This window comes from Lacerta agilis, chromosome 8 (assembly GCF_009819535.1).
Source record: "Lacerta agilis isolate rLacAgi1 chromosome 8, rLacAgi1.pri, whole genome shotgun sequence".
NCBI lineage: Eukaryota > Metazoa > Chordata > Lepidosauria > Squamata > Lacertidae > Lacerta > Lacerta agilis.
Window position 1 is genome coordinate 6,955,691 of NC_046319.1, and position 54,026 is coordinate 7,009,716.

At 48.0% G+C, this 54,026-nt stretch overlaps 2 protein-coding genes across 2 annotated transcripts; one reads left to right on the forward strand and one right to left on the reverse strand.

The window, feature by feature from the left end:
• Positions 1-9,288: 9,288 nt before the first annotated feature.
• CCDC63 (coiled-coil domain containing 63) lies at positions 9,289-28,752 on the forward strand. Its single transcript, XM_033156814.1, has 10 exons — positions 9,289-9,440; positions 10,331-10,520; positions 12,546-12,665; positions 14,590-14,771; positions 15,062-15,243; positions 17,149-17,366; positions 20,172-20,246; positions 22,816-23,008; positions 25,592-25,789; positions 28,613-28,752. The coding sequence occupies exons 1-10, from the start codon at positions 9,337-9,339 to the stop codon at positions 28,750-28,752; spliced, it is 1,602 nt and encodes a 533-aa protein (XP_033012705.1). The 5' UTR covers positions 9,289-9,336.
• Positions 28,753-32,134: 3,382 nt separating this feature from the next.
• On the reverse strand, positions 32,135-44,325 carry MYL2 (myosin light chain 2). Its single transcript, XM_033159253.1, has 7 exons — positions 44,200-44,325; positions 41,673-41,762; positions 38,634-38,709; positions 36,349-36,453; positions 36,032-36,107; positions 35,501-35,549; positions 32,135-32,432 (listed from the first exon to the last, which is right to left on the reverse strand). The coding sequence occupies exons 1-7, from the start codon at positions 44,200-44,202 to the stop codon at positions 32,334-32,336; spliced, it is 498 nt and encodes a 165-aa protein (XP_033015144.1). The 5' UTR covers positions 44,203-44,325; the 3' UTR covers positions 32,135-32,333.
• Between the last annotated feature and the right edge of the window lie 9,701 nt (positions 44,326-54,026).

A 54,026-nucleotide genomic window follows, 5' to 3' on the forward strand; every position in this document is an offset into this window, starting at 1 on the left:
TTGGAAGGGACCCAAGGGTCATCTAGTCCAACCCACTGCAATGTCATGTTTGGGTTTTTTAATGTATCCATGTAATTTGTCTAACCCAGTGTTTTTCAACCACTGTTCCGCGGCACACTAGTGTGCCGCGAGATGTTGCCTGGTGTGCCGTGGGAAAAATTGAAAAATTACTTTATATATAGTCAATATAGGCACAGAGTTAATTTTTTTTAAGATTTTCTAATGGTGGTGTGCCTCGTGATTTTTTTCATGAAACAAGTGTGCCTTTGCCCAAAAAAGGTTGAAAAACACTGGTCTAACCATTGTGATGTTAATATTTTTTCACTCCCTATCTTCACTTATCGGGCCCTGAAATTTCAGTGCTATGTTCCTGTGAAATATGGTGCCCCCCATGTTTCAGCTATGGAGGTCTAAGGACTTTCACCTGCTCCTCTTTTTTAACACCCGGTCCTCATGTGTGTGTGTGTGTTGAACTGACAGCTTTTAGGAAAATTACTTTCTCACAAAAAGTCTGTCTAGCACCTTCACCATGTAAGGTTTTGTCACATGCTAAAGATGCACTTATTTAGAATTTGTTTTCATTGACTTTTTAATTGGCCTTAGGTAAGGGTAAAGGGATCCCTGACAGTTAAGTCCTGTTGCAAATGATTCTGGGGTTGCAGTGCTCATCTCGCTTTACTGGCCGAGGGAGCTGGCGTTTGTCCGCAGCTTTCCAGTGTCATGTGGCCATCATGACTAAGCCGCTTCTGGCGAACCAGAGCAGCGCACGGAAACGCTGTTTACCTTCCCGCCAGAGTGGTACCTATTTATCTACTTGCACGTGCTTTCAAACTGCTAGGTTGGCAGGAGCTGGGTCCGAACAATGGGAGCTCACCCCGTCGCAGGGATTCGAACTGCCAACCTTCTGATCGGCAAGCCCAAGAGGCTCTGTGGTTTAGACCACAGCGCCACCCATGTATTGCATAAAACCCAGGTCCTCATGAAGAAGAAGGAGAAGAAGAAGGAGGAGAAGAAGAAGAAGAAGAAGAAGAAGAAGAAGAAGAAGAGTTTGGATTTGATATCCCGCTTTTCACTACCCGAAGGAGTCTCAAAGCGGCTAACATTCTCCTTTCCCTTCCTCCCCCACAACAAACACTCTGTGAGGTGAGTGGGGCTGAGAGACTTCAGAGAAGTGTGACTAGCCCAAGGTCACCTAGTAGCTGCATGTGGAGGAGTGGAGACACGAACCCGGTTCCCCAGATTACGCGAGTCTACCGCTCTTAACCACTACACCACACTGGCTCTCAAGAAGTGCAAGGGGTCATCTAGTCCAACCTCCTGCCATGCAGGAGTCCTGCCCACAGCTGTCTCTCTGGGTGGGCTCAAACCACCCACCTTAACAGGTAGACCCACTGACCAACTGTGCCACAGGACACTGAAGATAAGCTAACCTCCATATAAGATTTTGGCAAGCAAATCTGTCTCTGTGGCACAAATCTCATGATCGCTCCTCCTTGCTCCTGCAATTATTTTTCCTTTGCAGACGCAGCCACCCCATGCCACTGTGGCATGTTTTCTTCTCTCCCTACAGTTTCCCCACAGCTTTTGGGGAAAATGCAAAAGCTGTTCTATTTGCAGAAGAGAACCAGCAGACATTGGAAGGCTTAACACTCAGCTCCTATGCAGTGATTCTCCCTTGCAAATCTTCCTCCCTGCATTATGTCAAGCCGCAGCAGACGTGTATTTGAGGGAAGATGCCTTCAGAAAAAAGAATAAAACTTTTTGACAGTTCCATATTTAGCCCAAGTGACTCAAGGCTTAATCCTTCTGCATAAGAAGCCCCAAACTTAATCATTTTTTAAACACATCTTCTGTCTTTTGACAGGATGAAGGAGTATGAATCTGCCACGCTATTCCTGATCCTTTTTCTTCTTTACACCAGCGTAGCTCCTAAATCAGTGGCTGCTAAACCATAATCCAGGTCCCCAGAGATTTTTTAAAAATTATTTTATTTCTTAGTATGCTTACACTGTAAAAAAAAGGTCAAAATGTTTTGCAAAAAGAATAAGACAAGCACAATATCAGTAAAAACAGTTAAAAATGACCACTTTGAAACATTCAAAAAATGTAAAATCAGTGGTAAATTTAAAAAGACACACGATTAAAACACACATCAATGTTCTACAATAATGATTTCAGCAGGTGCTGAAAAGAGTACAGCCAGGGAACCTGCCTGATGTCAACAGGCAGTGAGTTCCAAAGTGTGGGTGCTACTAAACTGAAAAAATAAAAAAGATGAGGAGCAAATATTATGTGGCACATGTAACAGTGCCAGTTCCGCACATCAAACTGGTTGAGGCAGGCGGACCCCAAGATTGTGGTAAAAATAATAGGAGGAAATGCTGGTGACCTTCGGTTTTCTTTTGAGCTCCCAACACGTGCTGAAGAGGCAAGCCACCTCCCAGTTTCATTTCGTAAGCAACTTGCCTCTTCTGCAATATCAGTGGCTGCAGCGGAGTTGTATAAAAAGCAGAGAGTCCTTTCTCAGTTGTGTTACCCCGCCACCTCCAGCTGTGCTAGACTGGAGCCACAAAGGCACCGTGCAGCAATTCAGTTCTAGAAAGGAAGCCAAGCATCCTCCATTGTGGGGACTGGGAGCAATTGTGCCCATTAACAAGGGAACAAGCCAGCTGGAACAGTGAGAGAACTTTGGTACCAAGAGGAAAAAAGACAAGACAACATCTGAAATGGCTCTCTGCAAGCTGGAAGGAACAAAAGCAATTGCGGCTAGGAGCTGAAATGAAAACACTGGGCTATGGGCACTTTATTAGAACGAGGCATGAGCAGAACCTGCAGAGGGAAAGCTATCGGTGCAGAAATTAGGTAAAGGTAAAGGGACCCCTGACCATTGGGTCCAGTCGCGGACAACTCTGGGGTTGCGGCGCTCATCTCACTTTATTGGCCGAGGGAGCCGGCGTACAGCTTCCAGGTCATGTGGCCAGCATGACTAAGCCACTTCTGGCGAACCAGAGCAGCGCACAGAAATGCTGTTTACCTTCCTGCCATAGTGGTACCTATTTATCTACTTGCACTTTGACATGCTTTCAAACTGCTAGGTTGGCAGGAGCAGGGACCGAGCAACGGGAGCTCACCATCGTGGGGATTCGAACTGCCAACCTTCTGATCAGAAAGCCCTAGGCTCTGTGGTTTAGACCACAGCACCACCCGCGTCCCTATCAGTGCAGAAATTAACTGCGAGCAAAAGCCTGCAGTCTCAGACGGGATAAAGGGAGACAATTTCTCCTGCCTCCAACCCAGACCCATTGAACAGAACTGAATAGGAACTCTCCCTGGTGGGTGTGTATAGAACTGCAGCCCCAATGGTCTTGCGGGAACCTCAGTCTCTTTGTCTTTACTGCAGCATCTGCAATATGGGTGCAATAATACTGACCTGACTTACAGGGCTGTTGTAATAGGAACAGAAGGAATGTGAATGCAGAGCTGTGGAAAGTCCAGGCAAGATCTCTGCACAGCCTCTGATTCCCTAATCTCTCGGACCTCTGAGGCTTCATTGTCCTCCCATTTCCAAGCATATCTTCACAACAATAAGGCTCATCCACACTGAGGTTTGATGTGGGTTTGGAGCTGCTTCTCGTTTTCTCTTTCTTTGTGGCATCCACATACCGATTAGATGTGCTTTGGGCAGTCACTGCAGCAAATCAGCTAATCACAGAATATCATACCCTGTTTGAGGTGAGGCGACCAGAACAGAAGATTTGCTTCTTTTCGTCTGTCCTGAATCTCCCAGGATTCAGTGTCTTCTGCTTGCATTAAAAGGCAAGGCAACCCCCTCCCAGCCCTTTTGGATCCAGATGCTTCTTTGAGACACACAACACACACACACACACACACACACCCCAAACTGCTCATTCACAGTGGTGGTGGTTTCGCTGAGAAGCATCCCGAGGAGGAGTGCTGAAGCGATGAAGTCACATCACTTCCCAGCAAAGCCTGACAGTTCTGCACTGTTCGAGATGGAAAGCAAAGAGAAGCCCTTTTCTGTGGCCCAAGCAAATGTTTTCTGTAAGTGAGAAACATGAAGAGACACTAGACCGCATCATTTCCTTTCCCGACAAGTCCATTGACTGTTTTGTCCAGTGCCGGCAAACAATGGAGAATGGGGTCATAGAAGGGCGGCACAAAGGACTGTTGTTTGCGCACACACACACACACACACACACCGGGATGGACAGTGCACTGCAAGTATATGCAGAATAGCAGGGGGGTAAGGCTCTTCTTAGATGCTGTAATTGCAAAATAAAATGTAAATTGCTATAAATGGGAGAAGATATTTCATACGAACCTGACTCTCATCCTAATAAAAGTAAAGGTAAAGGGACCCTGTTGCAAACGACTCTGGGGTTGTGGTGCTCATCTCACTTTACAGGCCGAGGGAGCTGGTGTTTGTCTGCTTCCGCAGAGAGTTTTTCTGGGTCATGTGGCCAGCATGACTAAGCCGCTTCTGGCAAAGCCAGAGCAGTGCACAGAAATGCCGTTTACCTTCCCGCCTGAGTGGTACCTATTTATCTACTTGCACTGCATGCTTTCGAATTGCTAGGTTGGCAGGAGCAGGGACCGAACAACGGGAGCTCACCCTGTTGTGGGGCCTCGAACCGCCGACCTTCCAATTGGCAAGTCCAAGCAGCACAGTGGTTTAAACCACAGTGCCAAGGGACATGTACCCCTATAACAATTTAGCCTACATATTCACATTATCGTGTAGCCCCTAGCACGGCCCTGTATGACAGACCGGTATTATTATTAGCCCCATATTGTAGATGGGTCCTAGTGAGTTTGCAGCAAAGACGCCTGACAAACTGGGGACTTCCTAGTTTGTAGTTCAGTCTCTTGCCTCTTTTTATTTAGATGGCGCTTTCTGGATGTTTTGCACGGCAGTTCCCTCCATCCTCAGCTGGCCCATCTGCTTGGGAAGGTTGATTCAGGGCTTGCCCACATTTGAGCATTATTTGACTGTTCATCCATGCCTTGATATTAGATGGGAGTACGGCAGACCAAACCTGCACATGCTTGCATTTGTGTATGGGGACCAACTTCTGTCTTTTCCTGTTCATGTTGTTGTTGTTCAGTCGTTCAGTCGTGTCCGACTCTTCGTGACCCCATGGACCAGAGCACGCCAGGCACGCCTATCCTTCACTGCCTCTCGCAGTTTGGCCAAACTCATGTTAGTAGCTTCGAGAACACTGTCCAACCATCTCATCCTCTGTCGTCCCCTTCTCCTTGTGCCCTCCATCTTTCCCAATATCAGGGTCTTTTCTAGGGAGTCTTCTCTTCTCATGAGGTGGCCAAAGTACTGGAGCCTCAACTTCAGGATCTGTCCTTCTAGTGAGCACTCCGGGCTGGTTTCTTTAAGAATGGATAGGTTTGATCTTTTTGCAGTCCATGGGACTCTCAAGAGTCTCCTCCAGCACCATAATTCAAAAGCATCAATTCTTCGGCGATCAGCCTTCTTTATGGTCCAGCTCTCACTGTTCATACAAGGAGACAATCTTCTTTTTGGAGGACTCACTGCTTTCTAATCTGTCGATTCTCTTGCACCAATAAAATACCAGCAGGGCATGCACGCAGACAGCTACTAATGCACCTTGTTTTTCACAAAACCAAAAATGTGCAAAAACACCCAGCCAGGTAATTGTAAATGTCATTGTAAATTGCCAGGTCATAGCTCAGTGGTAGGGTGTCTGCCTACAGTGCCTCGGAGCTGCGCATTTTCTGGGATTGGGGGGTTAAATCCTAGTTTCTGGTGCTGAGCCATGGGTCAGATCAAGCTCGGTCCGGAATGAGAAATCGGGTAATCTGGTGAGGAGCGCCCACCCCGCGGAACGCCCGCGCTTCAGCCAATCAGAAGCTGCCCGCTCACAATCGGATTCCGCATTGTGCGCGGAACTCTCCGCGGGCCGCGTTCTAGTAAGCGAGGCTCCTCTGCTGCAAGCGGAGGGGGAGGCGGGCGAAAGCAGGGGACGCCGACGCTGGCCTCATTTCCTGCCCTTTGGAAGAGCAGCAATTTCCCCTTTCGTTGGCCGGCCTCTCTGAAAGGAAGGCAGAGGAGTCCGCCGTCGCGCAAGTTGCGCGGCGGTTTAGAAGAAGGCGCTTGCGAGATCCTGTCCCGCAGAAGAAGGGAGGCAGCGCTGCGGCTGGTGCCCGGAGGAAAGTGAGGCTTCCACTTAGCCCAGGCTCCGTTATTTCCCTTCCTTCTCTCCTTGTATCTTGTCCGAATAATTGTTGTCAATCAATCTGATCCCTCTTTTCCCATCAATCCTAATTATTCCCGTATTTATTTATGCGATCGATATTCATGGTTCTTTCAAAAGCAGCGTAACTAAGGTCCCTGCCCCCAGGAGTTTACAGTTTATATGCTGCCAAAAAAAGAAAAGAGCAGCAGGAGGGAGGGTGGATCCAAGGGGTCAGTGCAGTTGAAATGGGAGACACATTTTTTAAAAAATATTAATTTATTGCATTTATATCCCACTTTTTTCTTCCAGGAGCTCAAGGTGGCATACATGGTTCTCCTCCTCATTTTTTAAAAAAATTATTTATTTATTTATATGGTTTTTTCAGATTAAAGTTTTACAATCACATATCCAACATACAACATAAAGACAAGATTCCAAAGAATCTCCTGGACTTCCCTCCTCACCTTTGTGGGTCCTATTGTTAATCATTTCCTCCTGCATCTTTTATGATAATCCAAATCTTTTCCATATCCATTATGTCCAAAATTCACCATTAAACTACGAGTGTTATTCCAATCCTACTAATGATATTTACTTACTTATTTAATTACTTACTTATTTATTTCTATGCCGCTTTGTATTTTTTAATAAAAATCTCAAAGCGGTTTACAGCATATTAAATCAATAAATCAATAAAACGTTAGCCGGGCGATGTTCCTCCAGCTTCATGAGGAGCCTCTTCATTAGGGCTGGTGAGTCTGGGCCTCGCCCCCTAGGCCAGGTGGATTTTAGCTGTTCACAATGTTGTTGTTTTTTTAGGATAAATTAGAAATTTCCCCCCATTCCTAATTAAAATTTTGGTTTTCCTGATTTCTGGTTCTTCCGGTCATTTTAGCCCTTTTTGGGGGGGACAATCCATCAACTTCATCTGCCATTCTTCTCCCCCTCCTCATTTAATCCCCACATCAACTCTGTGAGGTAGGTTAAACTGAGAGGCAGGGACTGACTCCCCCCGCCCCCTGCTGATCATCAAGTGAGCTTCATGGCTCAGTGGGGGGATTCGAACCCTGGTTTCTCCCAGATCCTAGCCCAACACTCTAACCACTGCACTACACTGCCATGAGACTCCAATGGTGCTTGGAAGTGTGTGGGCAGTACCTGATGAGTTCAGGTGTAAGACGGACATCCCCCCCACCCTCACCCGCTCCCAAATTCTGGGCTTGGCAAACGTTAGTCAACCTTGCAACCCCTTCATGCTGAGACCTAACAAAATGTCTTAGACTGACCCACTTGGAATGGGTCGGTTTCCATAGAAATGGCGAGAAGAACGTTTGTGCCCCCATCAGTACGTGCTCTCTTGTCATTTCTATGGAAACCCAAGTCCTGAATGGGTTGGACAAAGCACAGCCATCTGTTTCACCCCCTCGTTATAGAAGGAGAAGGAGAACAAGCTCTGTGATGACATCAGGAAAATGTTCTCCCGTGAAGCAGGGAGAGCCATCTGGGGTGATTTCGCCTTACGGGAAGCAGAGGAAAAGGGGGCAAGGACCAAATCTGCCAGTACGATGGAGCAATTGCTGATGGGGTCTTCCTTGCGAATGTACATTTGCTGTTCTTTTCAGGGCACGGGTCGTGCTTCAAGAAACACATTACCTTCGTCTCGCTTGACGGAGGAGATTGACGTCAACGGGAGAGAGAATGAAGGCGTCGACTAAAATGGCTACTGGATCTACCTTGGTAACTCTTAGACTGCTGTAAATTGTTTCATGTGGGGTGACCCTTGAAGGCATCTTGTCTGGAATTTCACGGGCCCAGGTTGTCACCAACGTCTTACACTATATTGAAAAGATGACATTGGTACCAGTCCCGTCCGTCCCCCGAGGCCGTTTCCACATGTGTGTTTGGTTTTTTTTTTACTCATAATTGCTGGTCTGAGCTGTGGTTACGTGCCTGACATCCCTGCGCACAATTTCAAATCAGTCAACTTCAGGTTCCAACTCTTAAATGGATCATAGCTGTCAACTTTCCCCCCTTTTTAAAAGGGAAATTCCCTTATTCCGAATAGAATTCCTCGCAAGAAAAGGGAAAAGTTGACAGCCATGAAATGGATTGGTTGCTGTGAGATGCAGGGCCTTTTTTGTCGTAGCTCCAGAGCTCTGAAACTCTCTTCCAAAGGATGTCAGCTGGTCTCCCACTCTGACTTCAGAAAAAGGTGGTTTTGTTTCCTTCCACCCCACCCTGAGTTCTCCACTGGCGTCTCCACTGTTGTTGTCCACCCAAATAGGAAGATGCTCTCTTTATGTGTTGGGATTTTGGAAGCTGGGGGGGGGGGGAACACACTTGTGGGATTCCCAATAAGGTAGGGCACCTGCTATGCCTCAGCCTCATCAAATGACTTTTGCTGGTGGGAAATATATAGCAGGGGTGGCCAACTCCCAAGAGACTGTGATCTACTTACAGAGTTAAAAACTGGCAGTGATCTACCTCCTTTTGGGGGGTTCAGGTCAAAGTTGTTGAGTTTTTTCAGGGAGGAGGTGAAATGTTAAGCTTTTTTTAGGGGGGGCACAGTTATTCAGCTTCTCCGGGGGGGGGGGGAGCCAATGATCTACCAGTGATCTACTGCAGATGTCCAGTGATCTACCGGTAGATCACAATCTACCTGTTGGACATGCCTGATATATAGGAACCACAAGAAGGGAGGTTGAGCCTTTTGAGTTTAAAACAGGCACCACTCCAGTGTGGTGTAGTGGTTAATAGAGGTAGACTCGTAATCTGGTGAACCGGGTTCGCGTCTCCGCTCCTCCACAGGCAGCTGCTGGGTGACCTTGGGCTAGTCACACTTCTTTGAAGTCTCTCAGCCCCACTCACCTCACAGAGTGTTTGTTGTGGGGGAGGAAGGGAAAGGAGAATGTGAGCCGCTTTGAGACTCCTTCGGGTAGTGATAAAGCGGGATAACAAATCCAAACTCTTCTTCTTCTTCTTCTTCTTCTTCTTCTTCTTCTTCTTCTTTTTCTCTTCCCTCCTGATCTGCCCTGATCCGCAGCGCCGGAAACAATCCCGCTCTAGGAGCGAGAGCTCTGACTACACTGAGAAGGAGAAAGAGGTGATGGCAGAGATCGAGCTAAGGAAGCTGCAGCAACAGTTTCGGATCATGGTGGAGAATAGGAAGTCTTTTGGGATCAAGACTCAACGGCAGTTGTTCCAGCAGGAGTAAGTAGGGCAGAGTTTTCTGGGGGGGACGGGGACATGAAGGGACGGTCACAGGGACCAGAGGTGGGGGAGCTCAGGCACAGGGGCCAAATGCGACCCCGGGTCTCCCTGTTTGGCCTTTGGAACTATCCCCAGGAGTATAGCCTTTGCTTTTCAAAGGCAAAGGTGCCAAATCCGTTTTTTTTTTTTTGCCCCTGACCCCCACCTGTCCTGGCTCCCATCTGATGAAGGACGTGGACTTAAATCACGGTTTCCTCCAGAAGCTTTAACGATCACTGCAGATGCGCCATTGACAAAAAATAAAAATAAAAATCTCTCCTACAGAAAAACTACGGAAACGTTAAGAAGGCGTTTGAAACAAATCATAAAGAAAAAGCAATCTCAACACAGTGCTGGCTTGTTTCCCCCGACAACTCCTTGGGAACTGAAGCCTCCCTCTTTCACCATAGTGTGCATTCCTTAACCATCATTCTGCACCCATTCTGTTTGGGGCTGAAGGAAGGTCCGTGGTACATATTGCCACCTTGACTCAGATCAGTATGACCAGCCCCAGACCCCTTTTCCGGACCAGACTCCCTCTTTCGGATGCCCACTGGCATGAAGATGATAGGTTCCAGCGTCCAGTATTTGAGGCGCACTGTTCCTGTCCATGGAGGCTCTGCTTTTGTTCCTTGATGGCCGTTGGCTGCCACTTTTTATGGATCCACCAACCCCATCTCCTTTTAAAGCCATGTGGGTGAACCCCACCCCCCCTTGCACACGTGTCCCGTTGTGCGGAGAAGTATCACCAAACGCACAGCTCGGCTGCGAGCCTCCATCGGTGCGTCTTGCGCAGTGTTCGATGTAAGGATGGATGCACACTCTTAACCCCTTCCCCTCCTCTGCCGCAGGAGGCAAATCCACGCCTTGAAACAAGAGCACGACGAGATCAATTTACTTCTGAGTATCACCAAGTCGCCTCGGAACCTTTTCATCGACGACCGAAACTGCATGGAGCTTAAATTCCTTTTGCAGACCAAAGACGAGTATGACGCCCTCATCAGAGCCACCAAGGCCTTGATCTCTGAACTGGATGACAAGGTGCATTGTGGGAAATGTCGGGAGGGGTGTGAAGTCTGGTGCACACACCAGTGCTGTCAAGTATCCCGTTTTCCCCAGGATTCTCCCTTATTTCAAGCAGTTTCCCGCTGCTCTCCCTTATTTTTTATTTCCCTTAAATTTCCCGTTTTTAATGGAAGCAGCTCCTCCCCTGCTGGCCAGGGACTGGGTGGGAAGATCTCGCCTACTTGGAGAGAAAAGCCTCAGCCCTCAAAGCAAGTGGGAGCCGTTTCCCGCGCTTACAGGGGGGTGTATTCCTCCCCCTGCATCAGCCCCTATCCGTTGCCGCCGAGCCCCTCAGCCGGCCAATAGGCTTAGCTGGTGAGCGGAGCCTGGCTGCCTTTGAGCAGCTTCTGCTTCCTGTCCTGTTTTGATGGGATCAGACAAGAAGACGATGGGGCTCCATCGCGCGGAGCACACGGCTGCCCTCCTCTTTGCTCCGCTCCGAGCCCGAGCCCGCTTGGAGTTTACATTGCTGCTCCGCCCACCACTGACATGTGACTGTCCCCGGGATAGGTGAGACTGCTGATCGGCTTGTGTTTTTGGCTTTCTAGTTTGCTGCAAGCAGAAAGCCTAGAGTCGTAGAATCATAGGATTGTCGAGCTGTAAGGGACCACAAGGGCCATCTAGTCCTACCCCCTGCAATGCACAAATCTCTTGCGCAACGCGGGGCTTGAACCCTCAACCCTGACAGTCTCATGCTCTACCAACTTAGCTACCCCTCCCTGTTTAGTGTTTGCTTAATTCTGATATTTGTGCTGCTGTTACAGGCATAGAATATAGGGGCGCGGGTGGCGCTGTGGTCTAAACCACAGAGCCTAGGGCTTGCCGATCAGAAGGTCGGCGGTTCGAATCCCCGCGACTGGGTGAGCTCCCATGGTTTAGACCCTGCTCCTGCCAACCTAGCAGTTTGAAAGCATGTCAAATTGCAAGTAGATAAATAGGTACCACTCCGGCGGGAAGGTAAACGGCGTTTCCGTGTGCTGCTCTGGTTTGCCAGAAGTGGTTTAGTCTTGCTGGCCACATGACCTGGAAGCTGTATGCCGGCTCCCTTGGACAGTAAACCGAGATGAGCGCTGCAACCCCAGAGTCATCCGTGACTGGACCTAATGGTCAGGGGTCCCTTTACCTTTACAGGCATAGAATGGACCTTAGGCAGAAACAAAAAAATCTCTTTGTAGAGTTAAAAAGCAACGGGAGTCATAGGTCAGTGGAAGAGCATCTGCCTTGCATTTTAATGCTGCTGCCAGTCAGTGTACGCACTACTGAGGCCAATGTCCAACCATGAGGACTAGAATCTTACTTTATTTTTAAGGGGAAGATCATAGCTCAAAGGTGGAGCCTATGCTTTGCTTGGAAAAGGGCCCAGGTTCAAACTCCAGGTATGGCAGAGAAAGGCGCCTGTCAAGAACTCTGGACAGCTGTTGCCAGTCAGCGTTGGCAATACCCAGGTTTAACCCCTGGCCTCCCCAGTTAGACCTGATCCAAAACCCTAGATAGCTGCTCCCAGTCAGTGTACACAGTACTAAGACCAATGCTCTCACATGGGATAAGACAGTTTCCTGTCTACCTCTTTAATTCAGCCCTTTATTCAAAAGCATGAGGACTAGAACCTTACTAAATTTGTTGGGGGAAGGTTCGTACCTCAGGAGCATGCATTGCTTGCAAAAGGTGCCAGGTTCACTTTCCTGCATCTCCAGGTATGACTGGGAAAGGCTTTTGCCTGAAACTCCGAAGAGCTGCTGTCAGTCAGCATAGTCCAAAAAGGGGGGGCTGGAGCCCCCCCAAGACATTGCTGGACTCCAACTCCCATTTAAAAAAACAGATCGGAACAGCAGCAGCAACATTTCACATGTCTAAACAGAAATAGACTTGTCTAAACAGAAATGTTGGGGGGGAAGGCACCAAAAAGTGGATTTCTATGGGGTGAAGTGACCTCGCGGGTAAAGTGGTCCCAATCTGCTCATATAAAAGTCTTGATGGATCTCTTTATGTCTTTTGTTTCAGATAACGGAACTGGAGAACAAGATTAAGAAACAGAAAATGCTTGTGATCAAAATGAGGCAGGAGTATGACGGCAGGTGGCTGCAGAAGCAGGTCCAGCTCTTGGACAACCGACTCAACCACGTGAGCTGTGGGCCCCCCCCCTACCCCCACCTCCGCTGGTCCAGGACCCCCTCCTGAGTCCCACACCTTCTGCCTCTGCTGAGAACCAGAGTCTGCCTCCTCGGGGAGGTGGCAATGAAATAATCTCACTCCCTGCGAAAAACAAACATTATAAACCCAGTTAAAAGCAGCATGAACTATTTATATTCTGCTCCCAAGCTTCAGGGGAGCATCCTGCAACACACACACACACCCAACACACACACACACACACACACACCCCACACACACACAAGAGAGAGGGACCAGCAGACTTGGGGGATCCCAACTTTTGTAAAAGGACCCATTTATTTATTTTTAAGGGGGGGCATCCCAAGGAGGAGAAAATGTTGCACAATACCCCCAGAAGATCTCAATGGCACAGGATGCTGAGAGTGGGGAGAAAAACTGACAACTGGGTGGGAGGGATGGGGAACTTCAGACCCAGTGGTCAAATGTGGCCCTCCAGGGTCCTCTCTGGCCCTCATGTCTCTCCCCAAGCCACACCCCCTCTCTGCAGGCCACAACCCTCGCTACCTCTGGTTCACATCTTCCTGGAGTATTTTTTTTTAATGAGATAAATGATATAATAGATATTCCCCTGCAGTGTACATTGTAGATATAATAGATATTCCCCTGCAGTGTACTTTTAATTATTACAATACTTTTCATACATCAAAACCATACAGTAAATTACATCACATTGTAATTTCTTCCTTACCCAAATTTCTTTCTTTATCCCACCACCACAATCCCCTCCCCGCACCCCTCTGACTTCCCTCCGTCACCAATTTGACTTCCACAAAAAAAAAAACACGTTGTAAACTTACTCTTGCATTCCAGGTTTCCCTTTACATTAATTTATATATTGACTCACCTAATTCATTTCTAAATTTCCTGTCTTATTTACTTCATATCTCTTAATCAAGGCATGGTAGTATATTAGTTTTTGAGCAATATTTTACCATGTAATCCTCATAGGATTTCCATTCATCTTTTAACTTTTGTTTGGCTTGATTTCTTATTGCGGCCGTTCCTGGAGTACTTTTGACTGCCTGGGATGTGCCCTCGAATTCCAGCCAAAGTAAACATATTAAAAAACAAAAAACAAAAAATCCTTCCAGTAGCACCTTAGAGACCAACTAAGTTTGTTTTTGATATGAGCTTTCTTGTGCATACACACTTCTTCAGATACACTGAAACAGAAGTCACCAGACCCTTATATATAGTGATACATACATACATACATACATACATACATATATATATATATATATATATATATATATATAATCACTATATATATGTATGTGTGTGTACACACACACACACACACACACACACAAGATATATATATATATATCTCACTATATATAAGGACAGATCCTGAAGTTGAGGCTCCAATACTTTGGCCACCTCATGAGAAGAGAAGACTCCCTGGAAAAGACCCTGATGTTGGGAAAGATGGAGGGCACAAGGAGAAGGGGACGACAGAGGATGAGATGGTTGGACAAAGCAACTAGCATGAGTTTGGCCAAACTGTGGGAGGCAGTGGAGGATAGGGGGTGCCTGGCGTGCTCTGGTGGTCCATGGGGTCACGAAGAGTCGGACACGACTGAACGACTGAACATCAACAAATATATAAGGGTCTGGTGACTTCTGTTTCAGTGTATCTGAAGAAGTGTGCATGCACATGAAAGCTCATACCAAGAACAAACTTAGTTGGTCTCTAAGGTGCTATTGGAAGGAATTTTTTTATTTTTTATTTTGTTTTGACTATGGCAGACCAACACGGATACCTACCTGTATAAAAAACAACACCCGATGGTGTTCAGCACCTCTTTGTAGGAAGAAGGTTTTGCAGTTTAGGACTGTGCGGGACCCTTCCTAATTTTGCTCCTTCCAGGTCACGGTTTATTTTGACACCGTCCTGACCACCAATGCCAAACTCCGCGAGGAGATAGAGAACCTCCAGTGCCAGAAGTCTGTCTTCGATACCATCTACTCCCGGCTTCACAAACAGCTAGAGCAGCAGAGGAAGACGATGGACTTGTCTATTGAGCAGTCGATGCAAGCCTACGAGCAAAGGTGAGAGCAGCCGGTCCCAGGTTCAAATCCTGTCAGCCCCTCTGGGAAGGGCTGTGATCCGCCCCCCCCACCAGAAACACTGTAGAGATGCTACCAGTCATGTAGACAACACTGAACCAGATGGGTCAGTAGTGTGACTGTAAAAGGCAGCATCCCTCGTGTTCCTGTCCTATTTCTGAACATGAATTTTCCTGTATTGCATGGGGGCTGGACTAGATGACCCTTGGGGACCCCTTCCAACTCTATGATTTTATGATTTACTCTTCACCACCACTTCTGCCTGCTTCTAGGGTGGAGGCCCTTGCCAGGATCTCCGCGATGAAGGAGCGGCGCTGCAAGGACATTGCGCAGTTCAACATTGAGTTTCGGGAGCTGGAGCGGATTTACAACCATGAGACCAAGCTAAAGGCCTTCATGCTTATCAAACTGGTGGACCGCTCTGAATTTGAGGAGCAGGCCAAAAAGGAAGAAGGTACCACGCGTTCATGTCAGCATGCGGAAGGAACCATCTTTTTGCTAGGTCCTTCAAAGACCCAGGACACAAGTCCATGACCCAAATTCCCACCCAAAAATTGAGCGTTCTTATATATGTGCATGGGACGCGGGTGGCGCTGTGGGTTAAACCACAGAGCCTAGGGCTTGCCGATCAGAAGGTCGGCGGTTCGAATCCCCGCGACGGGGTGAGCTCCCGTTGTTTGGTCCCTGCTCCTGCCAACCTAGCAGTTTGAAAGCACGTCAAAGTGCAAGTAGATAACTAGGTACCGCTTCAGCGGGAAGGTAAACGGTGTTTCCATGCGCTGCTCTGGTTCGCCAGAAGCGGCTTAGTCATGCTGGCCACATGGCCTGGAAAAGCTGTCGGCTCCCTGGTTTATATACTTGTGTATACACCTGGTTTATATACTTGTGTTTACCTTGTACATTTATAAACATTTACTTTATATCTTAGAATTCTTACAACAATATGCTTTAAATTTATGCTTTAAAGTTATGATTTAAAGTCCGCTGAAGATACTCCTGTATTTAAGAAAAGAATCGATTTCAAAGTTTGTGCTGTTAGGGTCTGTTGTTTTGTACATTTTAACCAGTTGCTCAGCCTTTGGGCCGCTGGCAGCTGAATGTGTGAAGCAGAACACACTTGCTGCTGGAAGCTAGAGGACAGATCCTGTGGGCGGAATTTAGTCACTGTGCAGTCACGAAACTGGCTCATATCCCGGCCTGCTTGGTTGCTTGACACCGCAGCTTCCATGACTTTTAATTTCAGCTCTTTATTGCTGCCTTTAGTGGGTTGAGCAACTGATGTTTTTTCCATGAGGGTTGTGAGTCCGTGGGAGCGAGTTAGCCGGCTTGATGCCCAAGTCTCCTGCAATTCTTGGGGTCCTGGATCCAGCAGGGGTCAAAATCAAATGGAGGATTCTGCTGTTGATTAAGCCAGGCAAAAGGCATAAGAACCACCTAAGTATGCTCCTTTGTATAACGAAGGAAGTAGCTTTGTGCCGGAGGGCAAATGGGTGGGCCCCCTCCTTCACCTGGAAGGTGAGAAAGACCAAGACAAAGAGTGTGTGTGATCTGAGCCAACAAAGGCAGAAGCCAGAGAGTGAGAGCCATGCTTGATTTCTGTATGAATCCAGGGCTGTGGCTATGGGAGAAGCAGGACCTTCTTGGGGTGTTAATGCTATGAACCCCTCTAGCATAGGCTCAGGTTGTGTATACGTGTAAATAAACCATCTATCACCATACTCTCTGCTGTCCCACATTCTGCAAGGAAATACGAACCTGTCAGGAGTGAGCCAGCTCCAAGCAAAGGTTTGCAGTCAACCACAGAAAGCAGCCAGGAACAGGGAGACTTAGGTGTTAGGCAGGGGAGGGCCGGCAGCTGCAGACTGCAGCTTTTCCTGACCTTGACAGGTGAGCTGATAAGGCAGTAGCTGAGAGCAGGCTAGAACACAGCCAAAGCTCGCAGGAAGCACAAAAAGGCGCGAACAGTCTCACGGTCAGCCTTTCAGACCAGGGAGAGAGAGGGTGGAGTTGATCCACTCAGTCCGAAGAGTCGGTGAATGGGAAGGCTGTTAGACAGGAAGCAAAACAAGAGACATAAGAGTCGTAGGTTCAATATCTTCTGTAGATCCCGGAAGGAATCTTCAGAAGGGTCATCTTGAGTAATGATGCCAGAGGCTTTGTTAGAGCCATCTGGAGTTATCTGTTCGTCTTGGCAATAAATCCTCCTTTTTAATTATCTGCACTTGCTGTGTTACCAACCTGGGAACCTGGATTCCTGACAGAACCCTGGGTAAGTGGAACCCCCTGGAGCCTTGCACCCCTCGGAGAATGAGGTGGCAAGAGACAATTTAATGAACCCTCCCCCTTGAATCCCTTCCAGCTCTCAAGGCCAAGAAGCGAGCCAAGAGCAAGGGGGAGAGCTTTGAGAGTTACGAGGTTGCCTACATGCGACTGCTGAAGCTGACGGAAAACGGGGACATTGACCTGCTGGTGGAGGAATTCATTGAGAAGGAGGAGAAGAACTTTGCCTACTTCAGCTATGTCACCGAGCTGAACAATGACATGGAGAGGCTGCAGAAGCGGATCGAAGACATCCAGGTCTCCTCTCCGCCCTCCCCCCCCCCTTCCTTGCCCCTCACTTGTCCCTGGTCTTCTGGCCCTGGCTCCCCAGGCTGGGCTCTGGGCTGCTGATCCTGCTGCAAGTGGGCTGTGTTTTGAACGAGCAGTCATGACTCCTGGATGGAAATAGCTTGGCCGTAGTTGTCCATGCCCTGGTAACCACACAGTGCTGCAATGCCCTTGGCCTGGATCTGGAGGCTGCAGCTGGCGCAGAACGTGGCAGTCAAACGCCCGCCGGCATGCAACACATTGCTTGGGGGATCTGCCACCGGCTGCCGGTTTGCTACCAGGCCACATTCAAGGTGCTGGTACTGCCGTCTAAGGCCCTGCGCAGCTCAGAACCAGGTTGCTTAAGAGACGGCCTTCATCCTTGCACTTCCCAGAAGCAGTCAAGGACATTTTTGTTCCAACAGGTTTTCCCAGCTGGATAAATGGGTCTACAAGTCTCCACTTGTTAGGGTTTTCGTTTTGCTTTAAGCCAGTGTTTCCCAGAACTTGGGTCGCCAGTTGTTTTTGGACTACAACTCCCATTATCCCTAGGGCAGCAGGTCAGGGATAATGGGAGTTGTAGTCTAAAAACAGCTGGAGACCTACCGTATTTTTCGCTCCATAAGACGCACTTTTTTCCTCCTAAAAAGTAAGGGAAAATGTTTGTGCATCTTACGGAGCAAATGTATGGTCCCTGGAGCCGAATTGCCTAGGGGCCAAAAGCAGATTGTGCTCTTTTTTTACAAAGAGAGAAGGGGGTGTTGAAAGGAAGCCGCTGAACAGCTGTTCAGCAAGTGATGGGGAGAGAGATAAGGCCCCCTTGCCCAGGCCTCCATTGTTGAATGCAGAGGGAGGCTGTTTGTTTCCCCAGCGACATGTGACTGGCTGATTAGATTATCTGTCTGGAAACTGTAGAAATGGCTGTAGGACTAGAAGCTGCAGAACTGTGAGTTGGACCCCATAAAAACGGGGCTTTTCCTCTTTGCAAAAAAAAGCTGCACCACTTTCAGCTGATCCTCAAAAAATCAGGGCTTTTCCCTTTGCAAAAAAAGCTGCACCATTTTGAGCTGATGCTCAAAAAAACAGGGCTTTCCCCCTTTCCTCCTCTAAAAACTAGGTGCGCCTTATGTTCAGGTGCATCTTATGGAGCGAAAAATACGGTAAATTGGGGAAACAATGTTTTAAATGTACTTTTTTGTGTTTTTAACTATTTTATGTGTAAATTGCCTTGGGATGGTGGGTTGGGAGGTGATTGACAAATTACTTGCAGCAGCAGCAGCAATAATAATAATAATAATAATAATAATAATAATAATAATAATAAATTATAATAAAGAATGTGTGTGACAGAAAGAGAAGCATTTCAGTAGCTAAAATTGTCTCATTGCTGCCACCATGTAGCCAATGAAGAGACTGCAAGATGGCTAATATGGTGGAGATTGTTTTTTTGCTATGTGCATCTCCTGCAGACAGATCACATCCCAGTTTTTCTTTTTCAGCACATGTTCCACCTTATTTCTTTTTTAAAATTTAACCCATTCACATTACATGAGATTATATTTTAATTGATCAATTTTATTCACACAAATACAAATTAGACCAAACTCTTAAATTTTAATTATCAATTACTAGTAATGTTTAAAATATTGCAGTTAAGTTATCAAATAATCTTCTTAAAGATCTTTTCCCCTGCTCCTCTGCTCTAATATTTCCTCACTCTCCCGTCTCTTCCTCTATGCTGTCTCCTCTTTCTTCCTCCCCTTGTATTTTTAATGTGTGATATTTTAATGTATTTGATTTTTGTTGGAAGCCGCCCAGAGTGGCTGGGGAAATCCAGCCAGATGGGTGGGGTACAAATAATAAATATTATTATTATTATTATTATTATTATTATTACTAGTTAAACCTCTCCTCCACCACCACCAACTACTCTTTTGGTTGGGAGTGCGACCAAACCACACGATGTACACTCTGAAAATGCTTTCACCAACACCCACCCACAAACCCTAGAATGCATGTCAGATTCCTTCTAAAAAGGAGCCTGCAACATTGACAGCTACGGGAACAAAAACAGAATTCTCTGATTAATCCATCCATTAAAATATTTTATCTTGTTATTTCCATTTGCTTATACATATTCATTCGAAGGATGGAAGGGAAAAATAAAACAAACAAATAAATAAAAACTATAAGCATGCAGAGGAGTAAAATATTTTATTCTGATTAATCACAGCTATGCTATATTATCATTAATACCCATGGAAATTAATGGACCTACAGTCCTTAATAATTATACAGCCTAGGCAGGGGGCACCAACTCTTTTGGGCCCCTGCGTGCAACAGAAGGTTTCTTCTTTCAAGACTAGCATTGCCCTCAGGTGGCACTTAATTCCAATTTTCCTTCACCTATTAATTTTCACATTTTATGTGATCTTTCAGACAAAGTAAGATCGAGGACTCAGCTATACAGCTGCAAATAAAACGTGTGTTGTAAGGTGCATTATACAAATGTGACACTAGGTGGCGATGGTGAGCTGCGGCAAATTCAATATATTTTTCAAAACGTTTTCTTAAGAAAGCACTGTTTTTAATATGTGCCTAGATTCCACCCTACTTCTGGAAATCTAGCACGGCTGGAATGTAGCCTACAGGATAAAGGGAGGGGCTACATATTTTGCTCCACCCACTTTTGCCCCCGGAAACATACCAAGGAGAAAATACGGCCCTCGCAATTTTTGGGGGGAAAGGTTGCCCACTCTCTGCCTGAGCCCCTTTGTGCACTTCTGTGTTCTGTAGAATGAAATCAGCAAGCTGAAATCTGAGCACAAGAAGGCGGAAGAAATCGTTCACGGCAACATGAAAGAATTAGAGGTAAATGGGGAACATCTACATGCGGGGCTGACCTGGGGGGGTCCCGTCGCTGTGGGGAAAGGCTGCAACATTTGGGACTTTCGAGTCCCCTAGCTCAGAGGCAGCATGTCACGGGTTCAATCCCTAGTGGCATCTCCCGGTAGGGGTTGAGAGCTGCTGCCAGTCAGCACAGGCAGTGCCAGATTTACGTATAAGCTAAACAAGCTTATATTATTGGGACGCGGGTGGCGCTGTGGTCTAAACCACTGAGCCTAGGGCTTGCTGATCAGAAGGTCGGCGGTTCGAATCCCCGCAACGGGGTGAGCTCCCGTTGTTCAGTCCCAGCTCCTGCCAACCTAGCAGTTCGAAAGCATGTCAAAGTGCAAGTAGATAAATAGGTACCACTCTGGCGGGAAGGTAAATGGCGTTTCCGTGCACTGCTCTGGTTCACCAGAAGCGGCTTATTCATGCTGGCCACATGACCCGGAAGCTGTCTGCAGACAAATGCCGGCTCCCTTGGCCAGTAAAGCGAGATGAGCACTGCTGCCCCAGAGTCGTTCACGACTGGACTTAACTGTCAGGGGTCCTTTACCTTTTGAAACAAGCTATAGCCATAGCTGTCAACTTTTCCCTTTTCTTGTGAGGAATCCTATTCGGAATAAGGAAAAAGTTGACTGCTATGGCTATAGCTTAGGGCCCCACTCTCTTGGGGGCCCCCAAAAAAAATATAAAGGGGAAAAAATCTGGATGTACATTTCCAAAATAGAAGATAAAAGCAAATAAAATAAAACCTACATACAGCAACAAAGTTTTGTGGTGTGTAGGCTCCTATGATGTAAGTAATGGGCCCCACCTGCTTGCCTGCTTCCTCAAATATCACTGGTTTGCTCCTTTCTATATATAGGGTGCCTACATTCTGCATGGACTGGTTGCATGGCAGCATGTACAAATGACTTTAGATACCTGTTAGATCCATAAATTACCATATAGCATATATTCAACACAGAAAGCGACAATTGGTTGTTGACAAAGGACAGCTGGACGTATAAAGGGTCCCATTACCTTCAGTGTTCTTGAAGCTACCAACATGAGTTTGACCAAACTGCGGGAGGCAGTGGAAGACAGGAGTGCCTGGCGTGCTCTGGTCCATGGGGTCACGAAGAGTCGGACACGACTAAACGACTAAACAACAACAATTACCTTCAGTAGCTTAGGGCCTCACCAAACCTAAATCCAGCCCTGAGCACAGGCAAGACTGAACTACCGGTAGATGGACCCAATAGTCTGACTCAGTTTAAAGTCAGTTTCTTGTGTTTCTAGTTTAGGGGAAAGGTAAGAGGGGACATGATAGACTTCATAACATTTTGCCTGGCATAACATTTTCCCTCTCTCATAAACACTAGAACTTTTGGATGACTTGGAGAAGATTTATAACCTATATTTAAGACCATTGTAAACAGATAAAATGGTTAATAGGACTGGAATATCACTTGTAGTTTAATGGTGAATTCTGGACACAATGGAGATTTAAAAGATTTGGATCATCATAAAAGATGCAGGGAGAAATGATTAACAACAGCACCCACAAAGGGGAGGAGGGAAGTCCGGGAGATTCCTTGGAATCTTGTTTTCATGATCTGCGTTCAATATATGGCTGTGAGATTTTAAGCTGAAAAACCAAATAAGTAAATTTATTCTTTTTAAAAAAGAACTTGTGGATGTCCAATAAAGCTGAATGTTGGAAGTTTCCGGGCAGACAAAACAAAAGCACTTCTGTGTGCTGTGCATGATTAAATTATGGTGCTCACTCCTTGCACGGGAGACAGCTAGGGCCACCATCAACTCGGTTGACTTTAAAAGGGGATTGGACAAATTCATGTCTATCAGTGGCTACCAGCTGTGATGGCTCTGCTCTGCCTCCAAAATCAGAGGCAGAAATGCTTCTGGAAGCCGGTTGCTGGCAACTTCAGGGGCAGGGAAAGTGTGGTTGCATTCAGATCCTGCTTGTGGGTTTCTTACAGGCATCTTGCCGGCCCCCTGTGAGAACAGGATGTTGTGCTAGAATCTGGCCATTGGCCTGATGTGGCGCTTCTGGTGTTGTTGGATTCCCCGCTCCCATTGGCTGCAGTTTGCATGGCCAGTGCTATGGAGTGATGGAAGCTGGAGTACCCACGACCTCTGGGGAGCACCACGTCGGCGACTCCTAGAATCATAGAATCATAGAGTTGGAAGAGACCACAAGGGCCATCCAGTCCAACCCCCTGCCAAGCAGGAAACACCACCAAAGCATTCCTGACAGATGGCTGTCAAGCCTCCGCTTAAAGACCTCCAAAGAAGGAGACTCCACCACACTCCTTGGCAGCAAATTCCACTGTCAAACAGCTCTCACTGTCAGGAAGTTCTTCCTAATGTTTAGGTGGAATCTTCTTTCTCGTAGTTTGAATCCATTGCTCCGGTGTCCGCTTCTCCGGAGCAGCAGAAAGCAACCTTTCTCCCTCCTCTATATGACATCCTTTGATATATTTGAACGTGGCTATCCCTGCTGCGCCCAATCGCAGCTAGCCCTGACCACCTCTCCTTTGGCCCGCAGGAAAAGCTGCAGAAGACCACGGAAGATGCCAACCTGTACGAGTACAAGTTTAAAGAGAGCAGCAAGATCCTGGACCAGCTGAAGCAGGCGGTGGACTTCCTGTTCAAGCAAACCGGCTGCGATGCCACCAAGATCAGGGAGCACCTGGGCGAGACGGGGGAGATCACAGATCAGAACCTGATGCAGTATTTCAGTGAGTGACGGGGCCCTAGACCGGGCCCATCTCTTGGGTTGCTTCTGCAGTGGACCCAGATGCACACCAGACACCAAAAAGCACCACGGGGCTGGCAACACCCCTGCAGGGTCTCAGGCAGAGGATCTTTCCCTGGAGATGCCGCTGGGATTTGAACCTGGGCCTGCCTGCCTGCAAGGGAGGCACTCTGCCGCTGAGCTATGCCCATATCCCTGGAAATCTCCATTAGGCAAGAACGTTCCACATTTTTTGGAATCCATTGCCCAGTAGCTCCAGCAGCCAGCATGGCCCGTGGCTGGGGATGATGGGAGTTTTAGTCTAGCAAGATGTTTGAAGCTCTCTGCCTTGCTTGGGGAGCAAGGAGCTCTCTGCATGCTGTTTCTGGAGGTCCCAGGATGCTCTCGCAAGATCTTGCGGGGCTGTCGGGAACATCCCAGACCTGGCACTCGGAGAGGGCCTTGCTTCCCGGGTAAGGTGGAGAGCTTAAAAGGGTTTTTTTGGACCCATCCCAAAAAGAGCTTTTAAGCTCTCTGCCTTGCTTGAATTTAACTTGTGGGATTTCAGCCCGCTGCCTTCAAGCAGCCTGGTTGAAATGGCACAAGCTAAATGTGTGTTAAGTTAAATGCATGTTAAGTAATCTTACAGTTACCGTATTGGCCTCACTTCCCCCCCAAATTCCGACCGCGAAAAGGTAAAAGTGCGGCTTATATTTGCGACCTTACGGTATGCAGCCAGGAGCAGCGAAGAAGGGAGCAGCTTATATTCAGGTATTTTTTCTCTCCCCCCCTCCAATTTTAAATGTGTGGCTTATATTCGGGTGCGGCTTATATTCGGGCCAATACGGTATAATCATAATAGTGGATGCATTGCAAGAAGCAATGGCAAGAAGCAATGCAGATCTGCTTTTTCCTGTGCACAAAATGATTTGCGGGCGACTTCAGCCGTGTTTTCTGTGAAGTTCCGTTGTACAAAACGGAGCTTGCATGCCATTCTCTTGAAACTGAAGCAACTTGTGATTTTCAGTGCTCCTTCATGCTTAGCTTTGGGAAGGACAGCGGCTAAAAAGACCCCCTTGCATGCAGATTCTGTAGCTCCAGGACACTGGTGATTGTGGAAACTGTGGAATGTGATCCATGAGAAGCAGTCAAGTACAACATTCCTTGTAATGCTAGAGAAGACATGCGAGGGAATGTTTGGTCCAGCCAGTCGAAGCTTCCTGTTCCTCCTGGCTGGAGCATCGTTCCTTTTGCATGTGACCTAATCTGTCCTGGTAACAAAAGGACGAGTCATGCAGCACCCTCACCCCCCCCCCTTTTCACTTCCTTCTTCATTTGACCAGCTTTTAGCTAGGACTGCTCTGCTAGCTCTCAGCTAGCAGTCTCAGAAAAAATACAAAACCGTGTATATCACTGGAACAATTGCATAAATATGAAACCAAACTGACAATATCATAATGCAAAGGGCATTTATAAATATTTCATCAGAGGCAAACCTATATATGCTTTAAATCATCAAAGTGCTAGTACAAAGTGCAATTACAAAGTGCAAAAATACAAAGTGCCATATAATGTTCAATATAATGATGAAGATGGTATAGCAAATGTCTATCAGACGCGTAGGTCCATGCTCACAATGTTGGGGAAGGTTATTCAGAATCCCTCCAACATGTGTGTGTTCTCCCGACGGGTGGCTAGCTTCAAACTTCCTTGTATCTGAAGAAGTGTGCATGCACACGAAAGCTCATACCAGGAACAAACTCAGTTGGTCTCTAAGGTGCTACTAGAAAGAATTTTCGATTTTGTTTTGACTATGGCAGACCAACACGGCTACCCACCTGTAATTCAAACTTCCTGTTTCACCAACGGTTTCTTCAAGGTCTGGACTTTTCTTTGGTAACAACAATACAAACCATCAACTTCACTACAGATATAAATTATTATACAATATTATACAATAAAAATTCAATTATACAATAAAAAATCATGTACTCACCATCAAATCAGAACAAAGAAAGAAAACATAACTCAGCTATTCACAGTGCCTCAGACTCCCATCCTTCCAATACAGCTAATGAGGACTCAAAGTATCTCCAAGTTAAATACTTGCAGGCAGGCTAACATTTAAAGGAACAGATTAACATTTAAGATTAGCAGTAGCACTGGGATCATTCCCCCATATGGGGTAGATTCACATGTACATATTTGTAACTAAGTCTGCCTTCAGGGACCCAACTGTGAACTGATGTGAGTAAACTTTTTTACTGACTTTGAATTAGATTGTCGTGTCTTTATTATTTTAAGAGGGAATTTACCAGGAACGTACAATTCAATCTGAGACAGATTGAATTGCATAATAGTGAGAGGCTCACACGAGCCTGCAACCTGTGCATGTAAAAAGGGGGAATGTAACTCTGCTACGTTAAGGAACATGCTAGCACAGGTTAGGAAGGATATTAATAAGCAATATATCCTCTCCTGCTACCCTGAACATTCACACAGAAACAGCAAGGGGTCTTTGACCCCCGGTGACCTCCAGCCAATACGCCACTGCTCCTGAACTGCGCCACTTGTCTCCTCCCTGCAGGCATCGTGGAGAAGAAAAGCAACGACCTCTTGCTGATTGAAGCTTTCCTACGTTACAAGGAGCTGGAGGGGGAGCTGGACTCGGTCCCCATGCTGAACCCCTTTTTGGGCGGCTCCGCCTTCCTGAAGAAACTGGAGGCCATTAAGATCACGCCGCCTTCTCTCAGCGTCGATCCCTTCGCGGAGACAGTGGAGCCCTGTAAGTAACTGAGGCTCTGATGCAGAGGACGGTGAGGCAAAACGTTTCTAGGTGCTCTCAATATATGCAGCAGGTCTGCAGCCAGGGGTGAAACGAGGCTTTATTTCACCTGGATCGAAGACCCAGTTTGGTACCACCACCACCCCACACATTTGGGTACACACACACACACACACACACACACACACACACACACACAGCGAGAGAGAGAGAGAGAGAGAGAGAGAGGCTGGCAGCCTCAATCGTGCCCCTCTGGAGGCTTCACTTGGGGCAAAAAACCTGGCTAGGTCCCTCCATAGCTACGACTCTGCCTACAGCTTACATGTGATTTACTTGTGCAATTGCAGCTCTGCAGGGGGTGGGGTGGGAAAACAAACAACAACAACGATTGTTTTGGGGGGATAGGGGGCGGGTGGGTGTGGGGGACTCCCTGGCCTTGAATGGGGTAACTGTGCCCCTGAAGGACCAGGTGCGCAGCCTGGGAGTCATTTTGGACTCACAGCTGTCCATGGAGGCACAGATTAATTCTGTGTCCAGGGCGGCTGTCTACCAGCTCCATCTGGTACACAGGCTGAGACCCTACCTGCCCGCAGACTGTCTCGCCAGAGTGGTACATGCTGTGGTTATCTCCCGCTTGGACTACTGCAATGCGCTCTATGTGGGGCTACCTTTGAAGGTGACCCGGAAACTGCAATTAATCCAGAATGCGGCAGCTAGACTGGTGACTGGGAGTGGCCGCCGGGACCTGAGAGATCTTCATTGGCTCCCAGTACGTTTCCGAGCACAATTCAAAGTGTTGGTGCTGACCTTTAAAGCCCTAAACGGCCTCAGTCCTGTATACCTGAAGGAGCGTCTCCACCCCCATCATTCAGCCCGGACACTGAGATCCAGCGCCGAGGGCCTTCTGTCGGTTCCCTCACTGCGAGAAGCAGAACTACAGGGAACCAGGCAGAGGGCCTTCTCGGTAGTGGCGCCTGCCCTGTGGAACGCCCTCCCATCAGAAGTCAAGGGAATAAACAGCTACCTGACATTCAGAAAAAACCTGAAGGCAGCCCTGTTTAGGGAAGTTTTTAAACTGTGATATTTTAAATGTATTTTAATGTTTGATGGAAGCCGCCCAGAGTGGCTGGGGAGACCCAGTCAGATGGGCGGGGTACAAATAAATTATTATTATTATTATTATTATTATTATTATTATTATTATTATTATTATTATTATTATTATCGATAATAATAATTTATTATTTATACCCCGCCCACCTGGCTGGGTTTCCCCAGCCACTCTGGGTGGCTCCCAACAGAATATTAAAAATAGAATCAAACATTTAAAACTTCCCTAAACAGGGCTGCCTTCAGTTGTCTTCTAAAAGTCAGGTAGTTGTTTATTTCCTTGACATCTGATGGGAGGGTGTTCCACAGGGCGGGTGCCGCCACCAAGAAAGCCCTCTGCCTGGTTCCCTGTAACCTCACTTCTCGCAGGGAGGGAAGTGCCAGAAGGCCCTCGGAGCTGGACCTCAGTGTCCGGGCTGAACGATGGGGGTGGAGATGCACCACTCTGGTGAGACAGTCTGCAGGCAGGTAGGGTCTCAGCTGGCATGCCAAATGGAGCTGGTAGACAGCTGCCCTGGATACAGAATTAACGTGCGCCTCCATGGAAGCTGTGAGTCCAAAAAGACTCCCAGGCTGCGCACCTGGTCCTTCAGGGGCACAGTTACCCCATTCAGGACCAGGGAGTCCTCCACACCCACCCGCTACCTGTCCCCCCAAAACAGTACCCTGTCTTGTCAGGATTCAACCGCAATCTGTTAGCCGCCATCCATCCTCCAACTGGCTCCAGACACTCACACAGGACCTTCACTGCCTTCACTGATTCTGATTTGAAAGAGAAGTAGAGCTGGGTATCATCCGCATACTGATGAACACCCAGCCCAAACCCCCTGATGATCTCTCCCAGAGGCTGCATATAGATGTTGAAAAGCATGGGGGAGAGGATGGAACCCTGAGGCACCCCACAAGTGAGAGCCCAGGGGCCTCAACACTCATCCTCCATCGCCACTTTCTGGACACGGCCCAGGAGGAAGGAGCAGAACCACTGTTTAACAGTGTGCCCAGCTCCCAGCTCCTCTAGATGGTCTGGAAGGATGTTAAGGAAGGCCACTGAGAGATCCAGCAGAACCAGGAAACAGCTTTCACCTTTGTCCTTAGCCCGCCGGAGATCATCGACCAGTGCAACCAAGCAAAGAAATGCTTGGTGGGGGGAGAAGGGACAGTGGGAAGGGGCCACCCAAGATCTCATGTGGCCGTCCCAGAACCCCATGAGCAAGGAGGAGGGCTTACAAAGCTCTTTCCTTGCTGGGGTTTCCCGTCACTCAAAGAGTTTTTAAGCCCTCCAGTTTGTTTACTGGGCTCTGGGAGGTTCGTGTGACATCCCGCAGCCTTCCAGAAGCCTTGTGTGGCCATCCCAGAATCTGGTAAGGTAGGGATAGTCTCCATGGACAGGGACTGATGCTGCTGAACACCAGAACATCTCCTGTTGCCACCAGTCCCTTTTAGCAAAGGGGGAACTGAAATGCAAGCTAAGAGGTTGCCCAACCAGCAGATCGTTTCCTGATCTTTCCCTAATAGTTTTCCATGGAAGACCCAAGTTTATGATGAGCTGAGCAAGGGAACGAAGGGTCTTACTGGTCATCTGAAGCAACCTTGAGCCTGGGCGGAGGGTGGGGAGGAGCAGGTGGCCAAGCTCAAATTAAAGCTGTAATTAAAAACCAAGCCTAATATTGCGGGTTCCACCCCTAATCTGAAACCCCTTGAATTTCCCAACAGTGGAGGGTCCTCTGGACCACAGCACCCTGCGGGCAATGATCTTGGCGAACCTGGAGGGGGAGAAAGAGAAATCGGTTAAGAGCTCGGCGGACAGACTGGAGGCCAGCCGAGAAAAGAAGAAGTACTCCACCGTACCCTAAGAGGAGGCAGGCAGGCACCCCGGCCAGGAAGCCTAGGGATTCTCAGCCCAGTTCCATAGACTACATATGTATATATACCAGTATATATATATATTTTTTAAAAAATACAAAATGGGATGGAGTCCCAAAATGGACTCTCTTTTGTTTAACATAAAAGGTTATTAATAAAGGACACGATTTGCCTTTTGCATTTCTACAGTCTCTGCAATGTTCTAAGCTTTGGAATGTTTTACTTTAAAAAAAAATGTATTGTCCAGTATTTCTCTCCATCCATCTACTGGCTGAGTATGGTGGTGGACATCTGTCTGCTTCTGTTTGCAGCATAGGGGCAGGACCACATGTGCACCCACACATTTCTTTAAAGCGGTTTAAAAAAAAAATCCTTTACACAAAGTCTGCTTTAAGGAAGATGTGCTGCCGCACATTTGAGTGAACTCAGCAGCCGGAGGGGCGGGAGAGTTTCCCCCTCTAGAAATACGTGAACAGAGTTGTCCACCTTGACCTTGATATGCCTGCAATGCACATTGATTTTTCTTTCTTTTTAATGCTTGGCTTTTGCACAACCAGGAGATTGGCTGGGTCCATTATAGCCAGGGGAAACCCAGGCATCTATCCGAGCATCTCTTTGTTCTTTCCAATGACAGTAGTAAAGCTAGGAGGACCAGGATGGGGCTGGGCTAGACAAAGGGAAGATCCTGGCAGCACTCAGAGGGGAAATGTACAGGTAACCTTAGGGAGAGACAGGGAACCTGTGACCCTCCAAATGTTGGTGGACGCCCCAACTCCCAACAGTTCAGGCCAATGGGGTGAATGGTCAGGCATGATACATCTAGACCAGAGGTAGGCAGCCTAAGCACCTTCTAAATCTGGCCCGCGGACAGTCCGGGAATCAGCGTGTTTTTACTTGAGTAGAATGTGTCCTTTATTTAAAATGCATCTCTGGGTTATTTGAGAGCCAGTGTGGTGTAGTGGTTAAGAGCGGTAGACTCGTAATCTGGGGAACCGAGTTCGCGTCTCCGCTCCTCCACATGCAGCTGCTGGGTGACCTTGGGCTAGTCACACTTCTTTGAAGTCTCTCAGCCCCACTCACCCCACAGAGTGTTTGTTGTGGGGGAGGAAGGGAGAAGGAGAATGTTAGCCGCTTTGAGACTCCCTAGGGTAGTGATAAAGCAGGATATCAAATGCAAACTCCTCCTCCTCCTCCTCCTCCTCCTCCTCCTCCTCCTCCTCCTCCTCCTCCTCTTCTTCTTCTTCTTCTTCTTCTTCTTCTTCTTCTTCTTCTTCTTCTTCTTCTTCTTCTTCTTCTTCTTCATGGGGCCTGCCTGGTTTTTTTACATGAGTAGAATGTGTGCTTTTATTTAAAATGCATCTCTGGGTTATTTGTGGGGCATAGGAATTCATTAATTCCACCCCCCCCCAAAAAAAAATATAGTCCGGCCCACCACATGGTCTGAGGGACAGTGGACAGGCCCTCAGCTGAAAAAGGTTGCTGACCCCTGATCTAGAGGAACACAGGTCTCCTGTCTCTACTTCCTGCCTGACTCCATCCCCACTTCCTGCCTTAAGCCCGCAGCATCTACCAGCTGTCCCTCCTACGCAGGTGGAAGGTGGTGCGCTCCCCAACGGGGAATCTCCGCCCCTCCGAATGCTGGGTTCATGGGATCATAACATGGGTGGTTCTGGATTCCAGACCACAGGTACTATAGCTAGATCTGGAGGGGGTGAAAGATGGCATGTGTCAACAAAGCACTGTGGGGCTGAAGACCAGGTTACCCTGAGCCAAGCTCAGAGTCTGTGACCAAGTCGAGAAAGCCAGGCAGGTGGCCCCCATGAACCAAGGGAGGAGGGCCAAATCATACCACCACACTAAAGCCTTCTGAAACAGTAGTTATGGACCCCCCCCCCCAGCTCCCTGCAGTGTAGGTGCAGGGTAAGTCTCCCAAGCAATCTCTATCTCATTGTTTCCCAAACTTGGTTCTCCAGCTGTTTTTGGACTACAGCTCCCACCACCCCTGACCAGCTAGGTATGATGGGAGTTGTAGTCCAAAACCAGCCAGAGAGTTTGGGAAGCACTGCTCTTGCTGAAGCAAGGATGGGGAACAGCTGTGGCCCTCCAGATGTTGTTGGACTCACAGCTTCCAGAAGCCCTAGCGAGCATGGCCAGTGGTTGGTAAGGTGGGATCTGTAGTCCAAAAACAGGGGCTCCTTGGAGGCAGGAGGCAGGAGGGAAGGACAAAGTCTTGTTGCTGAGAACCAGGCACCCCCTTTGTAGGGAACATTGGGTGTCCCCACCCAGGCAGAGTGTGTGTGGAGCGGAGCCTTAGGGGGAGAGAGTCCCAGAAGCTTGCCCTGTTTCACTTTTCAAAGCTTGGCCGGAGGGACCCACCAACCGTTTGGACATCTTCGTAGTTTCCATTCGGTTACGAGCCTCTTGCCTCACTCCTCATGTACCTTGGAATCATGGCTTCTGGACCTTGAACAAATACCTGTTCCTTGCTGTCCATTAAGAGTGGCTGCTGTCTCGTGTGTGTGTGTGTGTGTGTGTGTGTGTGTGTGTGTGTGTGTTTGGCGGGAGCCTGGCCTTCCCCATCCTTGAGTGAAATGCTCCCGTAAGAACACCGGAGGGCAGCACTGTCCAACAATCTGATTCTGAGTGTTGCAAACCAGCTAGGACTGTGTTAGTACTGTGCCTTTCTTGGCACTTGGCCCAACTGAGAAACAAAACAAGTTTCAGGACACCTGTGACATTAAGGCACGGGTGGGGAGCTATCAGCTGATGGACACGCAGGTGTGGTTTGGGAGAAATGATGCCATGAACCAACTGGTGAGCCCAGACTGGTCCCACCCCATCCCACCAGCTTCCTATAACTAACCAGATGGGGCCTGCTCCCATGAGTGCTGGCCCTATTGCATTGGGGGAGACAGCCCCCAACCCGTGTGGGAAAATGTCCCCCTGGAGGAACCACCCTAAGCCCCAAGACACTGGTGAAAGCCCAGACCTAAAGCTATCATTCCCATGTGGCAGTTTGAGGTCTCCCTTCCCTGAGTCCTCCTTGAGATGAGGAAGACATGTGTTGTGGACCAGAACCCTCCCAGTTCTCCCAGGGAATGATGGGCCAGCATGGGTGGAGGGGAGTATAAACGCTCCAGGACTGATGCAACACCTTGTCTAACTCAGTTCCCTGTAACTGTAGCTGTTCCATGGAATGGTTCTCCAGCATTGATGGAGCAGTGGTGTCAGAAGTGGGATATGTGCCTGTTTCCAGCTTGGGTGCTGGCTCCTGCATGAATTCATTCTCCCCTCCCAGGTTTTACCAAGCCAACTGTTATTCAAGTAGGAACATGTGGACTCGAGGAATAATTCAACACAAATACAATTTTAGAAATGTTTCTCAAGTCACGAATGAATTCTTTCACACAAAGAGGACGGACAAGGGACTGGGAACACCAAGAAGACGAGAACTATCAGGAAGCCTGTGAACATCCCAGTTTGCACAGGGAGGAACAACCGGAGCTGTGAGGAGAAGGAAGCCCCATTGTGTGCTGTTCCAGGCACTGTAGGAAGGGTACTCTCCCAGCCTTCAATCTTTTTCCTCTCCGTGAGTGATGATATGGACGAGGTTCTTATAGTCCAGGTTGCCGGTCACGTCGGGAGGGAAAGCTGCGAACATTTGGTCTATCTGCAGGAAAGAAGCAGGCAGGGAAAAGTTCTCTGGAGGGACATTTTATCCAACGTTGTGCCGGTTATAGCTACAATTGCAGTCTTCTAATTGCTTAGAATGATTTATTTAGAAGTAAGCAAGCACTGTGGTCTAAACCACAGAGCCTAGTGCTTGCCGATCGGAAGGCCGGCAGTTCGAATCCCCATGATGGGGTGAGCTCCCATAGTTCAGTCCCTGCTCCTGCCCACCTAGCAGTTTGAAAGCACGTCAAGTGCAAGTAGATAAATAGGTATCACTCCAGTGGGAAGGTAAACGGCATTTCCGTGTGCTGCTCTGGTTCGCCAGAAGTGGCTCTGTCATGCTGGCCACATGACCCGGAAGCCGTCTGCGGACAAACGCCGGCTCCCTCGGCCTATAGAGCGAGATGAGCACGCAACCCCAGAATCGTCCGCGACTGGACCTAATGGTCAGGGTTACCTTCACCTTTACCTTTAAGCAAGCATCGTAAGATGGGTGCTCAGTGAGACTTACACCCAACCATGTGTGCATAGAGCAGTGTTTTTCAACCACTGTTCCGCGGCACACTAGTGTGCCGCGAGATGTTGCCTGGTGTGCCGTGGGAAAAATTGAAAAATTACTTTATATATAGTCAATATAGGCACAGAGTTAAATTTTTAAACATTTTTTAACATTTTCTAATGGTGGTGTGCCTCGTGATTTTTTTCATGAAACAAGTGTGCCTTTGCCCAAAAAAGGTTGAAAAACACTGGCATAGAGGATTGCACTCTTAATCAACCCAAGCTCTAGTCTGCAAACTAGAGCCAGTGTGGTGTAGTGGTTAAGAGCGGTAGACTCGTAATCTGGTGAACCGGGTTCATGTCTCCACTCCTCCACATGCAGCTGCTGGGTGACCTTGGGCTAGTCACACTTCTCTGAAGTCTCTCAGCCCCACTCACCTCACAGAGTGTTTGTTGTGGGGGAGGAAGGGAAAGGAGAATGTTAGCCGCTTTGAGACTCCTTCGGGTAGTGATAAAGCGGGATATCAAATCCAAACTCTTCTTCTTCCTCTTCTATGTGCAGTTACCCGGGAATAACATGCACTGGAATCAATGGGCCCTATATCTCCGTAGACATGCATAGGAATGCATTGCCAGTCGATTAGCAGCAGGGCAACCCCATGCCTGTTTCCTCGGAAGTAAGTCCTTCTGTGTTGTCAATGTGTTTAGACAGGGAGTCTTATTATCCTTAACATTAGTCCTGGGGGTGGGGGTAACTGTAAAAATACTAAGAAAAGCAACATTACTAATCCAAAAATATTGAATATGAATATATGAAGAGCCTGCTGGATCAGGCCAGTGGGCTGCACCTAGCCCAGCATCTTGTTCCATACTGACGAGGCTGCTGAGAAGAGAGCACAGAGTCAGCTAGGGACTTCTTGCTTGCTCTCACAATACTATAGTTCCCAGGGTTCCCTGGGGGGAAGCAGAGAGGGAACCCATGGTCCATTTAGCTAAGGATTGTCCACACTTTCAGGCAGGAATTCTCCAGGGTCTCAGGCAGGGGACTTTCCTAGCCTACCTGGAGTGGCTGGGAATTGATCCCAAGATCCTTCGCTAGCAAAGCATGTGCTCTGCTGCTCAGATGTGGCCTCCTGTCCCTAAAAATAAAGTGAGGTGCTAGTCCTCAACGTTCTTGATGCAGGGTGGAATTAAGTAAGCTGGAAGGTGTGCGGAGGAGAGCGACCAAGATGTTCAAGGGTCTTATGAGGAACGGTTGAGGGGGTTGGGGATGTTTAGCCTGGAAAAGAGGAGGTTGAGACTCCTCAACCAGCCATCTCCAAATATCTGAGGGGCTGTCACATGGAAGAAGAAGCAAGCCTGTTTTCTCCTGCTCCGGACCAACAGCTTTAAGTTACAAGAAGAGAAGAACTTTCTGACAATAAGAGCTGTTTGACAGTAGAACGGACTCCCACCAGATGATTTGTAAATCTACTGTGCAACTTTATTTTCTCGTAAAATAGATAGCCATGCCACCCTTCCAATTCCAAAATTTTTAAGCGTCATCCAATCTCTCCGCCAGATCCAACTCGCTGCTTCATAATATTTTACTAAATCCGGAACTCCAAAGCCGCCAATTTCTTTAGGACTTATCATAATTTCGTGCTTGATCCTTGCCTTTCCCCCCTGCCATATAAAGTTTGCCAGGTCTTTTTGGCCATCTTTCAAATATTTGATACCAATTATCACTGGAGCTACTTGAAATTATTGTTCTTCATTTGTATATATTAGTGTTTTTAAGCAGAGGTTGGGTGGCCATCGGTTAGGGATACTTTAGTTGAGATTATTGCATTGCAGGAGGTTGGACTAGGCAGGGAATGGCCTGGTTGGCCCAAGGGGGTGCAAAAATTGCACTTCACTCTGGCTTGGAGTGGATATTGAATCCACCTGCTTGTTCCTGCACTGCTTTGGGTGGCCAGGCAAGGAACACAGGCTCCTCTGGGCACCTTGGCAGAGGAACGCAAGGGGCAGGGGCACTGATACGGCTCCTTACCAAAGGCACAAGGCAGTCTATGTACACCCCTGGCTTGACTAGATGAGCCTCAGGGTACCTTTCAGCTCTACAATTTGATGATTCTAGGAGCATAGGAGGCAGAAGAAGAAGAAGAGGAATTTGGATTTGATATCCCGCTTTTCACTACCCAAATGAGTCTCAAAGCGGCTCACATTCTCCTTTCCCTTCCTCCCCCACCAACAAACACTCTGTGAGGTGAGTGGGGCTGAGAGACTTCAGAGAAGGGTGACTAGCCCAAGGTCACCCAGCAGCTGCATGTGGAGGAGCGGAGACACGAACCCGGTTCACCAGATTATGAGTCTACCGCTCTTAACCACTACACCACACTGAGCGTTGGTCTCAGTGTTGCGCACAGTGATGGACAGCAGGGATCCAAGGTCCAGCACAGCAGCTTCCCCCAGCTCTACCTGCAGAAGCCAGGCCCTGAATGCCAAGCTGTTCCTCTTCTGTTTCTGAGCTCCTGCCCTCCCACTTAGCCCATTCAATGGCTGCCAGTCCCCAAGGCCTCCTCTTACCTCCTCCTTCGAAAACCGTTCTCCTTGCGTCATCAGCATCTCCTTAATGCTGCAATACAAAGCAGGGGACAGATGGACGACCACGAGCAAGGAAAACCCCAGAGCAAAATGAGCCCCGGCTCCTTCCATCCCTCGACGAGGAAAGCTTTGAGAGGAGCAGAGGCTGCAGCTGTTTAACTGAAGGGCCCGAGAGACACGTGCCCCTCGCATCTCATAATCAAAGGATTCACTGGGAAGCTTCCGAAATCAGCACCAACATCATTTTGTCCAGCATCCTGTTCTCGCAGTGGCCAGCCAGATGCCCCAGTGGGAAACCCACAAACAGGATGCAAGCACAGGAGCAATTCTCCCTTCCTGTGGCTCCCAGCAACTGGTATTCAGAAGATTAACTGCTCTGACTGTGGATACAGAGCATAGGCATCATGGCTAGTAGCCTTTTCCTCCGTGAAATTGTCCGGCCCTCCTTCAAAGCCATCCAAACTGGTGGGCCATCCCTGCCTCCAAGTGGGAGGGAGTTCCACAGATACTTACTAGTTCGCCTTCAGGCCTTTGCCGTCCGGATCGAACACTTTGAAAGCGTTCAGAATAGTCTCTTCTGGATCCGCACCTGAAAGTCAAAGAAAAGAGACCTGGGAAGTGAAATGCTTATGGGAGGCTGCCCTGTTCTCACCATTGCTGGGGGGTTGGACTAGATGACCCTTGGGGTCCCTTCCAACTCTATGATTCTATGTGTGTGGCAAGGTGGTTGGAGCAGGCAGTGAGGCGATGCCTAGAACCTCTTCCCAGAAGGTGATCCTTGCTTGTGGCATTGGTGGGGGGGAACCTTCTACCCCCTTCTCCAATCTCACCTTTAAGTTTTTCTCCAAACATGGTCAGGAACACTGTGAAATTAATAGGCCCAGGAGCTTCCTTGACCATGTCATCCAGTTCTTCATTCTTCACATTCAAGCGTCCTGAGGAAGGAGGGAAACACGACAGAGTAGAAGAACTCTAGGGGGACATTTGTCAACCATCCGTTCAAATATCGAACATCTTCGTTAGAATCATCACGTTAAGCCTGTGGTGCAACAGGAGCTTAGTGCCTTCTGGGGGATTATAACTTCCACCAGCCCCAGTCAGCAGAGCCGAAAGCCGTGGGTGACGGCCATTTTGGTTCGAAAAGAGAGCACCGTGTTGGCTGGACCAGATTGAGAGGCCCACCTCCAAACCGTTGGCAACCGACCAACTGCACCCGGTGGGCCACCAGAGGGCTGTTTGGCTACCTGGAACTGCAAAAATTAGGGTTGCCGGGCACACAGCAGGCCACTATAAATAGTTTACAAGTCTCATGAGAGGCAGTGTGGTGTACGGTAGTGGTTAGAATGTTGGACTGGGATCTAGAAGAAGAAGAAGAAGAAGAAGAAGAAGAAGAAGAAGAAGAAGAAGAAGGAAGAAGAAGAAGAAGAAAGAAGAAGAAGAAAGAAGAAGAAGAAAGAAGAAGAAGAAAGAAGAAGAAGAAGAGTCTGGATTTGATATCCCACTTTATCACTACCCAAAGGAGTCTCAAAGCAGCTAACATTCTCCTTTCCCTTCCTCCCCCACAACAAACACTCTGTGAGGTGAGTGGGGCTGAGAGACTTCAGAGAAGTGTGACTAGCCCAAGGTCACACAGCAGCTGCATGTGGAGGAGCGGGGAAGCGAACCCAGTTCACCAGATTACAAGACTACCGCTCTTAACCACTACACCACACTGGGTCTAGGGTTCCAACAAGCGTTCAAATCCATGAAGCCCATTGGAACTGGCCTTGGGCCGCCAGTTTCTGCCTCCCAGTCTCACCTCCCTCACAGGCTTCTCGTGGAGATTAAATGAGCAGGAGGAGATCCACACTGAGTTCCTTGGAGGAAAAGGTGAGATATGAATGAATGAATGAATGAATGAATGAATGCAGACTGGTTTGGGCTTGACGGGTCACAAGTCCTGCTGAACTTTTAGAAAGATCCCAGATCTTTGAACATCAAATGATTCGGGATTTCTGCATGGTTGGTTTTTCAGACTTAGTGGGAATCGACATTCTGAATTTAAGTTGGTGGACCTGGCACAGAATTTTACCTGGGTGGTGAGAGGAGAGGAAATGTTGGCACTTGAAATAGGCCTTTTTACTGAAAAAAATTCATGCATGCTGTATGTATGTCTATTTATTTATTAAAAATGCTTCTAGGCTGCTCTTTAGTGTGTTTTTTTAAATCCAAATTGAGTCCTATTCAGAGCAGACCCAATGAAATTAATGAACCCAAGAGGCCCCATCTTCTCTATGCATTTAAAGCAGAATAACAACACTTCAAACAGGGTGCTGAGAGTGGTTAGGAGGGCACCCTATCCCCCTGCCAGAACTACAATTCCCATAGTTGCCTAGGAAGAGGCACCCACTGTCTGGGAATTGTAGTCTCTTTAAAGTGGTTTGATACTGCTTTAAATGTATACAGTGCAGATGGGACCTAACTCAGGTTCATTAATTTCAGTGGGTCTACTCTGCATAGGACTAGCGTTGAATGCAACCTCTCCCACACCACCTTTTTTTCCCTTTTTTTACAAAGATACCAGGTTGCTATACAAAGGTAGGTAAAGGTAAAGGGACCCCTGACCGTTAGGTCCAGTCGTGTCCGACTCTGGGGTTGCGGCGCTCATCTCGCTTTACTGGCCGAGGGAGCCGGCGTACAGCTTCCGGGTCATGTGGCCAGCATGACTAAGCCGCTTCTGGCGAATCAGAGCAGCGCACGGAAACACTGATTACCTTCCCGCCGGAGTGGTACCTATTTATCTACTTGACGTGCTTTCAAACTGCTAGGTTGGCAGGAGCAGGGACCGAGCAACAGGAGCTCACCCCGTCGCGGGGATTCGAACCGCCGACCTTCTGATCAGCAAGCCCTAGGCTCTGTGGTTTAACCCACAGCGCCACCCGTGGGTAAAGAAAAGCAAAACAGACAAATCCTCTGTAGTACAGTTATGGATAAAACATCATCGTAATAAATAAAAACACTAGAGGCAGTTTTAAAAGCAGGCAGAACAGACTAGATACAAAACCATAAAAAATGTAAGGTTTGTCCTGCCTCTGCTTACAAGCTTTTGGGTGATTTATAGGGTTTCTTTGCTTACCTAATGCGGCAAACGTATCTCTCAGGTCTGCTTTGTCGATGAACCCATCGCGGTTCTGATCCATGATGGTGAAGGCCTAAATGGGGGGGGGGGGTATCAGGGCACAGTTGTGTTATCTGGCCACACTGAAATGTCAGGCTAGATGCAGAAATTGCTTTCCTGAGAAGCATTATTGGCATCATTATTAGGGGAAATTACATCTGCAAATGTGTGCGTTAGGAGAAATTCACACTAAAATGCTGGTGAATTTTCACGGGGGGCTTTAAAACAAACGCATTGCAAAATGCTGCGGGAATGTGGTCACTGCAAATTGGGAACCAGATTGGGTTCCCCTCCCCACTTCAATGCCTCCCCTCCCACTCCCCACAGGCTCCCAGGGTCCACCTGGGAGCAAACCCAGACATCTGTTCTGCAGAACCGAACAAAAGTAGAACGGGGGGGGGGGGGGCGGGGGGCGGAGAGAAAGTCAGCCCAGAGTATGCCACCACCTGCTGGTGTTTTGCCATGCGCTGAAATTGGCAGGAGTCTTGTATTCCAGCATTTAAGCTCTGGTATTGTGAACAGGTTCCATGGCTGAGACCGGGCTTCCCATTTAAGCCCCTTTTAATTGGTTTCTGGGACCTTTAGTCTCTGAGAATGTGGACTAACCCAGGACTTGGCGTGCAATTCTGTGCTTAAAATAAATAAGCAGAAGAATTGGCCTGGGCCAGGGCCGTCTTAACCATAGAGGCTAGTGGTGCGGGGAACCACGGCGACACGTCCTGGAGGGCGCCGGAGAAGAGGCGGAGGCTGGACGCGGCACCTCCCACCATCAGCTCGCCGCCCTCGTCCGCCTCCGCCATGCCGTGCTGTACCCGGAGCCTCCTTTTGGGAAAGCGTGCCATTGTGGCTGCCCCCTCCCCGGCATGCCCCGCGCCCTCCCGGGACGCACGCCGCACCCCCAAGCAGCCAGCCAGCCGCACCCAGTGCACAAACACGAGGTGCAGAAAAGTGTGCGATCGGGATCTTGGCTATGCATATGAGGAGGCGCAGGACCCGGCAAATCCATAACCTTCTGGGATCCCGATTGCATGCTCTGCTGTGCCTCCCTTGTGCTTGAGCGCCGGACTCTGCTGGCTGGCTGGCTGCAGAGAGCGAGCAAGAGTAGCGCCTCCGTCGCTGGCTGCCTTGGCAGCCTCCCTCCCTCCCTCCTTGCCCTCCCCCAGCCAGGCACTATGGTTGAGCAGTCAGGTTGAGCCTGTGGCCAGCAACCAGGGGGAAGATCCATCTCCCCGCTCCGTCTTTGCGCGGCCGCCGCCGCAACTGGGAAGCAACAGGCGAGGCGGGGAGGAGCTTGGAGGGTTCTGCGTGAGAGTTGTGGGGAGGCCAGGAGAGGAACGGCTCTAGAAGTATTCTTCTCCCCCCCCCTCCCTGCACGCACCCCTTCTTGCCATTTGGACATGCACGTTGCACGTTATGCACCCCCGTGGGGAACCTTTCCTAAAAATGGTCAGCATCTTTGGGGGTCCCCCCCCCCCCGCCTGAAAAAAGGTTGACAATTCTGGTAAATGGGGGGGGGGGCGGGTGCTGGAGGGATCTTCGCACCACGGCGCCGGATATGCTTAAGACGGCCCTGGGCCTGGCCTGCCCTCAAGACACCAAGGCTCCCTGCGGGCGGCTGATTTGGCATAGCAAAGGAACGCCTGCAAAGGGAGCTGCTGCTTTTATTGCAGGTGTGGAATGGAGACTGAGAGAGAAGCCAGAGTCTCTTTCAGAGCGGAGCTTGTGGAGAGTGAGATTTGAATGTGGAGCTGCCTCCTCGGCTCAGTGCACAGCATGGGCTGCTTTCTCAGAATGATTTAGGAAGATGTTGGGTGCAACTCTCCACCAAAAGGCCGTCCCTCCCCCCGCCCCTGCCTGTCGTCTTGGGCTGTTTTTTTTAAATGTATTTTTATTAAAGATTTTCTTGACTTTAATTATTATTATTATTATTATTATTATTATTATTATTATTATTATTATTATTATTATTATTTATACCCCGCCCTTCTGGCTGGGTTTCCCCAGCCACTCTGGGCGGCTTCCAACAGAATGTTAAAATACAATAATCTATTAAACATTAAAAGCTTCCCTAAACAGGGCTGCTTTCAGATGTCTCCTAAAAGTCTGGTAGTAGGTTTCCTCTTTGACATCTGGTGGGAGGGCGTTCCACAGGGCAGGTGCCACTACCGAGAAGGACCTCTGCCTGGTTCCCTGTAGCTTTGCTTCTCGCAGTGAGGGAACCGCCAGAAGGCCCTCGGCGCTGGACCTCAGTGTCCCGGCAGAACGATGGGGGTGGAGACGCTCCTTCGGGTATACTGGACCAAGGCATGAGTGAGAGACATTGCAAAAGTATTTGCAATGTCTCTCACTCATATTTTCCCCCTGTAATATTTTTACAAATCATTTTCATTTCATGAGACATTAGGAAGAAAAGGGTGAAAGAGGTGAAGAGGGGGAAAGATGGGTGGAGTCAGGTGATGATGTTTCTATTTATTTAATATATGTAGGGTTTGGTGTCAGCGTTACTTGTGCAGGTTCTCTGCTGTTCGCTTGTGTTCCTTTGGCGGTGAGAGGTTGGGGTTGGCTTTGGCTATGCTTGTTCATTTGTGGTTGGCTGTGGTGGTCTTTGTTTTCATGTGTGAGTGGGGTGTGTGTGTGTGTTTTGGGTCAGGTTAGCCATATTGATTTGTATGCTGTTGGTAGATTTTTGTCATTGTCTTGTTGGGCTGTGTGTGTGATAAAGGAGAAGTCTTCTTCTATTTGCCCCCGTGTCAGTTTCAGCTTATTGGTTAATTTTTCTAGTAAGGCTGTTTCCCATACTGTTTGGTACCATTGGTCCATGCTTACTCCTGACAGGTCTCTCCAGTGTCTGGTTATGATGTTTCTGGCTGCTGACAGTAGGTGGGTTATGAGTTCTTTGTGGTGTACATGAGCATTATTGTCTTGGAAGATGTTTAGTAAGACCATTTCTGGGGTGATTTCTAGCATTTGCTTGGTTATTTTACATATTTCTCGTACCTCCTTGAACTCCTGGATCTGAGCCTGCTCAAACATGGAAAAGACATTGGAGTTGGCGCCTTCGGACCGCTTCTTGGCTTTCTTGGGAGACTTGGAGAGATGCAAGGGGGACAATCGTTATTCACGGGTGCCCCCTTAAGCCTCGGAGCTGCTTCAGGGCTGCAGCAGAGGTGGGAAGCGAAAGGAGGGTGCTCCGTCTGCACAGCTAAAAAGCCAGCAGATTTTATCATTTATTTATATTATCCCACAGAATCACAGAATTGTAGAGTTGGGAAGGGACTCCCAGGGTCATTATTATTACTATTATTAATTGATTATTTACGCTGATGCTGCTCGATGCCCAGGTGGCTTCTAGGCAATTTAGCAAACACAAAAACCAATTGCACCACACTGTTAAAATATGGAACGATTAAAAATAAATAATTGCTAAAATACAGAACAGACCAATCCTATTAAAACATTAACCAATAAACATTTACCTATATACGTCCAACATCCTGAAAGTGGCGGACTCTCCTTTATTGGAGTTTTTAAAGCAGAGGTCTGTCGGGGATTCTTTCGTTGTGATTCCTGCATGGCAGGGGGGGTTGGACTAGATGACCCTTGGGGTGCCTACCTGCTCCACAATTATATGATTCTGTTAAAAGAGGCCATCAAACAAGAGGCAATTGTTTGTACCCCACTCTTCATTATTCACACAATCCCAGAGGGAGGGCTTATTCCCACTTGACTTTGTGTTTTCCAGGCATCGTCCACAATTTAAAACTCCATGTCCGACTGCTCTTTCTTGGACTGAGCTTTCTCCCTGAAAACCCGCTCTTTCCTGCTGAGTTGGAGCAAACAGCAACCTGCAGAAAACCCGAATTACTGTTTGTTGCGTTTCCGCTTTAAAAGGTGGGTTTTTGCAGGGAAAACTCCAGGCAAAAGCACAGTTAAGTGTGAATGAGCCCCGAGGAACGACTTCTAAAACACAACAAATAAATATTTCACTTAAATATAAAACCACACCGTATACTGACAGCTTCACTGCATCCGCCAAGTGAGGGGCAACGCTCTCTGGGAGCCTCCTCTGCTGGTTCATCTCAGCTGGCTTTACAGGTGAGTGTGAACCTTGGAAAATTCCTAAGTAAAGGTTTTTAGAACCACTAGTCTGTGGACTTCACTGGAGGGCAACGTTTGCTTAACTAACAAACAGACAAAGAAAGGATATGGAACGCGAGGTTGCTCATTTCCTTCTCTTCTTTAGCGTTTGTGTTGCATCATTTTATACGACGAGCCTTTTATAAGCTACCTTGGAAGCCTTTTTCTGACTTCGGAGCATGACACCCCCACCCCATAAATAAATCTGCCTTTGAGGTCAGTCCACCCCAGTATTCTCTGCAGCAACACGGGGAGTAGCCTCGTGAAGAATTGGACCCTGGGTCTATCTAGCGCAGTGCTGCCTACATCAATTGGCAGGAGTTTCAGGTCATCGTCCCCAAAAATCTCAGGCCAGGGTCTTTCTCAGTTGCATGTGGGCATGCTGGGGACTGAGGCTGGCACTGTTTTCGAGCTGGGCACCTGGGGAAATGGCCAAATCCTCTTGGGTAGCCTTTGTCCCCAAAGTTCGTTGCCGGAACCACAACTTGCGGAAGGAGTCAATTCCGCAGCCTCACTCTGAATTATATGAAGGACTTTCCTTCTGTTCTGTCCTGAACCCCAAACCATTCAGCTTATTTGGATGTGGCTGGGTGGGGAGCATACAGAAGATGCTGTCTTAGACTGAGTCTGACCACTGGTCCATCCCACCCAGTCTTGTCTACACTGACTGGCAGCAGCTCTCCGGGATTTCAGGCAGGGAAGTCTCCCAGCTTTACCTGGAGACGCCAGGCTCACCTGGGAACCTTTTGCATGATGCAGAGCAGGTGGCCCTTTCATAGGAGACACACCTTTCATAGGAGACACATTTGAGATTGTAGGTGGACTCTTCTTTTTTAATCTTTTATGGGAAGAGGGCTTGTCTTTTCTTTATAATCATTTACCGGATTTAAATTATATCTATACATCACGTGCGTTTAATGATATTCACACTTTGTTGTTCACTGCCCTGGAATCTTTGGGTGAAGGTTCAAGCAAGGAATATTTCAAGTATACAAACGAGCCAGTTAAAGAACCTGCGTTCCCACTAACTTGCGGGATAATTTGCATGCTTCCAAAACCTCAGAGAACAAACACGAGCCGCTGTAAAACTTCTCAGCCTCTTCTGATTCTAAATCAGCTCCCACTGATTCATGTAAGCTGCGGTCCTTACCCCCACTTACCTGGAAGTAAGCCCCACTGAATTCACTGGAGTCATGTAAAGGAATGTGCTGTGAATCTAGCCTTGAACATCCTTGATGCATTGCCCAGATTCACCTGTTCTTCTTCATCTGAGATCAAAAACCAGCCTGCTTTCCCAATACTACTTGTTTTCTGGGACCTTTTCCCATTCCATCCTCTGCCCTCTGTCCTCTACCCCAAATATCCCCTCTCTGATCCTCTTACTCACCATGTCTCAGACCAAACTGTGCAGCCCACAGTCTCGTTCCAAGAGGAATCTTTCAGCTGGTGGCCCCTGCACTCCGGCTGCGGAGACAATAAATAGAGCCCATCCCAAGATTAAAAATAAACCCATCTCCACTTTTGGCTGTGGCAGGTGAGTTAGTCCCCCTTTCTCTCTCCAACCCCCTCCCCACCCCATCTCCTTTCTCTCTTCTTAAATAACAGCTCATTGTCATGCGGTGACATGTGAGCCGGACAGAGGCCTCCAAGGTTAGAGGCATGCTGGGCGCCCTGACAGTTTCTCCATTTAAGATGTCGACGCAAGTCCTGCTCGGTGGCTGAATAATAGCTGGACACCTGCGTGTGTCAGTTTTTCCTGGATGTGCGGCTGGAGGGGCAGCAGAAGTGTGTGTGTGTGTGTTAAATGGCACACCAAGCAGAATTAACAGCCGGCAGGGATGCATTTTGTGTCTCTGTGTGCATATCAGCCTTCAACAAACTCGGGGGCCTCCAGCTGTTTGGAACTATGAATCCCTGGTGCAGCTATACGATGGGAGTTGTAGTCCAAAATGGCTGGAGGGCACCAGACTGGCAAAGACTGGTGAGTGTATGTGTGTAAAAACGCAATTCCATGATCACTGCAGATGGTGACAGCAGTCACGAAATTAGAAGACGCCTGCTTCTTGGGAGAAAAGCAATGACAAACCTAGACAGCATCTTAAAAAGCAGAGACGTCACCTTGCCGACAAAGGTCCGTATAGTTAAAGCTATGGTTTTCCCAGTAGTGATGTATGGAAGTGAGAGCTGGACCATAAAGAAGGCTGATCGCCGTAGAATTGATGCTTTTGAATTATGGTGCTGGAGGAGACTCTTGAGAGTCCCATGGACTGCAAGAAGATCAAACCTATCCATTCTCAAAGAAATCAGCCCTGAGTGCTCACTAGTAGGACAGATCCTGAAGCTGAGGCTCCAGTACTTTGGCCACCTCATGAGAAGAGAAGACTCCCTGGAAAAGACCCTGATGTTGGGAAAGATGGAGGGCACAAGGAGAAGGGGGGCGACAGAGGATGAGATGGTTGGACAGTGTTCTCGAAGCTACTAACATGAGTTTGGTCAAACTGCGGGAGGCAGTGAAGGATAGGCGTGCCTGGCGTGCTCTGGTCCATGGGGTCACGAAGAGTCGGACACGACTGAATGACTGAACCACAACAACAACAATGTTGTTGTTGTGGTTCAGTCATTCAGTCGTGTCCGACTCTTCGTGACATTGTTGTTGTTGTTGTTGTTGTTGTTGTTGTTGTTGTTTGTTAGCATTCTTGTCAATTTCCTTCTAAGCTACCATCTCGAGGTGTTTATGCACAAGAGAATCAAAAACAGTTAAAACGACAGCAAACACATTGAAGACAAGACGAAAACCCCGATAAGTAGACAGCCACGGTGGGGACCCATTTCACCAGCTGGAAAGGCCTGTGGGGACAAAAACTGCTCCCGGAAAGTGTCTGTTGTTATCTCGACAGGAATGGTGCTCCACAGAACAGGGGCAGCCACGCTGAAAGCCCTGCTCTCCGGGGGAAACCGCTCTTGAGCACTCCATCAGAGCAAATGTGTTTTCCGCACACAGGTGTGTAAGGGATAACTAATATACTATCATGCCTTGATTAAGAGATAGGAAGTAAATAAGATAGAAAATTTAGAAATGAATTAGGTGAATCAATATATAAATTAATATAAAGGGAAATCTGGAATGCAAGAGTAAGTTTACAATGTTCTTTTTCTGTGGAAGAAGAAGAAGAAGAAGAAGAAGAAGAAGAAGAAGAAGAAGAAGAAGAAGAAGAAGAAGAAGAAGAAGAAGAAGAAGAAGAGTTTGGATTTGATATCCCACTTTTCACTACCCAAAGGAGTCTCAAAGCGGCTAACATTCTCCTTCTCCCTTCCTCCCCCACAACAAACACTCTGTGAGGTGAGTGGGGCTGAGAGACTTCAGAGAAGTGTGACTAGCCCAAGGTCACCCAGCAGCTGCATGTGGAGGAGCGGAGACGCGAACTTGGTTCACCAGATTACGAGTCTACCACTCTTAACCACTACACCACACTGGAAGTCAAATTGGTGACGGAGGGAAGTCAGAGGGGTGTGGGGAGGGGATTTTGGTGTTGGGATAAAGAAAGAAATTTGGGTAAGGAAGAATTACAATGCGATGTAATTTACTGTATGATTTTGATGTATGAAAAGTATTGTAATTATAAGATTGTAATAAAGATTTATTTATTTTTTAAAAAAGGTGGTACTTCAAGTAGGGCACGCGCTAGAGCAAGATTTCTCAACGTCCACGCTGTGGGGCAGTTTTCCTCTGTTTATACAAGATGTTGGGGCCCTGTCTGCTTGGGAGAGAGAGACCTTTCAGCTGACCCCGCCCTGACAGTCTTTGTGTTTATATTTTTAGCTTTTTACTCTGCCCCAGAGCATCTCCTTGCCTGAGGCCAGGAGCAGAGAGATACTTAGACAAGGGGGAAGGGGGCTGAAGGTGACACCCACAATACCGTGTCTTTGTCCTTGCTTGCAGCTGTCTTAGTTGCACAGGGTGAAACTGGATGATGAAGGTGGCAGCAGCTGCTGTTTTGGATGTGCTTCTGCCCCACACTCTTTCCCCCTCCCTCCCCTCCCAAACTACATGGGAGAGTTGGAGCCCAGGCTTTCAGAAAGGGGGGTCCTTCTCAGTCCCCGAAACAGAGCCTCCTATTTCTCCAGCCCTTCCTCAGTCTGTCTTTGCCCATGGGGACTCCCGCTCTCCCCATGCCTGACCAGTTGACCGCTGGCCATTGGGAACCCTATGGGAGTTGACATCCAGCATGTCTGAGATATAGATAGATAGATAGATAGATAGATAGATAGATAGATAGATAGATGGGCTTCTTTCAGATAAGCTGTTATAAGAATTATCTGAAATGCCACTGCTTCATATGGAAGTCTGTGGCGATACGGAGACTCAATAGTTGATTCTAGGTTCAAAGCTCCGGTCGGGAAAATGACAGAGACCAACAAGTTGATCAGGCAAAACAATACTGATCCTTTATTTAGACACAGGAAAAAAAACTACAGCTGTAGGGTCCCTGCCTTCTAAGAAAAAGGAAAGGGCCCCGATAAATGGGAAACCCTTAATATTTATACCCTCCTATTCCCATACAATCCAATGGTGGCTGGAAGGTGTGAAAACAAGGGTCTTACACGGAAATTGGATAGTTCATGGAAATAATGGGTGTCCTTTTCATGTGGAGGGGTGTCAAATGTTCTTCCCCTTATCTTCCTATGCGAGACAATAGCTGCTAGCTCATCAAAGGAGTAGATTGACAGCCCTGCTGAGAATTTCCTTCCTGAGGGGTGATAGGTGATAAATTCCTGAGGTGTGATTTGCAAATGGAATGAAGAGGAAGATGTTTGAAAGCTGTGCCAGTAGATCATGGCGTCGAAGAGGAGGATTCTGGGAACTGGAGAATTGGGCATCATATCCAGTCCAGTTACCCCTCTCTGTTCATGCCTGAAATGGTAAAACTGGACATGCCCTGGCATCGCCTTCCCCCCCCCCCCCAATTCTTATAACAAAGCAAATACATAAATAAATACATGATATCAAACAAGACACATATAAAAAGCTTCGCTATGAACTTAATTCTGGTGCTGCATGATGGAAAAACCCAAACAACCGTGAAGATGTAGAAAAAGCGAAATGGAAGGCCATGAAAGGTAATGTTTACATTTCAAGTTTAGGTATAATGCCAGTCCATAATGGACGGTGGATATCTAGGGTGGGGAGGACTGCTCCCTGTTGTCTCTAAACAAAAGTGACAAACAAAAACCAAAGTAACTGAGAAGGATTGTTGAATTTAACTCCTCCAAGTTGTCTGATTTGCTCTCTCTCTCTCTCTTTCTGTAACTGCCAACCAGTGCTGTCAAGTATCCCGTTTTCCCTGGGAATCTCCCTTATTTCAAGCAGTTTCCCGCTGCTATCCCTTATTTTTTATATCCCTTTAATTCCCCGTTTTTTCAAAGGAGGCAGCTCCTCTCCCTCCCCCTGCTGGCCAGGGACTGGGAAGACCTCGCCTCCTTGCAGCCTCAAAGCAAGCAGGAGCCATTTCCCGCGCTTACAGGCGTCGTAGCCCACGGGCAGCGTTTCCAAAATACAGTAAGCCTACTGCGCGCATTCACACCAGTGCCGCCCACTTTTGCTTCTGGCTCCACCCACCACTGCCATGTGACTGTCCCCGGGATAGGTGAGGCTGCTGATCCCTTATTTTCAAATCCGAAACTTGACAGCTATGCTGCCAACTGCTCCCACCTTGTTTCACCACCCTTTTCCAGCGAAATGGGAATATCTCCAGTGGTTGGCCAACTCTAGGGTTGCCATATTTCAAAAAGTGAAAATCCGGACACAAAAGTTGTTGAGCTTATTTTTGGTGGCAGCTATTTCTGCCTGGATGCTGCTTCCGACTGCAGCATTCTGGCTAACAAAAGCCATGTGTAAGTTCCAGTGGTGGGTGAGGTTAGAGGGGAAAGTGGGTGGAGCAATATTGTCAGCATCCGGGGGTCGAAAGGCCAGCTGGCTTGGCCCCAGCTGGATCGTCTCCCTCTCAGCCTCCACGCTGCGGAGATTCACCGACCTCTGGCTCCGACGTAAAACAGCGACTCAAGCTAGCTGACTTGAGCACACGATATATAGCAGAGTAAACTGCACAACAGAAGAGGCTGAGGCTGTGGATACATACTAAAACTACAGATTTATTTTACATAAATCAGAACAAAGAAACATGTCTTCTCGGAGAGACTCAAAAACAAAAGCAATACACAGAGCGGAACCCAGCAGTCTGTGCTGGAATGTAAACAGACATGCAACATTCCCATGTCTGCAACAAAAGGTGGAATGGAATATCCAACAAATATTACCTATTCCATTCAGGCCAAAGCATTTGAGGAGACCACAGAGCAGGGCCAGTGAGAGGGGGCACTGTTGTAATATACAGTTACTGACTCACATTTGCATGCAGGAAAGGGTTAACCTGAGCCCTGAGCTCAAGTTGCTAGTGAGGGTGTGGCTTAGCAGGCTCTCAGCAGGCTTTGCCCCACCCCTTTTTCTTTCCTCTTCCTGCTTCCTGAAACAAGCGAAGCAAAGAGCCATCGGGCCCATGACTCCCAGTTGCAAGAAAAACCAAGTGAACTCAATGAATCTGTCCAAAAGGGAGATTTTACAGCCTGCATCTTTGCTAACCCAAAGATTGCACGATCCTTTTTGTAAGGAAGAAGAGTTTGGATTTGATACCCTGCTTTTCACTATCCGAAGGAGTCTCAAAGCGGCTAACATTCTCCTTTCCCTTCCTCCCCCCACAACAAACACTCTGTGAGGTGAGTGGGGCTGAGAGACTTCAGAGAAGTGTGACTAGCCCAAGGTCACCCAGCAGCTGCATGAGGAGGAGCGGAGATGCAAACCCGGTTCACCAGATTACGAGTCTACCACTCTTAACCACTACACCACACTGGCTCTCACAAGAAAGTACTTGTGTGTGCACTGATGAGTTAACAACTTTTAGGGAGTATTTGTCAATGCTGTTTTGAGGAAGACAAATCTGGTGTAAAGGCACCCCCCACCCCCTGCCCTGGCACATGCTCGGAAAGAAAACAAATGTTCAGGGTTGGGGATTTTTTGTAACAGAAATAAAAGTTCAATCTGACGTCTTTTGGAGTACAGTGAATATCTTTCCTGGCAGCTGCTTCTCACTCGCATCGCCTTTGTTCTGGATTCCTCCCTAGTTGGATGTTAATTCGCAGGGCTTTAAAGGCCTAGCAAGCTATCCTAGATATCCTGCGATGGAGCTGGATCTAAACTAAGCACTCAACACCAGGATGGAAGGAGCAATTCAGAAGAGATGAAAGGAAGCCATGGAGTGCTCCAGGTGGACAGGGCAAGGCTCCTTCCACAGAAGCTCTTTTCCAGGTGAGATTCAGTTGCACCCCAGCAAACTGGGCTTATCCACACTGCTGCTCCCTTCTGGGGGAAACCGATCTATAGCGCTCAAGTGGAGCAAGCGGCAATTTGGGGTTTCTCTGGATTGACCTTTGCTGATTTGGTACCAGGAAGCAGTGGGGCATGGAGAAAACCACTTGGACCCCTGCTTTTTGTGTGTGGGTGAGCCCTTAGACCAGGCATGGCCAAACATGGCCCTCCAGATGTTTTGGGACTACAACTCCCATCATCCCTAGCTAACAGGACCAGTGGTCAGGGATGATGGGAATTGTATTCCCAAAACAGCTGGAGGGCCAAGTTTGGCCACGCCTGCCTTAGACTGTGCATTTAAAGAAGATTATAGGAATTAAAGAACCTTTTAATGAGGGTGAAAGAGGAGAGCGCAAAATATGGTCTGAAGCTCAACATTAAAAAAAACTAAGATCATGGCCACTGGTCCCATCACCTCCTGGCAAACAGAAGGGGAAGAAATGGAGGCAGTGAGAGATTTTACTTTCTTGGGCTCCATGATCACTGCAGATGGTGATAGCAGTCACGAAATTAAAATACGCCTGCTTCTTGGGAGGAAAGCAATGACAAACCTAGACAGCATCTTAAAAAGCAGAGACATCACCTTGCCGACAAAGGTCGTATAGTTAAAGCTATGGTTTTCCCAGTAGTAATGTACGGAAGTGAGAGCTGGACCATAAAGACAGCTGATCGCCGAAGAATTGATGCTTTTGAATTAGGGTGCTGGAGGAGGACTCTCGAGAGTCCCATGGACTGCAAAAGATCAAACTTATCCACCCTTAAAGAAATCAGCCCTGAGTGCTCACTGGAAGGGCAGTTCCTGAAGTTGAGGCTCCAGTACTTTGGCTACCTCATGAGAAGAGAAGACTCCCCTATAAAAGACCCTGATGTTGGGAAAGATGGAGGGCACAAGGAGAAGGGGACGACAGAGGATGAGATGGTTGGACAGTGTTCTCGAAGCGACTGGCATGAGTTTGGCCAAACTGGGGGAGGCAGTGAAAGATAGGCGTGCCTGGCATGCTCTGGTCCATGGGGTCACGAAGAGTCTGACACGACTGGAACAACAACATAGGAATATTGGAAACTGCAGGATAGAGCTGTTGGACATCCGATGAAGCTGAATGTTGGAACATTCAGGGCAGGGAAAAGGAAGCACAGAACTTGCCCTGCATTGCCATCCCAGCTTGGATGGCTTTAAAAGAGGCACGGAGAAGGAGAGGGCTATGGATGGCAATTGGCCACAACTGTTGATGTTCTGCCTCCATGGTCAGAGGCAGTAATCCCAATTGCTGGAAACCACAGAGGAGAGAGGGCTCTTGTGCCCTGCCTGCAGGTTTCCCTTTGGGAAATCTGGCTGGCGACTGTGAGAACAGGATGGGCCAGTGGCCTGATCCACAGCAAGGCTCCTCTGATGTTCTCCTAGGAAGTGTCACCTTCCCAGTCGGAAAAAAAACAAGAGGGAGCACGAACAAAGGGGGAGGGAGACTATGCGAGTTATTCTGGGGTGAGAGCCAAGGCATTTTGAAAGGGATTTAAATAGACGACAGGCCAAGCCTGTTGGACAAAGAGAGACGGGATAAGAATAAACTCCGGGACTCAAGCTGAACCTTGCAGTTGGTTCTTCAGCCGCCTTGACTTGCAATTGCTCCCCAGCTGGGGGACTTGAGGGAGGGGGGTGCCGTTCCTCAATGTCCCATTCCTGGTGTCCTCTGAAAGCGGCGTTGGGCTGAGTCTGACCCAGGGGCGTACCCAGGATCAAAACTACGGGGGGGGGGGCAAGCCATGGTCGTTCAGGTTGTGACATTTCAGCACGGAAAGGCGAATGAAACCAAAATTTTAGGAAAATTATATATAATTATAGCAGTGCTTTATTACGGTAGTTATTATAATATTTGCTTGAATTTTTTTTACATTTTATTCTAGTTACATGTCTTATACCAGGGGTGGCCAACTCCCAAGAGACTGTGATCTACTTTCAGCAGTGATCTACCCCCGTTTTTTGGGGTTCAGCTCAAAGTTGTTGACCTTTTTTGGGGATGAGGAATGCCCCGTTTTTTAGGGGTTCAGTTCGTTTTTAGATTACTGACCATATTATGTAAACAGCAAACAAAAAACAGCTTCAAACAAGAGAAAAATCCCCCCCCCAAACAGAAAGCCCCCAAATGGCTGAAAAACTCAGTTTCCTAGGATCCTCAGCCATCGCAACTCACCATGCAAGGGAACTGTTTCCAAAGCTCCTTTGCAACGATCAGCCAGCGCAACACACACACACACACACACACAGTGGCCGGCTGCCGGTCGGCAGAGCTCAATGTTATTTAAATTTTGGGAGGGGGGAGAAAGACCGGTAGTTGAGGTTTTTAGGACAGCTTTTTTTTTCCTTTTAGGCTGCCGATAACCATTTAATTATTATTATTTTTTGCTTCTGGGGGGGGGCAGGTGCCCCCTCCTGCCCCCTCTTGGGTACGCCCATGGTCTGACCCCTGGCCCATCGCGCTCAGTGTTGTCCAATCAGACTTAGCAGCAGCTCTCCAGGGTTTTCAAGCAAGGGAAATTCCCAGCCCTACTGAAGATGCCGGAAATCGAACCTGGGTCCTTCTGCATGCGGGTGCTGGCTGCGGAGTTAGTAGGCCCTTCCCACATTCAGTTAAACACCTAAAGTTTGGATACAGCCACTCTCACTCCTAAACTGTCCCCAGCAGATGCTTCTAAAGAACTGACTGCGTTTTCAAGCGGGGGTCCCTCCGAGTCGTCCTTCGAGGGTAGCTGGAGTGGCGGCTGAACCTAGGACCTTCCCTACGCTGAGCAGAAGTTCTAGCACCCCTGCTCTTCCAAAGATAGCTGCTTCACCGCTGCTGCCGCCAATATACCCCCCCCCTGCAATCTGTTTAGATTATAACCCTAACAAGCAGCAAAGGTCACAGTATATCAGCAACTCCTTGCAGGGACTCCCCTGGATCAAGTCCATAGCTCAGCCTCTCGACTTTTGATTTTTGATTAATTAGGTGACTGCTTGGCCAATTTATGCGGGCTTGATTTCCTTTGTTCGTTCCTTTAATGAACTGTTTCTGTTGGTTCCAGTTACAGGTAGGTAGCCGTGTTGGTTTGCTGTAGTCAAAACAAAATAAAAAATAAAAAAAATTCCTTCCATTAGCACCTTAGAGACCAACTAAATTTTGTTCTTGGTATGAGCTTTCGTGTGCATGCACACTTCTTCAGATACACTGAAACAGAAGTCACTCTCTCACTTATATATACGGGTCTGGTGACTTCTGTTTCAGTGTATCTGAAGAAGTGTGCATGCGCACGAAAGCTCATACCAAGAACAAACTTAGTTGGTCTCTAAGGTGCTACTGGAAGGATTTTTTAAAAATTATTTTGTTTCTGTGGATTAGGACAGGGGTCAGCAACCTTTTTCAGCCGTGGGACGGTCCACCGTCCCTCAGACCATGTGGTGGGCTGGACTATTTTTTTTGCGGGGGGGGGGGGTGTGTGAACGAATTCCTATGCCCCACAAATAAACCTGGAGATGCATTTTAAATAAAAGGACACATTCTACTCATGTAAAAACACTAGGCAGGCCCCACAAATACCCCAGAGATGCATTTTAAATAAAAGGACACATTCTACTCATGTAAAACACACCGATTCCTGAACTGCCATGGGCTGGATTTAGAAGGCGATTGGGCCACATCCGGCCCCCGGGCCTTAGTTTGGGGACCCCTAGATAAGGTGGTGACTTTGTTGCAAAGTGCAGCAGTTTTCTTTTTTGTTGTTGTTGTTGTTGTCAATTATTTTTTTATTTTTTTAAATTA

Excerpts from the sequence above, each read along its gene's own strand:
- CCDC63 (XM_033156814.1), top strand. The coding sequence starts at position 9,337 with ATGGCAGAGATCGAGCTAAGGAAGCTGCAGCAACAGTTTCGGATCATG. Across the intron at positions 9,441-10,330 it reads CGGCAGTTGTTCCAGCAGGA|GAGGCAAATCCACGCCTTGA; the intron begins GTAAGTAGGGCA and ends CCTCTGCCGCAG. Across the intron at positions 25,790-28,612 it reads CGCGGAGACAGTGGAGCCCT|TGGAGGGTCCTCTGGACCAC; the intron begins GTAAGTAACTGA and ends ATTTCCCAACAG.
- MYL2 (XM_033159253.1), bottom strand. Across the intron at positions 38,710-41,672 it reads AGATCCAGGAGTTCAAGGAG|GCCTTCACCATCATGGATCA; the intron begins GTACGAGAAATA and ends CCCCCCATTTAG. Across the intron at positions 35,550-36,031 it reads AAAGGCCTGAAGGCGAACTA|CATTAAGGAGATGCTGATGA; the intron begins GTAAGTATCTGT and ends TTTGTATTGCAG.